Source organism: Cannabis sativa, chromosome 2, assembly GCF_029168945.1.
Source record: "Cannabis sativa cultivar Pink pepper isolate KNU-18-1 chromosome 2, ASM2916894v1, whole genome shotgun sequence".
Taxonomy (NCBI): Eukaryota; Viridiplantae; Streptophyta; class Magnoliopsida; order Rosales; family Cannabaceae; genus Cannabis; species Cannabis sativa.
In genome coordinates this window covers 32,278,238-32,342,683 of record NC_083602.1, presented here as the reverse complement: position 1 = coordinate 32,342,683, position 64,446 = coordinate 32,278,238, and the positions used below count along the sequence as shown (strand labels likewise).

At 32.1% G+C, this 64,446-nt stretch overlaps 2 protein-coding genes and 5 non-coding genes across 16 annotated transcripts; 2 read left to right on the top strand and 5 right to left on the bottom strand.

The window, feature by feature from the left end:
* Positions 1–36,529: 36,529 nt before the first annotated feature.
* On the top strand, positions 36,530–40,952 carry LOC115719033 (cysteine synthase). 5 transcript variants are annotated; one of them, XM_030647911.2, is made up of 11 exons: positions 36,530–36,735; positions 37,300–37,354; positions 37,479–37,588; positions 37,896–37,953; positions 38,030–38,293; positions 38,372–38,509; positions 38,623–38,674; positions 39,177–39,256; positions 40,086–40,145; positions 40,237–40,317; positions 40,601–40,952. In XM_030647911.2, the coding sequence occupies exons 2-11, from the start codon at positions 37,313–37,315 to the stop codon at positions 40,691–40,693; spliced, it is 978 nt and encodes a 325-aa protein (XP_030503771.1). In that variant the 5' UTR covers positions 36,530–36,735; positions 37,300–37,312; the 3' UTR covers positions 40,694–40,952. The 5 variants fall into 5 exon arrangements, with proteins under 5 accessions (XP_030503771.1, XP_060966453.1, XP_030503774.1 ...); XM_061110470.1 differs by having other exon boundaries at positions 36,547–36,648; positions 37,299–37,354; XM_030647914.2 differs by having other exon boundaries at positions 36,684–36,881.
* An 806-nt stretch (positions 40,953–41,758) lies between these two features.
* On the bottom strand, positions 41,759–41,919 carry LOC133035326 (U1 spliceosomal RNA). The gene has a single exon (XR_009686596.1). It is a non-coding gene; the product is annotated as a U1 spliceosomal RNA (small nuclear RNA).
* A 10,064-nt stretch (positions 41,920–51,983) lies between these two features.
* Positions 51,984–60,272, top strand: LOC115719688 (cysteine synthase). Of its 6 annotated transcripts, none has more exons than XM_030648833.2 (11): positions 51,984–52,155; positions 53,971–54,042; positions 54,145–54,254; positions 54,386–54,443; positions 54,649–54,912; positions 55,003–55,140; positions 55,235–55,286; positions 55,372–55,451; positions 55,688–55,747; positions 55,861–55,941; positions 56,056–56,256. In XM_030648833.2, the coding sequence occupies exons 2-11, from the start codon at positions 54,004–54,006 to the stop codon at positions 56,143–56,145; spliced, it is 972 nt and encodes a 323-aa protein (XP_030504693.2). In that variant the 5' UTR covers positions 51,984–52,155; positions 53,971–54,003; the 3' UTR covers positions 56,146–56,256. The 6 variants fall into 6 exon arrangements, with proteins under 6 accessions (XP_030504693.2, XP_030504692.2, XP_060966452.1 ...); XM_030648832.2 differs by lacking the exon at positions 51,984–52,155 and adding an exon at positions 52,340–52,659; XM_030648830.2 differs by lacking the exon at positions 51,984–52,155 and adding an exon at positions 52,685–53,660.
* LOC133035263 (U1 spliceosomal RNA) lies at positions 52,005–52,163 on the bottom strand. Its single transcript, XR_009686540.1, has one exon. It is a non-coding gene; the product is annotated as a U1 spliceosomal RNA (small nuclear RNA).
* LOC115721495 (U1 spliceosomal RNA) lies at positions 52,507–52,667 on the bottom strand. The gene has a single exon (XR_004012514.2). It is a non-coding gene; the product is annotated as a U1 spliceosomal RNA (small nuclear RNA).
* On the bottom strand, positions 56,364–56,524 carry LOC133035216 (U1 spliceosomal RNA). The gene has a single exon (XR_009686496.1). It is a non-coding gene; the product is annotated as a U1 spliceosomal RNA (small nuclear RNA).
* Positions 60,273–60,335: 63 nt separating the features above from the next.
* LOC133035252 (U1 spliceosomal RNA) lies at positions 60,336–60,495 on the bottom strand. Its single transcript, XR_009686529.1, has one exon. It is a non-coding gene; the product is annotated as a U1 spliceosomal RNA (small nuclear RNA).
* Positions 60,496–64,446: the final 3,951 nt, after the last annotated feature.

The window sequence follows — 64,446 nt, the reverse complement described above, 5'->3', positions numbered from 1 at the left end:
AAAAATTAAATGTTATTTTAAAAATAAAAATTAAATAAAAATTAGAAAAGATAAATAAAATATCTTTTCAGATTTTTAAATTTAATTTAAATAAATAAAATAACAAAATTTAAAAGTTAGCAAAATATCTTATATCTATTTAAAATTACATGATTATAAATATCTTATTTTAAATTTAAATAAGGTCAAAATATCTAAAAAGATTTAAAAAATCTTAATAGATAAGATATTTTTAAAATATCTTAAAAGATAGGATATTTTTAAATATCTTAAAAGATATTATAAATATCTTTAAAAGATATTATAAATATCAAAAAAATATACGACGCTTAAATTTAAAAAATATAATCAAATTTAAAAATAAGATAGATTTTTAAGCAAAAAGATAAATACTAGTTCTATTCAAATTCAAATTACACTAATATCTTGAATTAAATTAAAAAAAAAAATTAAATTAATTCAAAATGATAATTAGAATTGAATTAGGAATAGTAATAGTATATATATAAAACCATACAAAAAATTGGAAGTTAATTCCATGAAAAGGTATGAAAAATTGAAGAAAATTGAAAAAATTCGAAACTGTACGGACAGCTCTACGATCGCAGAAACTATCAAAGATGTAGATTTTGTCAAATCTTCCAAAAATCATAACTAATTCAAATAAAATCCAAATTGAGTTCTGTAAAAGGCTAACTTGCTTAATTTTTTCCATACTATCCAATAAAAATAATTCCAGAACCGAAATAACAATTATTTTTCACGAAAATTTCATAATCATCAATCAATCATCAAATAACACTCAATACAACATAATACCATCCAAAGAACATACAAACAATCGTTTTAAAGTCCAAATTACATGCAAGTAAATCAATTACCATGGCTCTGAGGCCAGTTGTTGGGAATTATTTTACCAGGATCTTAGATCTACTCACAAGTATGTTTATTAACATCCTAAATATGAACTTTCTAAAACGATAAAATAAACACATATAAAGTTAAGAAAACCTTACATTGATGCAGCGGAATAAATGTCTCCTTCCACTCAGATCTCTAACCCTTGATTCCTTTCTGTAGCAGAGTATAATCAAGATCTGAGCCCGAATCTCCTTCTTCTTCAAGCTTTGATCCTTCACAGTCTTCCAATCTATGATTGAGTTATCGCCCTTGTGTGTGGGCACTTACTCTTTCACTAGGGTCACGAAAAAGATGAAGGAAAAGAGGGAGAGAGGTTTCGGCCAAGGTAGAGAGTGAGGGAAGGCTCAGTTTTTCTGAAGAGAGAAATTTCTGTCAGAAAGGCTTATGAAAACTTGTTTTGTGAATGAGCCATCACTTTCTATTTATAGGCAACTTACTAGGTTTAGGTTAGGATTTATTTGGCATTAAAATAATGAAAATATTAATTTGAAAAATCATATTAAGTGGCCGGCCATAGGTGTTGTAATGGGCCCCACTTAATTTTGCAATTTTATCAAATTTTATCTCTATTTTCTCAAAAATGCCAATTTTCCAATTCTAACCTTTTAAATGCCAAAACTAATTATTTAATAATTAAAATACATTATTAAATAATATTGTCATTTAATTTAATTATTAATTAGACATATAAAGTCCATTAATAAATAAATAAACCTTAAAAACTCTTTTCCTTACAATTTCACCCCCGAATAGTGAAAATTCATAAAATCGACATAGTCTAACTTTAGAATTATAATTGATCAATCACGAATCAATTAATGAGTCTTATAAGCGAGAATGTTCTCAACTAGAATGGGGACCATGGATCTATATCTTGAGCTTCCAATAAGTGAACCAAATTTACCAAGTAAATTCCTACTTATTAATTCTTCGTTGAATCCACTCTTAGAACTTAGAATTGCACTCTCGTACTTATATAGAGCATATTGTATGTTTCACGATACCAATATACTATCTCATTTAACCATTGTTATAATCTTATTGTGATTTAAAGATCCTCTATATAGATGATTTACATCGAGATGGGATTTCTTTACCGTTCTCACCCCTCAATGTATTTTGCCCCTTAAAACACTTAGCTACCTGTAAATGGTGTTTAATGATCTAATAATTAGTCAGTTAAACAAGAGCTCATCCATTTACTTCTATTTGCTAAGCTCGAAGGGAATCATCACTTAACTTCTATACACCAGTAGAAGCTATAGATTCCATATTTATGTTCAGCACTCCCACTCAATCATACTATCATGTTCCCAAAATATACGTATCACCCTGACCCAAAAGTAGGCTTAACTAATAAATCAAAGAACATGAATAGCACTCCTGAGTTGAGCCCAAGCATATCAGGATTTAGATTCTTTTCAATCTTAAGATCAACTACTGATATTGACTTGGAAAGATATGTATAACGGTAAGTTTGTAATATCTTAACTTAGTTGCAATATCGGTCCAGTCCAATGTATACTCCATACATTCGAAACTAGTATACTTTGCTAATGTCCTGGAAAGAACATAACACTTACTCCAAGTGTAAGTACACATCATCGCTGATTATCACATTAGTGTAAATCCAATAACACTGATGAAACAGGGACCAAAACTTTTGATTCATATGATCACAATCACATTCCACTGTGTTGACGATACTGTAGTTGTGAATAAACATATGATCTGGATTTAACTGATTTTGTGTGTATGAATGTAATAAACATATTAAACATATTAAACCATTAGCATGTAAAATTCATGCAAACATCAATCACTTCAAATTTCTTATATTGATAACTAATCAGATTGTAAAGAGTTTTATTTAGGGCATAAAACCTAACATTACAATAGTTAAATTTTTTCAATATAACCTCGAGACGCTAGACTTCGTCCCCCTATGGATGGTTATTCGTTGAACACTTTTAGCACCGTAAGATTTCAGTTGATAAGTGTTTTGTAAGTTTTCGTCTCTATTTAGACTCTCCCCTACGGTGACTACTTAGAGATAAACTCATAAAACATGAAACAATGGTGGAAGCTCATAAAAAGAGAATAACCTTGACTCTCGCCTACCGAACAACGTTGGATTCTCATTTTGATCGAATAAAAGGTTGCTAAAATGTTTAATTTTAGATGAGCTGACAACTCTATTCAACTAATCTTATCTTTGACTCTCGCCTACCGGGACACTGTATTTCATTATGTTGGAAACCTTGGAAAATAAACTATGTTAGATTTAGTATTTCTATAACATATGTCATTACTTGTTATTTTCTGAACTTGTGTATGAATTTTGAACCAAAACCTTACTTCTGTTTTATTGATGTGTTGTAGTGTCTATAATCCTCTTCCCATTCCACTCCTAGTTAATATCTTAGCAATTGAATTTGAAGTTATAAACTCCTTGTCAGAGTAATACTTCACATATGCTCATGATGGACTTTAAATTCCAGAAAGCAGGTAAGCTGGGAATTGTTCACTCTGAAGAGCAAATAGTTCATAACTCCATAAATCCTACTACTTCAAGCTTAGATGAGAAGATAAGAGAAAGTGATTCCACTTCCTCAAGTTATACTTCACAACAAAATGAACTAGCAAGAACAACAATTAACAAACGAATAAGCAGTAATGCTTTAGTCTTCGAATCATGTGTGTTAGAGAATGATAAATCCATTTGGATTCTTAATTCTGGGTCTACAAACCATGTAAGTTGCTCATTGCAATTGCTTGAGAATTGGAATTATTTGAAATCCGGAGAGTTGAAACTTAAAGTTGGTAATGGCGAAATGGTTTCGGTTAGAGCTAGAGGAAAAGCCAAACTCAAGTTTTAAAAATAGAATTTTGGAATTAGACAATGTCTTATACATTCCAAATTTCAGTAGAAACTTGGTTTCTGTTTCATGCTTACAATTGCAACAATACAAATTAGATTTCTCGAATTCTGGTTCTACCATTTCTAGAAATGACATTCAGATTTGTGTTGCATCCATGGAACAAGGGCTTTATGTTCTTAGACCAGAAACACCATTTGCCCTACATAACAAACTTTTTAAAGTAGCTAAACCTAGAAACCACAAAAAGCAAAAGATCGTTGATGATAATGAAACATATCTATGGCATTTACGTTTGGGTCACATTGGCTATGACAGACTAAACAGGCTAACCAAAGACGGTCCATTGAAAAATGTCGTCTTAGGTGAATTACCTGTTTGCGAATCTTGCCTAGAAGGAAAGATGACCAAACGTTCTTTCTCTGCAAAGGGGGAGCGTGCCAAACAACCCCTAGGGTTAGTGCATTCCGATGTTTGCGGACCTTAGAATATCAAAGCCCGAGGTGGTTATGAGTACTTTGTCACTTTCATTGACGATTACTCTAGATATGGACATATTTACCTTATGCATAAGAAATCTGAAAATTTTCAAAGTTTCAAGAATTTCATGGTTTGGCCCAAAACCAATTAGGTAAATCATTAAAGATCTTGCGAACTGATAGGGGTGGAGAATATATGGATATGTAGTTCAAAGATCATTTAATTGAACTTGGAATTGAATCCCAATTAACCGCCCCTAGCACTCCACAGCAAAATGGAGTTACAGAAAGACAGAATCGCACGCTTTTGGAAATGGTTAGGTCTATGCTTAGTTTTTCAACTCTACCTACGTCCTTCTGGGGATATGCAATTCAGATGGCAACCGACATTTTAAATGTTGTTCCATCTAAATCAATCCCTAAGACACCTTTAGAACTTTGGAATGGTCGTACACCTAGTTTACGCCATTACAGAATCTGGGGGTGCCCTGCTCATGTCTTAAGAAAGAAAGACGGCAAACTTGAGTCACGAACTGAAGTTTGCATGTTTGTCGGTAATTCTAAAGAGACTAGGGATGGACGATTTTATAGTCGCAATGATGATAAAGTGTTTGTTTCTACAAACACAACTTTCCTTGAAGATGACTATATTAAGAATTTCAAATCACAAAGTAAAGTAGTGTTGGAGGAAATGCTTTGAGATATAAGTCCTTCCAATGTTCCGTTCTCTTCCACAAGTAAAGAGGACAATCCCACTCCCTCAGTTGAACAAACTGAGAAATCTACTACTAAAGTTTCTGTTCAGAAGATCACCGCACCTCGTCGTAGTGGGAGGGTTTCAACAAAACCTGCTCGTTATGGCTTGGATGGTGAAATCAATATGGTTGTAGGTGACGGTATTGATGACGATCCATTAACCTATAAACAGGCAATGGCTAGTCCGCAACAAAAACGATGGTCGGCCGGCATGGATTCAGAAATGGATTCCATGAAAAAGAACAAAGTCTGGGAATATGTAGACGCACCTGACGACTATCATCCGATAGGATGCAAGTGGGTTTACAAGAAGAAAAGAGGAGCTGGAGGCGAAGTCGAAACTTTTAAAGCTAGACTTGTAGCCAAGGGTTATACCCAAAGAGAAGGCGTGGACTATGAGGAAACTTTTAGTCCTGTTGCCATGCTCAAATCCATCCGAATTCTTCTCTCCATAGCTGATGCTTTCGATTATGAAATCTGGAACATGGATGTCAAGACTGCCTTCCTTAATGGGGTACTTGAAGAAACCATCTATATGGAGCAACCAGAAGGTTATGTTCTTCCTGGGCAGGAAAAGAAAGTTTGCAAATTAAATAGGTCTACCTATGGACTTAAGCAAGCTTCTCGCTCATGGAACAAAAGGTTTGATGAAATCATCAAGACCTACGGTTTTCTTTAGAATGAAGATGAACCTTGTGTTTACCAACTCAAGGAAGACCAAATAGTAGTATTCCTGGTCCTTTATGTTGATGACATTTTGATTATTGGAAAAAATGTCAAGAAAATGACTCACATCAAGGAATGGCTCAACACTCAATTCGATATGAAAGATTTGGGTGAAGCAACCTATGTTCTTGGTATTCAGATTATCAAAAACCGGAAGAACAGATCTCTTGCTCTCTCTCAAACAACCTACATAGACAAAGTCTTAGAGAGATTCTCCATGAACAACACTAATAGGGCAAACCTGCCTTCTAGATATGGTATTCGTCTATCTAAGGGACAGTCTCCGACTGATCCTCAAGAGATAGAGGACATGGCGAAAATTCCCTATGCCTCTACAGTTGGAAGTCTAATGTATGCAATGTTATGCACTAGACCTGACATCTGTTATGCAGTTGGAATCGTGAGCAGGTATCAGTCTAATCAAGGACATGAACATTGGAATGCAGTTAAGTATATTCTGAAATACTTGAAGAGTACAAGGAATCTTGTGTTAGTCTACAAGGGTGGTGCTTTAAATCCCATAGGCTACACTGATTCAGATTTCCAGGCAAGTCTTGAAGACAAGAAATCTACATCTGGGATGGTGTTTACTCTTGGGGGTGGAGCAGTAGTTTGGAGAAGTGCTAAACAAACTGCGATATCGGACTCAACTATGGAAGCTGAATACATAGCAGCAGCCGAAGCTGCTAAAGAACTTGTCTGGCTAAGAAAGTTCTTCACCAATATAGGTGTTGTTCCTAGAATGGAAAACCTCTGGTCCTACTTTGTGATAACAATGGAGCAATAGCAAACAGTAAAGAACCTCGAAGCCACAAGAGAAGCAAACACATTGAAAGGAAGTATCACATTATTAGAGAATACGTGGCAAGAGGGGATGTACTAGTTGAGAAAGTTGACACAGAGGATAACCTAGCTGATCCATTTACCAAAGTCTTGGCCGTGACAGCCTTTGAAAAGCACCGTCAGAATTTAGGATTAATTGATATGTACTGATTAGTTTTATATTAGTGCAAGTGGGAGTTTGTTGGGTTTTATGCCCTAAATAAAACTCCATTTCAATGTAATCTATTTTATTCAACATCAATAAAGAAACAGAAGTATTTTTCATTCAGTTGTGTATGTTTTGGTTCACTTTATCAATTGCTTGTCTATTTGATTTATAAATTCATCTTGAACCCTTTTCACATACTTGCTCCCGTTTATTGTGTTGTCATCACATTGGAAAGTAAACATGACTATGTGAATAAAGTTTCCTAGATTTATCAGACACAAGATTTTACTGATATGATAATCTACAACAAGAGTTTACTTGTATTTGGAGAAATGCTATGTTCTTTCCAGAACATTGGTTAAAGTAAAGCTCAGGTTGGATGCATGGAGTATGCATCGGAAGGGACCGATATTGAACTTTGACTTAGATTAATAAAACTTACCGTAAAATCTATTCAAGTCAATATCGCCTAGTTGATCCTAGATCAAATGTTCTTAATCCTGTTATGATTAGGCTCAATCTTGAAAGGCTATTCGTGTTCTTTGATTTGTTAGTTAAGCCTACTTTTAGGTCAGGGTGATACGTACATTTTGGGAAGACGGTAGTGAAATTGAGTGGGAGCGCTAGCATAAACATGGAATCTATAGCTTCTATCTGGCGAATAGTAAGCAAAGGATGATCTCCTTCGAGCTTGACCAAACGAACATAAATGGTGGAGTAATCATTTCAAATAAGCTGAAATATCATTTATACGGGGTCAAGTGTTTTAAGGATAAAATACATAGTAGGGTGTTACGGTAATCTAATCCCTTTACAGTGTAGATCATTCATATAGAGGATCATTGATCACATTAGGATTATAACAATGGATAACTAATGATGCGTCTATATGGTGGAACATATAGAGCATTCTATACACTGAGAGTGCAATTCTAAGTTCTATGCGTGGATTCAACGAAGAATTAATAAGTTAGTGAATTTTAGTGTTAAATTCTTGATCTACTTATTGGAAGCTCAGTTATACAGACCCATGGTCCCCGCACTAGTTGAGATAATATTTTTTGTAAGACTCATGTAATTGGTTTTGATTAATCAATTATAATTCTCAAATTAGACTATGTCTATTTGTGAAATTTTCACTAAGTAAGGGCGAAATTGTAAAGAAAGAGTTATTAGGGGCATATTTGTTAATTATGATACTGTTAGGTTTTATGCCCTAAATAAAACTCCATTTCAATGTAATCTATTTTATTCAACATCAATAAAGAAACAGAAGTATTTTTCATTCATTTGTGTATGTTTTGGTTCACTTTATCAATTGCTTGTCTAATTGATTTATAAATTCATCTTAAACCCTGTTCACATACTTGATCATGTTTATTGTGCTGTCATCACATTGGAAAGTAAACATGACTATGTGAATAAAGTTTCCTAGATTTATCAGACACATGGTTTTACTGATATGATAATCTACAACAAGAGTTTACTTGTATTTGGAGAAATACTATGTTCTTTCCATAACATTGGTTAAAGTAAAGCTCAGGTTGGATGCATGGAGTATGCATCGAAAGGGACCGATATTGAACTTTGACATAGATTTAATTAAACTTACCGTAAAATCTATTCAAGTCAATATCGCAAAGTTGATCCTAGATCAAATGATCTTAATCCTGTTATGATTAGGCTCAATCTTGAAAGGCTATTCGTGTTCCTTTGAATTGTTAGTTAAGCCTACTTTTAGGTCAGGGTGATACATACTTTTTGGGAACACGGTAGTGCAATTGAGTGGGAGCGCTAGCATAAACATGGAATCTATAGCTTCTACCTGGCGAATAGTAAGCAAAGGATGATTTCCTTCGAGCTTGACCAAACGAAAATAAATGGTGGAGATCTCATTTCACACAAGCTGAAATATCATTTATACGGGGTCAAGTGTTTTAAGGATAAAATACATAGTAGGGTGTTACGGTAATTTAATCCCTTTACTGTGTAGATCATTCATATAGAGGATCATTGATCACATTAGGATTATAACAATGGATAACTAATGATGTGTCTATATGGTGGAACATATAGAGCATTCTATATACTGAGAGTGCAATTCTAAGTTCTATGCGTGGATTCAACGAAGAATTAATAAGTTAGTGAATTTTAGTACTAAATTCTTGATCTACTTATTGTAAGCTCGGTTATATAGACCCATGGTCCCCCCACTAGTTGAGATAATATTGTTTGTAAGACTCATGTAATTGGTTTTGATTAATCAATTATAATTCACGAATTAGACTATGTCTATTTGTGAAATTTTCACTAAGTAAGGGCGAAATTGTAAGGAAAGAGTTAATAGGGGCATATTTGTTAATTATGATACTTTGTATGGTTCAATTAATAAATATGATAAATGACAATATTATTTAATAATTATTTATAGTTATTAAATAGTTAGAATTGGCATTTAAATGATTGAATTAGGAAATTGGCATTTTTGAGAAAATTAGATACAAAAGGTGTTAAAATTGCAAAATTGCAAAAATCAAGGCCCAGTCCACCTAAGCCATGGCCGACCACCTTTATAGGTATTTTAAGTTGATTTTTTTCATTATTTTAATGCCATATAATTCAAATCTAACCCTAGTGGAATGCTATAAATAGATAGTGAAGGCTTTAGGAAAATTACACTTTCTGAATCAAAAAAACCTGAGCCTCCACTCTCTCTTCTCTAGCCGCCACTCTCTCTCTTCCTTCTTCCTTTGAATTTCGAAATTACTTTAGTGATTAGAGTAGTTCCCACACACATCAAGCAATACCTCAATCATAGTGAGGAAGATCGTGAAGAAAGATCATCAGCAAAGGAGATTCAGCATCAAGGATTCAGAGAAAGAGATCCAGGTTCAGATCTTGATAATACTCTGCTACAGAAAGGAATCAAGGGTTAGAGATCTGAACGGAAGGAGTCATTTAATTCCGCTGCACCCAATGTAAGGTTTCTTGAACTTTATATGTGTTTAATTTATCGTTTTAGAAAGTTCTTATTTAGGATGTTAATAAACATACTTGTGAGTAAATCTAAGATCCTGGTAAAATAATTTCCAACAACTGGCCTCAGAGCCATGGTAATTGATTTACTTGCAAGAAATTTGGACTTTAAAACGATTGTTTGTATGTTCTTTGGATGGTATCATGTTGTATTGAGTGTTATTTGATGATTGATTGATGTTTGTGAAATTTTCGTGAAAAATAATTGTGATTTTATCTCTGGAATTATTTTTATTGGATAGTATGGAAAAAATTAAGCAAGTTAGCCTTTTACAGAACTTAATTTGGATTTTATTTGAATTAGTTATGATTTTTTGAAGATTTGAAAAAATCTACTACTGATATTTTCCTGCGATCGCAAATCTGTCCGTACAGTTTCGAATTTTTTTGTTTTTCTTCAATTTTTCATGCTTTTTCATGGAATTAACTTCCAATTTTTTGTATAGTTTTGTATTTATACTAATACTATTCCTAATTCAATTCTAATTATCATTTTGAATTAATTTAATATTTTTTAAATTTAATTCAAGATATTAGTGTAATTTGAATTTGAATAGAATTTTTTTTTTTTTTTTTTGATTAGAATTTGAATAGAATTAGTATCTATCTTCTTGCTTAAAAATCTATCTTATTTTTAAATTTGATTATATCTTTTTTTTAAATTTAAGGTCAGATTTTATAAGATATTTATAAAATCTTTTAAGGTATTTTTAAGATATCTTATCTTTTAAGATATTTTTAATTATATCTTATCTTTTAAGATTTTTTTTTTAAATTAAATCTTTTTAGATATTTTGACCTTATTTAAATTTAAAATAAGATATTTACAATCATGTAATTTTAAATAGATGTAAGATATTTTGCTAACTTTTAAATTTTGTTATTTTATTTATTTAAATTAAATTTAAAATCTGAAAAGATATTTTATTTATCTTTTCTAATTTTTATTTAATTTTTATTTTTAAAATAACATCTAATTTTTAAAAGTAGTTAGCAAATTTTGAAATGATATTTAGGTTGGTTAAAACCTAATTTTTCAAAAAGTAGGTTTAATTTTAAATATTTTTTTTAAATTTCGAAATTTAAATTTTATTTCCGAAATTAATTTTTTTTTTATTTTTTCGAATATTAAAATATTTTTTAATTATTTATTTTTTCGAAATTATTTATTTAAAATTAAATAAATCCTACTTCCAACTATCCAGCTAACCTTGTTGCAGGAGTATGTGGTTTTAGCTTGTATGTAAGTTTTTAAAAACCTATTATTACTTGATTGCAAATAGCCATGGTTACCTTTTGCCAGATCTAATGATCTGATGGCTCCCTTGGTCAAGATAATAATTTGTAACAGGTATATTTACAATCTTCTTTCATCTGTGTATGACCTAGCAACATGATAGGACCCATCCAAAGTGTGACTGTGTGAGCCTATGTGTTTAATTTTATTATAGATGCATATAGGTTAATGTTGCTAAAATAAATTATCATAGTTCTTGATAGAATTTATTTAGGCCCATTTAGTTTTTGGGCCTATTCAATTAATAACAGTTGTTCTTATTAAGGTTAAATTCCTCTCTTTTGGGCCTTGTGTGAGAGTTGGGAGCCATAGAAGTGGGTACGACATACTGAACCCAGCACCCCCTCACTCAAACCACCCCAATTGTGAAGGCCCATTTGCCTGATTTGAATGACTGTACTAGGTTAATTACACTAATTTAACCTAATTAAATTGAATTAGCAACATAATTAATTTCATTTATTTTGAAATTAATTTAGAAAATCATAGTTTAAAGAATTTTATATTCTAAGCTAAACTATATGTATTTTCTTGTATTGAATTAAATATAGAATTATAACCATCTAGATTCTTTCTGGAACTTAATTTAAATTTTTCATTAAATATTCCTATTTAAGTTGATATTTAGTTATCTACAACTAACCAACTTAAATCTGAATATCTTTTTGAATTCAAAATTTTAAAAATTAAGTTGAGGAATTTTAGGTATTGGTTATTAAGATTCTTTAGATATTTTTTAAGTTAATATCTTTTCGAATATTAACTTAAAATGGAATATTTTAGATATTTTTTTAGGTTAATATCTTTTCGAATATTAACTTAAAATAGAATATCTTCAAATTAAGTGGTTACAACTTAATTTTATATTTAATTAAATCTGATTTGAAAGATATTTAAGTTGATTTTTTTTTAGATTCTTCTAAAACAACTTAAGTGAGATATTTTCAAATTTGTTCCATTTAAATATTCGAATTTATTTTTCGAATTTAATTAATAATTGAAAATTAATTAAAGTTGATTTTTTATTTAAACCAACTTTGATTTGTAATTTTTCATTATTATATTATGGAACTTGTTCGATATTTATTTGAATTTATTTCAAATTAAATAATAATTGAAAATTAATTAAAGTTGATTTTTTAATTAAACCAACTTTAATTTGTAATTTTTCATTATTATAATATCGAATATTATGATTATACAAAATACATATATATATATTTTTTAAATAATGAGCTTTTAATCAAAAGATATTCGATCTCCATTGTTGGTCTTACAATAGTTAAACTTATTCAATATAACCTCGAGACGCTAGACTTCGTCCCCCTACGGATGGTTATTCGTTGAACACTTTTAACACCGTAAGATTTCATTTGATAAGTGTTTTGTGAGTTTTCGTCTCTATTTAGACTCTCCCCTACGGTGACTACTTAGAGATAAACTCATAGAACATGAAACAATGGTGGAAGCTCATAAAATGAGAATAACCTTGACTCTCGCCTACCGGGACAACGTTGGATTCTCATTTTGATCGAATAAAAGGTTGCTAAAATGTTTAATTTTAGATGAGCTGACAACTCTATTCAACTAATGTTATCTTTGACTCTCGCCTACCGGGACACTATATTTCATTATGTTGGAAACCTTAAAAAATAAACTATGTTAGATTTAGTATTTCTATAACATATGTCATTACTTGTTATTTTCTGAACTTGTGTATGAATTTTGAACCAAAACCTTACTTCTGTTTTATTGATGTGTTGTAGTGTCTATAATCCCCTTCGCATTCCACTCCTAGTTAATATCTTAGCAATTGAACTTGAAGTTATAAACTCCTTGTCAGAGTAATACTTCACATATGCTCATGATGGACTTTAAATTCCAGAAAGCAGGTAAGCTGGGAATTGTTCACTCTGAAGAGCAAATAGTTCATAACTCCATAAATCCTACTACTTCAAGCTTAGTTGAGAAGATAAGAGAAAGTGATTCCACTTCCTCAAGTTATACTTCACAACAAAATGAACTAGCAAGAACAACAATTAACAAACGAATAAGCAGTAATGCTTTAGTCTTCGAATCATGTGTGTTAGAGAATGATAAATCCATCTGGATTCTTGATTCTGGGTCTACAAACCATGTAAGTTGTTCATTGCAATTGCTTGAGAATTGGAATTATTTGAAATCCGGAGAGTTGAAACTTAAAGTTGGTAATGGCGAAATGGTTTCGGTTAGAGCTAGAGGAAAAGCCAAACTCAAGTTTCAAAACAGAATTTTGGAATTAGACAATGTCTTATACATTCCAAATTTCAGTAAAAACTTAGTTTCTGTTTCATGCTTACAATTGCAACAATACAAATTAGATTTTTCGGATTCTGGTTCTACCATTTCTCGAAATGACATTCAGATTTGTGATGCATCCATGGAGCAGGGGCTTTATGTTCTTAGACCAGAAACACCATTTGCCCTACATAACGAACTTTTTAAAGTAGCTAAACCTAGAAACCACAAAAAGCAAAAGATCGTTGATGATAATGAAACATATTTATGGCATTTACGTTTAGGTCATATAGGCTTTGATAGGCTCAATAAGCTAACCAAAGACGGTCCATAGAAAAATGTCGTCTTAGGTGAATTGCCAGTATGCGAGTCCTGCCTGGAAGGAAAAATGACTAAATGTTCTTTCTCTGCAAAGGGAGAGCGTGCCAAAATCCCTCTAGGGTTAGTGCATTCCGATGTCTGCGGACCTTTGAATGTCAAAGCCCGAGGTGGTTATGAGTACTTTGTCACTTTCATTGACGATCACTCTAGATATGGACATATTTACCTTATGCATAAGAAATCTGAAATATTTGCAAAGTTTCAAGAATTTCATGCTTTGGCCCAAAACCAATTAGGTAAATCATTAAAGATCTTGCGAACTGATAGGGGTGGAGAATATATGGATATGCAGTTCAAAGATCATTGAATTGAACTTGGAATTGAATCCCAATTAACCGCCCCTAGCACTCCACAGCAAAATGGAGTTGCCGAAAGACGGAATCGCACGCTTTTGGAAATGGTTAGGTCTATGCTTAGTTTTTCAACTCTACCTACGTCCTTCTGGGGATATGCAATTCAGATGGCAACCGATATTTTAAATGTTGTTCCATCTAAATCAATCCCTAAGACACCTGTAGAACTTTGGAATGGTCGTACACCTAGTTTACGCCATTACAGAATCTGGGGGTGCCCTGCTCATGTCTTAAGAAAGAAAGACGACAAACTTGAGTCACGTACTGAAGTTTGCATGTTTGTCGGTAATTCTAAAGAGACTAGGGGTGGACTATTTTAGTCGCAAGGATGATAAAGTGTTTGTTTCTACAAATGCCAATTTCCTTGAAGATGACTATATTAAGAATTTCAAATCACAAAGTAAAGTAGTGTTGGAGGAAATGCTTTCAGATATAAGTCCTTCCAATGTTCCGTTCCCTTCCACACGTGAAGAGGACAATCCCACTCCCTCAGTTGAACAAACTGAGAAATCTACTACTAAAGTTTCTGTTCAGAAGACAACCGTACCTCGTCGTAGTGGGAGGGTTTCAACAAAACCTGCTCGTTATGGCTTGGATGGTGAAATCAATATGGTCGTAGGTGACGGTATTGATGACGATCCATTAACCTATAAACAGGCAATGGCTAGTCCGCAACGGAAACGATGGTCAGCCGGAATGGATTCAGAAATAAATTCCATGAAAAAGAACAAAGTCTGGGTATATGTAGACGCACTTGACGACTATCATCCGATAGGATGCAAGTGGGTTTACAAGAAGAAAAGAGGAGCTGGAGGCGAAGTCGAAACTTTTAAAGCTAGACTTGTAGCCAAGGGTTATACCCAAAGAGAAGGCGTGGACTATGAGGAAACTTTTAGTCCTGTTGCCATGCTCAAATCCATCCGAATTCTTCTCTCCATAGCTGCTGCTTTCGATTATGAAATCTGGCAAATGGATGTCAAGACTGCCTTCCTTAATGGGGTACTTGAAGAAACCATCTATATGGAGCAACCAGAAGGTTATGTTCTTCCTGGGCAAGAAAAGAAAGTTTGCAAGTTAAACAGGTCTATCTATGGACTTAAGCAAGCTTCTCGCTCATGGAACAAAAGGTTTGATGAAATCATCAAGACCTACGGCTTTCTTCAGAATGAAGATGAACCTTGTGTTTACCAACTCAAGGAAGACCAAATAGTAGTATTCCTGGTCCTTTATGTTGATGACATTTTGATCATTGGAAACAATATCAAGAAAATGACTCACATTAAGGAATGGCTCAACACTCAATTCGAAATGAAAGATTTGGGTGAAGCAGCCTATGTTCTTGGTATTCAGATTATCAGAAACCGGAAGAACAGATCTCTTGCTCTCTCTCAAACAGCCTACATAGACAAAGTCTTAGAGAGATTCTTCATGAACAATGCCAATGTGGCAAACATGCCCTCTAGATTTGGTATTCGTCTATCTAAGGAACAGTCACCGACTGATCCTCAAGAGATAGAGGACATGGCAAATATTCCCTATGCCTCTGCAGTTGGAAGTCTAATGTATGCAATGTTGTGCACTAGACCTGACATCTGTTATGTTGTTGGCATCGTGAGCAGGTATTAGTCTAATCCAGGACAAGAACATTGGAATGCAGTTAAGTATATTCTGAAATACTTAAAGAGTACAAGAAATCTTGTGTTAGTCTACAAGGGTGGTGCTTTAAATCCCATAGGCTACACTGATTCAGATTTCCAGGCAAGTCTTGAAGACAGGAAATCTACATCTGGGATGGTGTTTACTCTTGGGGGTGGAGCAGTGGTTTGGAGAAGTGCTAAACAAACCTCGATATCGGACTCAACTATGGAAGCTGAATACATAGCAGCAGCCGAAGCTGCTAAAGAACTTGTCTGGCTAAGAAAGTTCTTCACCAGCATAGGAGTTGTTCCTGGAATGGAAAAGCCTCTGGTACTACTCTGTGATAACAATGGAGCAATAGCAAACAGTAAAGAACCTCGAAGCCACAAGAGAAGCAAACACATTGAAAGGAAGTATCACATTATCAGAGAATACGTGGCAAGAGGGGATGTACTAGTTGAGAAAGTTGACACTGAGGACAACCTGGCTGATCCATTTACCAAAGTCTTGGCCGTGACAGCCTTTGAAAAGCACCGTCAGAATTTAGGATTAATTGATATGTACTAATTAGTTTTATATTAGTGCAAGCGGGAGTTTGTTAGGTTTTATGCCCTAAATAAAACTCCATTTCAATGTAATCTATTTTATTCAACATCAATAAAGAAACAGAAGTATTTTTCATTCATTTGTGTATGTTTTGGTTCACTTTATCAATTGCTTGTCTTATTGATTTATAAATTCATCTTAAACCATTTTCACATACTTGATCATGTTTATTGTGTTGTCATCACATTAGAAAGTAAACATGACTATGTGAATAAAGTTTCCTAGATTTATCAGACACAGGGTTTTACTGATATGATAATCTACAACAAGAGTTTACTTGTATTTGGAGAAATACTATGTTCTTTCCAGAACATTGGTTAAAGGAAAGCTCAGGTTGGATGCATGGAGTATGCATCGGAAGGGACCGATATTGAACTTTGACTTAGATTTAATTAAACTTACCGTAAAATCTATTCAAGTCAATATCGCCAAGTTGATCCTAGATCAAATGATCTTAATCCTGTTATGATTAGGCTCAATCTTGAAAGGCTATTCGTGTTCCTTTGAATTGTTAGTTAAGCCTACTTTTAGGTCAGGGTGATACATACTTTTTGGGAACACGGTAGTGCAATTGAGTGGGAGCGCTAGCATAAACATGGAATCTATAGCTTCTACCTGGCGAATAGTAAGCAAAGGATGATTTCCTTCGAGCTTGACCAAACGAAAATAAATGGCTGAGATCTCATTTCACAGAAGCTGAAATATCATTTATACGGGGTCAAGTGTTTTAAGGATAAAATACATAGTAGGGTGTTACGGTAATTTAATCCCTTTACTGTGTAGATCATTCATATAGAGGATCATTGATCACATTAGGATTATAACAATGGATAACTAATGATGTGTCTATATGGTGGAACATATAGAGCATTCTATATACTGAGAGAGCAATTCTAAGTTCTATGCGTGGATTCAACGAAGAATTAATAAGTTAGTGAATTTTAGTACTAAATTCTTGATCTACTTATTGGAAGCTCGGTTATATAGACCCATGGTCCCCCCACTAGTTGAGATAATATTGTTTGTAAGACTCATGTAATTGGTTTTGATTAATCAATTATAATTCAAGAATTAGACTATGTCTATTTGTGAAATTTTCACTAAGTAAGGGCGAAATTGTAAGGAAAGAGTTAATAGGGGCATATTTGTTAATTATGATACTTTGTATGGTTCAATTAATAAATATGATAAATGACAATATTATTTAATAATTATTTTTAGTTATTAAATAGTTAGAATTGGCATTTAAATGATTGAATTAGGAAATTGGCATTTTTGAGAAAATCAGATACAAAAGGTGTTAAAATTGCAAAATTGCGAAAATCAAGGCCCAGTCCACCTAAGCCATGGCCGACCACCTTTATAGGTATTTTAAGTTGATTTTTTTCATTATTTTAATGCCATATAATTCAAATCTAACCCTAGTGGAATGCTATAAATAGATAGTGAAGGCTTCAGGAAAATTACACTTTCTGAAACAGAAAAACCTGAGCCTCCACTCTCTCTTCTCTAGCCGCCACTCTCTCTCTTCCTTCTTCCTTTGAATTTCGAAATTACTTTAGTGATTAGAGTAGTGCCCACACACATCAAGCAATACCTCAATCATAGTGAGGAAGATCGTGAAGAAAGATCATCAGCAAAGGAGATTCGGCATCAAGGATTCAGAGAAAGAGATCCAGGTTCAGATCTTGATAATACTCTGCTACAGAAAGGAATCAAGGGTTAGAGATCTGAACGGAAGGAGTCATTTAATTCCGCTGCACCCAATGTAAGGTTTCTTGAACTTTATATGTGTTTAATTTATCGTTTTAGAAAGTTCTTATTTAGGATGTTAATAAACATACTTGTGAGTAGATCTAAGATCCTGGTAAAATAATTTCCAACAGATACTTTGTATGCTTCAATTAATAAATATGATAAATGACAATATTATTTAATAATTATTTATAGTTATTAAATAGTTAGAATTGACATTTAAATGATTGAATTAGAAAATTGGCATTTTTGAGAAAATCAGATACAAAAGTGTTAAAATTGCAAAATTGCAAAAAGCAAGGCCTAAACCCAATAAGCCATGGCCGGCCACTTTTGTAGGCAATTTAAACTGATATTTTCATTATTTTAATGCCAAATAATTCAAACCTAACCCTAGTGGAATGCTATAAATAGGTAGTGAAGGCTTCAGGAAAATAACACTTCTGAATCAGAAAACCTGAGCCTTTCTCTCTCTACCTTGGCCGCCACCCTCTCTCTCTCTCTCTCTCTTCTTCCTTGATAATTTAGAAACCCCTTAGTGATTAGAGTAGTGCCCACACACAGCAAACAATACCTTAATTATAGGGAGGAAGATCGTGAAGAAAGATCATCAGTAAAGGAGTTTTAGTATCAAAGATTCAGAGAAAGAGATCCAGGTTCAGATCTTTGATAATACTCTGCTACAGAAAGGATACAAGGGTTAGAGATCTGAACGGAAGGAGTCATTTAATTCCGCTACACCCAATGTAAGGTTTCTTAAACTTTATATGTGTTTATTTCATCGTTTTAGAAAGTTCATATTTAGGGTGTTAATAAACATACTTGTGAGTAGATCTAAGATCCTGGTAAAATACTTCCAACAACAAGGTACCGTGAATTATGTCTAAAAAAACTAAATGGTATTGACATCTTCGGTTGTGTTAAGACAACACAGGCAGTGGGATCATCTTGTAAAGAATAAGATGATAGAACACTTTTGGAATCAAGAAAAATATTATCTCCTTTATTTGCTACTTTATTTTCAGACTTAGTCATTTTCTTAGAAAAGTAGTATTTGTTTAAACAAACACTTTCTTATCTAATGACTATGGGATGGTCCACCCCTAATCACTTAGAATAGCTAACAAACATGCAAACCAGGGTTAGCAGTTCTAGCTTTTCTTAAGATTTCGATTAGGTCATCCATGAATCTAGTAATGATTTACATTAAGTATACAACCATTGCATCATTCTGAAATTATATTACCATAGAAGGATTTAGGCAACGACTAGTAACTAATCATCAATATGCAACTCGAATTTCTGGGGAGGTAAGTTTGGATATAATTCAAAATCAAATTAATGATCTTTGAACTGCATATCTACTAACTTTTTCTCCACCCCTATCAGTTCGCAAGATCTTTAACCACTTACCATTGCTAGAAATTCATGAAATTTTTCAAACATTTCAAATTTCTTTTGCATAAGGTAAAATCTAGAGTGATCATTTTAAGAATACAACGAAGACTCATATCCACCCCTGAATGTACATCCATCTACGAATGAGATGATTATACTTTCAGTGGATATAGGCATATTAACTCTTTGCAGAGAATGATCTTGTCAAAACCACTATGAACAAGATACAAATGCCATAGATTTATAAAATGTGGTTGTATCTTTCAGTGCAAGTGGATTTTGGTCACAGAATACTAAACTCATACAGTTTAAATCCATTGAAAGAAAATGGTTATGAAACACTTGTGAAAGTGTAACTGTACAATTAGTAATTCTTTCTTGGACCACCACTACTAATCTAACTCTAAGATTTGCCTATACAAGTAGGAGATTTCTAAGATTGAGGATTTATATCATTTTGGGATAGAATTTCGGGAATATAATCATATTCGTCATTTAATTTCTTAAGAGAAAATATACAATGATTTTATATGATTTATAGACCATTCATCCAATGATATGTCATTGAGCTAATTCGAAATGAATAAGCTAAGAGGAATTAGGATAATTTCGTTTTAAATAAGAATCCAACGATGCTCCGATTAGCGAGAGTCAAAGTAATCTTATTTATACAATCTTCTTGTTTCATATTGTAAAATACTAGTTTAAGGTGTCATCAATTGATGAACAGCTAGATGTTGCATATACAATATTTATCTTTCGAGATCTAACACTATTATGTTAGTCTAATGGTGAAAATCCATTAGGGATTTATCTCATTAGAAAAACAAACGAAGTTAGACCAACAATGAAGATTCGAAATTAAACTACAATTTAATAACAGAAAATAACATGGTTCAATATAAATTCATACACAATTCAGAAATTATGAAGCATATAGCAAGTAGGAATGACAAGTGAAAATACTAAAACATACAATCCTAAATAATCTCCAAGGTTTTCAACAAACTGATATCAGTGTCCCGTTTAGGCGAGAGTCAAAGCTACCATTCATTGAATAGAGTTGTCAGCTCATCTAAAATGATCAACATTCTAGCAACCTTTTATTCGATCAAGATGTGAATCCGCGTTGTCCCGTTTAGGCGAGAGTCAAGGCTATTCTATCTTATGAGCTTCCACCATTGTTTCATATTCTTGCAAGTCTTATACAGTCGCCACCATTAGTGTGATCAAAACTATATAAAAAACTTACAAGATTACTTATCTTTCGAGATTAAACGGTGCTAACTTGCTAATGAACGTTCCTCCATTAGGGAGTATTACTCACTAAAACAATAGCTATGTAAAACCAACAATGGAGATTGAATATCCTTATAATAATAAAGCTCATTATTTAATGAAGGTTGTATTTTCTTCTGAAATTTATTTTAATCAATTTATTTTAAATATATATTTATTTAATTAAAATTTCCAATTTAGAATAAAAAATTCTAAATATAAATTTTAATGTAATATTTATAAATTATACTTAGATGGATATGAAAATAACGTGAATTATTTCTATCTTAGCAATAATTTCCATAAATATTTAGAAAATTATTCAATTTAAGTTGTTTCAAAATTAATTTAAATTAATTTACAACTTCAAATTTAATTTTCTATAAATATATATTGCATTTCGAAAAATGAACTGTATAAGTATACTACTTTCGAAAGTGCTTTAAAATAAAATAAAATAAATCCTGGAAAATTACTCTAATTTTATGTTGGCCCAAAATTAATAAAAATTAATTTTCAACAAAAAATATAATTTTCCTATTTAATTAAATATCTAAGAAAAATTTCAAATATTTAAGTATCATGATTAAAAAATCGACTTAAATATTATTTTTCTATTTAATTAAATATCACTACAAAAATACTTCAAGCAAAACAGATAATAACTATCTAAACTTTCATTAACTAATTAATTCAATTTCTAATTATAATATATTTTAGTTCATTTATTTTAATTAATCATTAAATGAAAAAATATGATTTAAGTTGGTCCAAAATTAAAATAAATAATTTTCAACTTTAATCTATTTTTCAAATAAAATTCGAAATTTCTGCATTAAAGAAATGCAATTTCGAAATTTTGGGTAAAAGATTAATAAAATAAACTAAAATATATTTTGAAAATTATTCAAACTTAAGTTATTCTGAATTAAGATTCCAAACTTAAGATAATTTTCAACTTTAATTAAATAACATGAAAATAACAATACTTAAGTATCATGATGAGAATCAACTTAGATATTAAATTTTCAATTTAATTAGATGTATTAAATTCAAGAAATAAATAATTAAGTATAGAGGAAACTTAATTATTAATTCTAATTTAATACTAGGAAAATATACTAAACTTAGATTGTACCAAAATTAATTAATAAACAATTAATTTCACAATCAATGATATTTTCCTATTTTAATATTAGAAATAATAACTAGTATAGAAATAATTATCTAGAATATATATCATTGACTAAGTGTTTTTTTAAAATTAACTTTAAAATATTAAATGAAAAATAAATTTCATATATTTTAAAAGTTAATTATGTTGCTAATTCAATTTTAATTAGGTTAGACTAATATAATTAACCTAATACAATTATTTAAATAAGGCAAATGAGCCTTCACAATTGGGGTAGTTCATGTGAGGGGGAACTGGGTTCAGTATGTCGTACCCACTTCTATTGGCCCCCAACTCTCACACAAGGCCCAAAAGAGAAGAATTTAACCTTTAAATAAATAATTGTTATTCATTGAATAAGCCCAAATCTAATTGGGCCTAAATAAATTTACTTATGTCAAAATTTATTTTAGCAACCTAGTCCATTTACTTAGTAAAAACTTAAAAGGGCTTCCTATATGCATCTAAGCCCAATAGCAAACATATAGGCTCACACAGGTCAAATGATTTGGATAGGCCCTATCATGTTACTAGGTTTTACACAGATGAAAGAAGTACAAAATTTACCTGTTACAAATTATTCATAAGATGTATTGACAATTGGACTATGATTAAAATCAGATCATTGGATCTGTCAACAAGTTAATCATAGCAATTTAGATCAGATAAATAATAGGTTTGTTAAAAGAAAGTTTTGAATAAACAATATAAAATAAACAAACATTGTCCATGTAACAGATGTGAAAATAAGATATTAATATAATTAAATTATTATTCTTAAACTAACCAAATAAAGGAAACTAGTTTTAAAATATCTAGGTTTATTTGAATCAAATTAAATTAAATATCTAATAAGATCAATGATTTGAAAGGAAAGAATCTTCAATTCACTTTCAGATCTTATAATTTAATAAAATAAACCAATTTTAAAATAGATTTGGTTATATAATTATTATTTTAGGAATAAAATAATAAATGAATAATAATTATCATAATTATACGTCAAAATATCTCAAATTAAGCAACATTCAAATCTCTACAAAATATCTATGTTATTTAAATATTTAAGATATGATTTATAAATTTCTAATAAGGAAAAAAAATGATATATATATATAGAAAAAATATCATTTTTATACTTATAATTTATAAATAATTAAATATTTAACAAAATAACAAATTTTGAATTTGAAAATATTGTGGTAAGTATATCTATAAAAATATCTATGTTAATTTTAAATTTATTAATTATTTAATTCATATAAGATAATTTTAATATAATATTTTAAATAAAAAGACAAAGTTATCTTTAAATTTAAAATATGTTAAATATCAAAATATCTAATCTTATAATTAAATAATAAATAAATATTAAAGAAGTTAACAAAATTTTAAATCTAACCACAATAGGAAATATTTAAAATTAGAAATATTCCAAAAAAAGAAATATTTAAAATTGGAAAAATTCCAAATTGAAAATATTTAAAATTGGAAATATTTCAATTTAGAAATATTTCAATTTATAAATATTTAAAAAATGAAAAAAATGAATTTTGGGAAACAATCCCATGAAAAAATTAGATTTTTGGGAAAAAAAAAACCAAAAATCGCAATTTCGGGGAACACCATTGAACCCTGATTTTCCAAAAATCGAGTTCCGTAAAAACGAAAATTGCTCAATTTTTCACAAGGAATCCAAATAAAATATTTTCAAAAATAGAAAAAATACTTTTCATGGAAAAATTCGTACAATACATACATTCATCACATAAACACATAAACCAACATGAAACCATCCAAATCAACACAAAAAACTATAAAACATCGTTTTAATTCATATTACATGAAAGTAAATCATTACCATGGCTCTGGTGCCAGTTGTTGAAAATTATTTTACCAGGATCTAGATTTACTAACAAGTATGTTTGATTAACACCCTAATCTGAATTCTAAAACAATGAAAATAAACACATATAAAGTTTAGAAAACCTTACAGTGGGTGCAGCGGAATATTATGACTCCTTCCGTTCAGATCTCTAGCCCTTGATTCCTTTCTATAGCACAGCATCACCAAGATCTTAACCTAGATCTTCTTTTCTCCTTCTTTGATGCAGATTTTCCATAGTCTTACATACTATGATTGAGGTACCACTTGATGTGTGTGCGCACTACTCATCACTCAAAGGAATTTCGAAATTTCTCTCTATTTTTATCTCTTGATTTCGTGTGTTCTATCATGCAAGAGAAGAGAGCAAGGGCTGCTATATATAGGGAAAAGGGAGAGCTCAACTTTTCAAATAAGCAGTTTCCTCTTTTACTGTATAATTGATTAACTGCCTTATTTAGTGTGATCCACCACTTTCCTATTATTGCTAGGCTTTGATTAGCAATTACATGGCAATTAAAATTGAAAATAATAATTGAGAAACAAGCAAAGAGGTGGTCGGCCATGGTGTGTTATGGGCCTCACTTGGATTTGCAGTTTCCTCAATTTTATTTCTATTTCTCCAAAAATGCCATTTTTCCAATTCTAACCATTTAAATGCCAAAACTAATTATTTAATAACTAAAATAGATTATTAAATAATATTGTCATTTAAAATAATTATTAATTAGACATACAAAGTCTCTTAATTAATAATTAAACCTAAAAACTCTTTTATTTACAATTTCATCCTTACTTAGTGAGAATTCATAAAGTAGACATAGTCTAACTTTTAGAATTATAATTGATTAATTAAAATCAATTAACTGAGTCTTACAAGCAGTATGGTCTCAACTAGTATGGGGACCATGGGTCTATATAACCGAGCTTCCAATAAGTGAACCGAATTTACCAAGTAAATTCCCTAACTTATTAATTTCTCATTGAATCCACACTTAGAACTTGGAATTGCACCCTCAGTCATATAGAACGCTCTATATGTTCCACGATATAGACACGTCATTAGTTATCCATTGTTATAACCCTAATGTGATCAATGATCCTCTATATAGATGATTTACACTGAAAAGGCACTACTGTTACCGCTACACCTTCAATGTATTTTATCCTTAAAACACTTAACCCTGTATAAATGATATTTCAGCTAAGTAATATGAGATCTCCACCATTTATCTTCGTTTGGTTAAGCTCGAAGGAAATCATCCTTTACTTTCTATTTGCCAAATAGAAGCTATAGATTCTATATTTATGTTAGCGCTCCCACTTAATTGCATTACCGTGTTCCCAAAATGTACGTATCACCCTGACCCAAAAGTAGGCTTAACTAACAAATCAAAGAACACGAGTAACACTCTTGAGATTGAACCTAACCATATCAGGATTAAGATCATTTGATCTAGGATCAACAGGTGATATTGAATTGAATAGATATTACGGTAAATTTTAATAAATCTAATCAAAGTTCAATATCGGTCCCTTCTGATGTATACTCCATACATCCGATACTGGTAAACTTTGCCAATGTCCTGGAAAGGACATAACACTTTTCCAATGTGTAAGAATACCTATCGCTGATTATACCATGTCAGTCTAAATCCAGTGTTCTGACAAATCAGTGAATAAACTTTTGAACATATAATTAAGATTATATTCCACTATGCTGACAACACTATAATCTTAACAAATTCATATGTTCTGGACTTGAAAAGAATTCATACATTATATACATATAATCATGAAATAAATCATGTGAACCATGCAACATAAAATGTTATTTCTGATCTTTATTAATAAGTAAATCTGATTATATGAAATGAGTTTTATTTAGGGCATAAAACCCAATAGGACCATGCGACCTATCTCGCCAGTAGGCCACGAGTCTTGTTGGTCCACACTTGCTAGAACCTTATCTTTTGAAAATGATGTTGGGATAAAGTTGTCTCTCTTCTAAGGTTCATCTGCGAATGCTCCATCCTCATATTCAAATATATGGTTGTTGTTTGAGAGATCGCTCATCTAAAAGATAGAAGATCTTTTCAGTGTTTTGTGAGTGCAATTTAAGGAGGAGTGTCCTCAAATGTATACAATTGATCGTATACATTGTTCTCTCTCAAATTCTCCGTCCTTTTTTCTGTGGGATCCGTCCCTATTTATAGGAATATAGGTTGGCAGTTGTTTACATTTAATTCAAAATATGTAACTGTTGATAAAACGTGATCAATTTCCCATGAAAGAGAAGAACTGTGTAGGACGAAGTAAGTTCTAGCTCGGGACGTTCAAGATCTCGAGATCACAGTCGATCTACGTGAGGAGGGGATAGACCTCGGCATAGTGATGATCGAGAAAGTATTAGTAATACGAGGAGTCGTCAATCTGAGAGTTACTCAGATACAAGATCCATGAGCAACTATGAATGAAGACATCTAGATCTTTGTGAACGTTGAGCGCTTAAATCAGAATGCACCTGATTTATGCCAAAAACTCAATGCCAACTGAAAGCAAGAAGATCCAATCCAATTGCGAATCAGTGAGTTGGAAAATAAATTCAAGAGATACCAAGATGAGGAATATGGGAAACTGCGTTAACAGAGTATAAGTAGACTATTTCTAGAGGAGTAGGACACTCCCATCCTAAAATATGGTATAGAACCTTCAAACTTGCCAGGATTCTATGCGAAACAGGATTCAGTTTGAAGGGAGCGACTCCGAGGTAATTGCAAAAATCTTTAAAATAATCCCTCAAGGAAAGAACAGCACCAACCTTAATGTGATCAAGGCTCCAAGTGCCTATTCCCGACGTTTCACTATTTTTGGCCCCACTAAACTCCTCACGAAGTACTCTCTTAGGGGGAAATAGTTGAATTCCCCATGAGCCATTGACCTAATGCGACATTGCGTGCCTTTGTTCGATGCCGCAGGATTTTAAAATACCTCCAACAAATGCTCCAATAGATTTGACCTTGGATTCAATGAGTTCAGCCTCGAAAGTGACATTGGGATCCTGTGGGGTCTTTGACTTCGAGGCTTAGTAGACATAATATCAAACTCAAGGTCACCTGGTGAAAAAGTAACAGTGACTTCAGGTAAAAACATTGGTCTCGCGAGTGGAATAAAAGATAATAATGGAGGTTCAGGCCAGGCTGCGCCTCACAAAAAACAGTGTTTACCCTCAGAAATCTCTTGCAGAATTCACCTATGGCGACTAGAAACTTCGTCTTGGTTGGTTTTTATTAAATGGTCCCTAATCTTTGGATCATTTACTTCAAGTAAGGATTGAGCTTTTTGGGTTTTAGGTTTCAATGGAAGGGCAAATTTCTTGGGACACTCTGTTTCTAAGAATTCTGGAGAATAAATTTCAAAACCAGATTGGGAAATTTCTATAAAAAGAGCAATCCCAATTCCTGGAAGAAATTTATTAAAACCAGAAACTTATAAATATGGTAAACCCAAAAAGACAAAAAAAATTTTTTTTACCAAAACCCAGCAAAGAAGAACGGTGATGCAATTAGTTATGACTAAAAAAATATACCAAGAAGAAAGAGAATGAACACATACTGGTTAAAGAGATACGTCTGCGCGGGGGAGAATCCCGTGTTTGGGTTTGAGACGAACGATTGAACGAGCCCTGAGGACGTCTGAGATTGAAGACTAAATCTGAGGAATCAGGAAATATGTCAACGACAATAAGGGCATGCAAGGTTTTGAGAAAATGGGAATGGATTTTTCACAGAAAAGCTTGAAGTTTTTGTTTTGAAACGACAAAAATGCTGGAAAAATGGTTCTTTTTCTGTTTTATACTTCAAACTTAATTACTGTAGGATTAAAGGACAGAGATCCAACGGACAAGAATAAGGGAGAAGTGGAAAAGATGGCTCATTAATGCTAAGATGTGCTTCGAAAACATAAACCGCCAAATTCAAAAGTATGCATTTTTCAAAATGGATCATGACGAATATACCCTCGGTAATCATTTAAAAATTACTTTTTATTGAAAATGACTTTTTAAGGGGCAATTGTTATACCCAAAATTCGGCTGTACTTCAGAAAGTGACACATGTCAATCTCGTGGAATATGAACCAACAAATATAATGACAATTATGTCATTAAATGCAAAATAGAATAACTCATCAAATATAGAATTTAATAGAGTATATTCGTAACTCGCTGACTGTATAATATTAAGTGAGACAGGAATATACAAACTATCAATTCATGTATTGACGAGAAACCATCTTGTCTCGGAAGGCATAATCCCGAGGGAACTACGGACAATGCATAGCGAGACATCTATCTCGCTACACATAAGAAAGTATCGACGAGGCAAATTGGTTGTTGGAACACTTAGCGCATAACCCACGTTATAATAACTAAGTGAAATAGCATGAGATCATGGAGGACATGATTGTCCATTCTGCAAGGCCTTATGGTCGAATAGCAGTTCTAAAGTTTGCTCAGTACACTGGTGCTCATGCCATTGATGGAATACGAATTCATCTTTGTACAAAGCGAAATGCCTCTAGCGAGATGTGTTTATCCCACGTTCGTATCCACTACTTTGAAGATAATAGTGATAAACGGTTATTCAAATCTTTAGCAATACATGTGTTAAAATGGGACGTGGTCAAAGCCCACATTTCGTGGAAACAGTTATGTATTTCAAATTCAAATGTAAATAACTGCCAACATATATTCCTATAAATAGGGGCAGATTATACAAAAAAGGGGACACAAAATCTTTGAGAAAAAAAAAATCATTGATTATAAAACCTTAATTCTGTATCTAGAAATATCCTAATAAGATATACTCGTGGACTATGCAGAATTAACTGGACAACTACGTAAAAAACCTAGTGTCATTATTGCTTTTATTATTCTTCCCAAATTTCTTATAGTTTCTGTGTTAAATTTATTACGATAAAGGCTTATTAATTAGTTAACGAAAATTTGAGTTAACAATCATAAAATCCAATTCAAAGTAAAGTTACCTTGAGAAGCGACCATTATCATTTATCATATGCCTTATCATATACTCATTATTACAATCTCATTTACGCTTTAAATAATACATTATCTCAAAGAATACTATAGTATATCAATAATCAGCTAATGAGGAACAAAAACACACTTATGGCACGTTTACTATGCAATATTCAGAATCGGAATAAATTAATGAAGAAATGTAATAGAATAAATGGAATACAATCGGAATCAATATTTGTAATATGTTGTTTACTAAATTTTATGGAAATAGAATAGTTGTGATTTATCTTGTTTACTTTATTATGAAACGTAATCGGAATGCTTAGATTGACTAAATTGCTCTTTTGACTTAAACTATATTATATGGTAGTTATTTTGTAAGATATAGTTTAAAGGACAAAATTGTCATTATAGATTTAATATTAAAAAATAAAATAAAAATAATTAAAATCCATTACCCTTAATGACATTCTTTACAAAATTGGTGGGGGAAGTTCTCCCTTTCTTTTCTTTTTTATTTAATCAAGTTCTCCCTTTCCTAATTTTAATAATGTAAGTAAACAAATGTAAGGGAATGATTACCTTACCCTTGATTCCCATTACTTATTAGTAAACATGGCATTATGGCTCGTTTGGTACGTCGTATAAGAGTCGTATTATATTAAATAATAAAGAACACTATATTTAGATAAAGCGATGTATTGTATTAATTTTTACGACCAAAATTTTTAATACAGTGTATGTTGTATTATTTAATACATAACAAATTGTCCGTATTAGCTTGTATTATAATATTTACAAAGGATTCGGGGTCAACACTAATCTCCGACCCGAACCCGAACCCGAATCCAAACTCGAGACCCGGATTCATGACCCAAGACCCGAGACCCAAACCTAAACCCGGACCCATGACCTACGACCCGGGACCCGGACCCGGACACGGACCTAGGACCCGGACTGGGACTGGGACCCGACCCGAACTTGGACCCGGACCTATAGTTGGTGTTAGGGTCGAGTGTATTGAAAATATATTATAACTTTACACAATCTATTAATACAAGTCAATACTAAACATAGTATTGCATTAAATAATATTAATACAATACAACACAATCCAACATAATATAATACAATACAATACGACGTACCAAACGAGCCCCTAGTGTCTAAAATAACTTGGGTGTTTAATGAAATAGATTAGTATGCATTCTAAAATGAAATAGATTATTGAAAGGAAAAATAAGCGTGCTTAAAGCTTAAATTAATAATTTTACAATCAATTATATATTTTTATTAGTTAATGGGTCTTTATAAAATTGAAACTTATACATGGTGGAGTGCGAGCGAGTATAAAATATAAAAACTCCATACATAATAATCAAGTTTCACATGGTTCCATACTTCACTTACAAATTTTCAAGACATATGATATAATAATTAAAATCGATGTCATGGAAAGAACGTGGTTACTTTATTTTCAATTTTCAAATTGATTAATTATTATTTTTGAATAAACAATAAGCAATAGTATCCATAACCACAATCTCCTCTCCATGTGTAATCGCCACATGATCCTATATGATATCATCTACAGCTCCATATATTGTGGTCAACAATTCTCCTCACTATCTCAGCACCAACTAATTACTTATATAATTAAGAAATATTATATGAATTTAAAATATTTTTTATAAATAAATTATAAATTATTTAATTTAGCAAAATAGCTTCTCCTTCCCAGAAAAGTTATAAAACCCCACCTTCTTTTAAAACGACTTTATAAATAAATAAAAATACTTTTTTTTTTACCCAAATGCTTTCAAAAAAAAAAATTAATTGTACAAGTTAAAAAAGAACTTCAAAAAGCTTACTCTAATGCACGAAGGGCACGACATTAGCAAGTTCTCATTCCTGTTAAAGATTTTAATCTCCATCCCTATTCAATCTTTATATCTTCTCATCGAAATCGACATAAAATCCCCTAACGAGACAGGGATAGAGTAAAAAATACCTTAATATAAAAATAAATTTTATATTAAAAATTTAATTGTATAAAAATTAAAATATTACATATTATTCATTATGCAAACATAAATTATAAATTATTAAATATTATTTTAAAAAAATAACTATAATATTAAACAGGTTATCATTCTCACCTCGTTTATCATTTGAGGACAAAAAACAATCATCGTTTCCGCTCTGCTTCCCATTTAGATGGGAAATTCTCACTCCATTAGAAGCCGGGAACCGCGAAGCCCATCCCAATGAGCAAGGCATTACACAAACTCCCTATATTAAAAGACTCATTTTTTATCATCTATTTTTGTATATAATATAATAAATATTTTAATAGTATACATAATTAATATTCATAAGAACAAATATGTATTTACAAAAAATAAATAAATATAAAATAATAAAAACTGATAAAATTTTGTAGTCTTAATACATTTTATTTTTAAACTCCTACATATTTTAGAATTTATGAAATATTATTTTATTATTATCATTACTAAATTTATAAAGTATTAATTGATAATTTTTTTATTCTAATAAAAGGCTTAATTTTAATTTTTTGCCCAAAACTTCCAAGCCGCTTGGACCAACCCTGCCAATAAAGAAAATGTGCATTCCTAACAAAGTCTTTATATATATATATTAGGGAAAGGTGATTCGAAATTGGGACTTTCTCTTTGTGAGAAGAGGTGTGAAACCACTAAATTATGTCTATGACCATAATTGTCTAATAAAATTTTAATAGGATAATAAATAACAAAATTTGAGTTCAAGTAATTTTTTTAGTATTTTTTTTTATGAATATTATTAGCTAGTTTATTATATTTAGTCATTTTATTATTTTTTTTTAAATAAAAAACATTTACTTACTTAACTTATAATTTTAGGTCAATTTAATTGTGAAGACATTTGTAGAGCCCGTGAGTGCTCTTGGTGCTCTTGGTGTGGGCCCTAATAATAATATTTTAATTGATGGTGAGCTCGTGAGTGCTCTTGGTGTGAGCCCGTGTGATGCATATAGTGAAAGTGGACCTTGTGATGTTAATGGACAGACCTCTATAGTGAAAGTGGGTTATAAGACCTCCGCAATTGTATATCTGCAAGTTGACAAGCCAGTTTCCCTTAGACAGTCCTCTAGACTGACGGCTTGGAAGGCCAAGGCCCGTATGGCGGATCTCTTAATTCCGCCATCGAATATGTTTCAAATTGATGATGTGGGATCGGCGGTCGGTGCTAATGAGGTGATTTTGACCCCTGTGAAGGTGTGGCTTGGAACTGTAGAGGGTTAGGGCAGACCTCTACAGTTCTGGAATTAAAAGCCCTGATTCGGTCGTGCGATCCTGATTTCATCTTCATTACCGAACTAAAAGTGGAAGCTACAAGTTTGGTACGTACTCTTAAATATCTCCATTTTTATCATAATATTGTTTTCCCGACCGAGGGGCTTGCAGGGGGTATTATTTTGGCTGGGAAAGAGGGGTTTATGTTTGAATCTATTATGATCTCAAAAAATCAGATCTCCGGTCTTGTTTATTCGGACCCTCCTAGGAATCCTTGGTTACTTTCTTGTGTGTACGGGCCCCCCTATTACCATGAAAAGAGGCTCTTTTGGTCTAACTTGATGGAGCTTGGTCGTAAGTTCGGGGGTCCTTGGCTGATCCTTGGGGATGTGAATTTTGTGCTGAGTGACTCGGAGAGAGTAGGATCCCGGGGGAAGGACCAGTTTATCCCCTTTATCTCAAACCTCATCAATGATCACGCTCTGGTTGATTTACCAATTAAAGGGGATTGCATGACCTGGGACAACCATAGAGATGGCAACAGGCACATCAAGTCAGCCTTGGATAAAGCGCTTGGCAATGATGATTGGCTAAGACTCTTTCCTAGGGTGGTAGTTCAATCTCTTGCCACCTGCAATTATGATCATAGGCCTCTCTTTATTCAGTCTGCTTTCCAGGAATCCAGGAGCAGACGTCCTTTTCATTTCGAGGCCTGGTGGACCAGGGACCCTCGTAGCTCCTTAATTGTGGAACATGCGTGGGGATCTGTTTCGCATGATTGGGCCCCGGCCAGAGTTTATAAGAGAATGGGTGCATCGCGCCTTGCTCTGCTCAATTGGAACCGGGAGCAATACGGCAAGTTGGATACATGCATTTCCAAGCTACAAGAACAATTACAAGTTATCCAATGTATGTCTGCGGGTTCTAGATCTTGGGCTCAGGAGGTGGAGATAAGGAATAATCTTAATGAGGCCCTAAGACGGAAGTCAATTTACTGGCAGCAAAGATCCCGTGTTTCGTGGATCAAGGATGGTGATAAATGTTCCAAGTTCTTTTTCCTCTCGGCTACAATTCGGAATAGAAGGAACCAGTGGAGAGCATCCTGAGTACGGATGGGGTTTGGTTAACTGATCGAGATGCAATTGGAAAAGAATTCACTGATTTTTTGGGGAATATTTTTAAAAACCCGCCCCAGGGGCCTTTGGAAAGCTTAGACCACCTGATTTCGGACCACCTCTCCCCCTCGGAACAAGCAGGGCTAGAGGTTATCCCTTGTCAAGAAGAAATAAGACAAACTCTGTTCTCGATGGGTAGTTTGAAGGCTCCAGGGCCAGATGGGATGTCTGTTCTCTTCTTCAAACATTATTGGAACTCGGTAGGGAAGGATTTCTGTGATGCTGTGACAGACTTCTTCCTCACTGGAAATTTACATAAGGGCTTCAACACTACTAATGTGACACTCATTCCTAAAGTCCCTCACCCAAAGAAAGTGTCTCAGTTTAGACCGATTGCCCTGTGCAATGTCATCTATAAGGTGATCTCCAAAGTTATTGCTAACAGAGTTAGAGCAATCCTCCCGAGACTGATTTGTCCTACCCAAGCTGCTTTTGTCCCGGGCAGGAGCATTCAGGATAATAATGTCTTAATCCAAGAGATTATCCATTCGTTCAAGAAAAAGAAAGGGAAGGAGGGTTTTTTTGCTATCAAAATTGACTTAGTTAAAGCGTATGATAAGTTAAGCTGGTCTTTTATTGATCATGTCTTGTGCAGCTTCAGGGCTCCTGAGAAGTTTCGCCATTGGATCTGTCAATGCCTCACAAACGACATCTTTCAACCTCCTGGTCAATGGTAGGAAGATTAGTGGGTTTAGCCCAGAATGTGGCATTCGGCAAGGGGATCCCCTCTCCCCTTACATTTTTATCTGGGCAGCGGAAATTCTTTCACGTATCCTTGAGAATGCCCTAAACTGTGGATCTATAAAAGGTATCAAGTTGAGCAGAGATGGCCCATCTTTGTCCCACCTTTTCTTTGCCGATGATCTAATTCTGGTGGGCAGGGCAAATTTGATTGAAGCCAAGGGAATGTGGCAGTGCTTAGAGAAATTCTGTGATTGGTGGGGCCAAAGCATTAACAAGCTCAAAACATCCATTTTCTTCTCTGGTAATACAAGTATCAGGATGAAGAGGAGTATTAAACAGGCTTTGGGGCTCAATTGTGGGATGGGAAACATAAATTATCTGGGACTCCCCTTGTTTAGATCCCGTCAGAAGGATGCCGATTTCAACTTCATCCTGGATAATTTGGTTAAAAAGTTGCATGGGTGGAAATTAAAATCACTTTCTAAAGTAGGTCGTGCCACGTTGATCAAATCTGTTGGCCTTGCTTTGCCTGTTTATACCATGCAGACGATGAAACTCTCAAAAAAACTGGCTTCAAGGATTGACGGGATGGTAAAAGACTTTTGGTGGGGTTGTGAACAAGGTAACAGAGGGATCTGTCTTAGGGCTTGGGGACCACCTGTGTCTACCCAAGTCTCAGGGCGGTCTTGGATTTCGAAAATCTTTGGAAATGAACCAAGCCCTTTTAGCTAAGTGGGGTTGGGATCTTCTCAATGAGAACCAGTCTTTATGCTGTAAGGTGCTTAGAGCGAAATACCTGCGAGGTAGACAATTCTTTGATTGTGATGTTAAGAGTTCTAACTCCTGGTTCTGGAGGAATGTGGTGCGTACAAAAGAGATTCTAAAGGAAGGGGCTTGCAAACTGATAGCAAATGGGAACGATACAAGCATTTGGAATGACCCATGGGTTATACATGGCAGAGATTTTTACCCTAAGCCCAAGCACAACTACCAGGGAACACCTGAATTTGTGTCGGATCTGCTTTTACTTGACCGGAATTGGGACATCCGGAAGCTCAATGAGCTCTTTCACAGGGAAACAGTTAATAGTATCTTGAGGGGCGGTAAACCGAGTGGTCAGGGTAGGGATAGATGGATCTGGACTAAGAACTCAAATGGTCGATTCTCTACCAAATTGGCCTATCTTATCCAAGCTATGAAACGGGCTCCGTTGTGTAATGTAGCTCCGAACCTGTGGAACAAGCTGTGGAGTTCAAAAGTTCTGGAGCGTCACAAAGTCCTTTGGTGGAGTATCCTCTCGAATGCGCTACCTGTTAGGGCTATCCTTTCTAAGAGAATGGCTATTAATGAAACCACCTGCCCCTTTTGTGGTAATGGTGATGAAACTATGGAGCATTTATTTCCCTATTGCGATCTGGCGTCTCACCTTTGGAGATCTTCCCCTTGGGGAGTTATGCCTGTTGTGGAATCTGGGGCCCGTATGTGGGACTGGGTTAGTTTTCTTTGGAATCTTAGGACCAGAGGAGTGGATACAGATGGTTTATTCCTTTATGCTTCTATCGTGGTTGACACGATTTGGAGGGCTTGAAACGACAAGGTTCATAATAACAATATGGGCAGCTTAAAACATTATATTGACTCTATAAATTATTGTTACGCTGATTATGGATCAAGTTTGCTCAAGTCTCGACAGGTTGCTAATACTCTGGGTTGGTCCCCCCCGCCTGAGGATTGGGTCAAGATCAACTGCGATGTCAGAGTCGGGGTGGAATCCATGTGTGTGGTGGCAATTGCCAGAGATCATTCGGAATCGATTTTGTGGGTGGCGACTAACAAGCTTCACTTCACTGACTCTCTTATCGGGGAAGCGGCGGCTTGTATGTTAGCTTTGGAGACGGCGGCCAAAATGCATCACCCTTTTGTTATGGTGGAGAGTGATTCTAAGATGGTGATCAAGAACCTAAAGGGTGTCGAATCCTTTTGGCAGCTTGAGAACTACACAAGACAATGCAAACATCTCTCTACTTTTTTCACTTGTTGTAATTTTTCTTATATTTCTACAAACTATAATTTTGCAGCCCATAATGTGGCCAAGTGGGCGGTTGCCAACAATGTTTCTGGTATGGTAGAAGTCTCTACTATTCCGAGTAATATTTTCTATAATGACCATGAGGTCTGACTATTTATTTCCTTCTAATATATATAAGGTTTATTTTCAAAAAAAAAAAAAACCTATTAAAAAAGTTGCATTAATGCAATGCAAATAAATCCCAAAATGAGGAAAACGTTACTATTAAATGTAAAATCCCAATCTAAAAAAATTATAGTCTAATTAATGATAATTCAAAGTATGATACACATTACACATTAAAAAAAAAACATTATGATTATAATTTTTATTTTCCTAAACTAGCCGAATATCGTATTTGGCCCACAAAGATAGTAAAGTACATTAGAAATATATCTATTTATTTATAGAAAAAAAAAAATAAAGCATTAAAAAAAAGGGCGGAGAAAGTGAAATATGGAAAATTATATAAAAAGACAAACGGAAAAGTCATAGGATCAGACGCAACTCTAGCTCTGAAATTTGTCTAAATCTGGGTTTGTGAGCTAAGATAAGTATTGCTTGGTTGAAGTTCGATTATCACTCGCTATAATCTTAATTTCTTGCTAAGTTTCTGCATTTTCGGATTATCTGATAAGGTTTCTGATTCTGACGTTTATTTATTTACTTTATTTAATTATGAGTTTTTAAGATTTAATTTGCTCGGAGAGTATGTGACATGTATTCCCATTGAAAATTTGAAACTCTTTCATTTTTTTTTTCATTTGAACCAATACTAAATCAGGTATATTTCGGTTTCTGATCAGGTATTTAAGTGTAATTGGAAGATCCGTTTACGAATTCTTTACTTTCAGCTGGTGATAATATTGTGTAGTTGGTTTTTATTTTGAAGTTCTCTCACTCGATTTGTAGCTGAGATTATATAGGAAAGTGATTTAGTGATACAGAGAATATGGTTGTAATCGGTTTATTTGTTGTTAAAGATGAGAGAAGAGACCCATCACTCGATTATCTATGTTATTTAGTAATTAAAACTTGGGGGAGTTTGAAAATATGATCATTTTTTGTTTCCTCTTTCGAGGTTTGAGTAGCAATGAACAAACATTTGTTCTTTTGTTTTTCTTCCCGTTGACATTTTTATTATGGAATTTTAAGTATGTTTTTCTATGCTGATTCTCTGGGATTATTGGTTGGTTTCACAGTGATCAGATAAAAATGGTGGAGGAGAAGTCTAATATTGCAAAAGATGTCACTGAAGTAAGACGCTACCGAAATTTCATTACTAACTCTGCTCCATGTTGATGCTTAAATACAATAATAAGTTGATAATTGTCTAGCTCACAATGGAAAATATTTGTTTTTCTTTTTTTGAATTTTTTAGTTGATCGGTAATACACCATTGGTTTACCTCAACCATGTTACTGCTGGTTGTGTTGGTCGAGTTGCTGCGAAGTTGGAGATGATGGAGCCTTGTTCTAGTGTCAAGGACAGGTACTGTATCGAGTTTTATTTGGTCTTCCTAGATTTTTGTAGCGTGCTTTATGATCCTTCCAGCGTAATCTTGTTTGGGATGATTTGATTTACTGAGCAAGTTGGATTTTGATTTGAAGATACGAAATGATGAAATTCCTATTTAGTACTATTGTTTCACTCACTAATGTTTTCAGAAGTTAAAAGGTTACTAAAAATCAAAGGGACAACCAGGCCACAGATTGAACTAACAATGGAATTGAATATAACCTTAGAATTATGCACGGATTAAGTTAATTAAATTATTACTATTCTATCTCCATTGCAGGATAGGGTATAGTATGATTAAAGATGCAGAGGAGAAAGGTCTCATTACGCCCGGTGTGGTAAGTATCTACTTTGTCATTATAATTGTGCTCTATAAATTTTGACATGACAAGAGATTCCATTTATATGCTGCAGAGTGTTCTTGTTGAGCCAACAAGTGGCAATACTGGTATTGGATTGGCATTTATGGCTGCTGCGAAGGGCTATAAATTAATAATTACAATGCCTGCTTCCATGAGTCTTGAAAGAAGAACTATTCTCCGTGCTTTTGGAGCTGAGCTAGTTCTCACAGATCCAGCCAGGGGTATGAAAGGAGCTCTTTCAAAGGCAGAAGAGATAGTAAACAAGACACCAAATGCATACATGCTTCAGCAATTTGAGAACCCTGCCAACCCTAAGGTTTACTTATTGTTAATGTTCATTCATATATGACAAGCTGACTGCATAGCTTTTCTCACTGATTTTTTCTCTGTTTAGATTCACTACGAGACTACTGGACCAGAGATTTGGAAAGCCTCGGGTGGGAAAGTTGATGCTTTTGTTTCAGGGATTGGGACTGGAGGTACAATATCAGGGGCTGGAAAGTATCTCAAAGAGCAAAACCCTGATGTTAAGGTTGGTTTGTTTGCATTTAGAAAATACCAGTTATTCAAATTTAAGCTTTTTCTTGCTTTTCTGGTATTCTTTCATATCATGTCACTGATAAGCTTCTTGCTCCTTATGTTTAGCTAATTGGTGTAGAGCCTGTTGAAAGTGCTATTTTGTCCGGAGGAAAACCTGGTGAGCCATGATTCCAGTTAATTTATTCTACAAAACTCTTCTTTGTTTGTCATAGCTCTAGCAGATCGGGAATCAAATGTATTCAATATTTTGTTCTTTTATTGTGAATACATGGTGATCCCAAGTCTCTCTAGGGGAAGTAAAAAATACATCTATTATCCTGAAGGCAAAAGCAAATAGCAGGAAAAAATGGGATGTGTTATCTAAAATAACTTGTATTATTTCTTCTTTCAAAAAATCTGCTGTTAGGATCCCACATTGACTAAGTATGGGATTGGTTGGTGGTAATAACTACTTGGGCACTCTTCTCTCCTAGCGTAGCTTTTTGGAGTGTGTTCTACCCAAGTGGTTGTGTCATTCCCCTTCCGATTGTGGCAGACAACTTCATAATCCTTGCTGAATTCATTCGATTTCCAGCCCTGATTTTTTCATAATAGCTATAACTATACTCTTATATTCGCTTTTGCCTAAATTATGAAATGAATATATGTGTATGTCAAAGGTCCGCATAAGATCCAAGGAATTGGAGCTGGATTCATCCCTGGAGTTCTGGAGGTCAATCTAATTGATGAAGTTGTTCAAGTATGTCTCAGTGCTTCTATTTGAATAAATTTATTTTGAAGTCATGGAATGCTATATTTTGTTAAGTTTGATTTTGGTACATAACGCCTTGGCAAAAATGTTACAAAATTAGTATTTGATTGTAAACCAGGCATCCAGTACACAGTTGAACAAAGATATGCATTTTCTCAAAATTTCATATGTTACTGCATTCTATTTTGACCTGGCCCCTTTCAAGATAGATAGATGTAGTTTTCAAATTAAAGTGATTACTTCTGTTTGGAGTAAATTACATTGAAATCATGCTTTATCACATTTAAATAGGTTGAATTATACATTATGCAAAAAATGTGAAAAAGTAGTAGTTGATGATAAACCATCAAATTTACTATTGATCAATAGAAGAATATTCATTTTCTGTTACAAATTTTATCTGTCATAGTTTGGTTTTTCTACTTGGATCCCTTTCAAGTTGATATAATGTACTTTTTATAAGGAAGCAAGCAATTACTTGAACAAGTGCATGTGTTAAATACTGTAACGGGTTATGATATGAGTATCTTTAGTGTCCTCGTTGTCATTTTGTGCTGAACATGGCATTGCCACGTTGAATTTGATTTTGGTAGAGTTTGCGTGCTGACCTTTAAAGTTCCCCAGTGAACATCAAGTTTGACTAGTTTTTTTTCCCCCTAGATTTTAGGTCATTTCTTAAGCCTTTGTTATTCCTTTCATGTATCATTTTGACTATACTTTTGATGGATTTTTCGGCTCTTCTATGCATCTCTTTCAACTGCAAGCTAGTTTGTTATTTTGTAGATGAGACTGATTCTTCAATTTCTTTATACTGCAGGTATCAAGTGATGAAGCTATAGAAACTGCTAAGCTTCTTGCATTGAAAGAAGGCTTGTTGGTAAGTTTAGTGATCGGTTGGAGGAAATAACTATATATCTGTATATATAAAATGTAGTTTAATTTAGCTCTTTATTCTACTTGTACTGCAGGTAGGGATATCATCTGGTGCTGCTGCTGCTGCTGCCGTTAAGATAGCACAGAGGCCAGAAAATGCTGGAAAGCTCATTGTTGTAAGTTAATGTTGCCTTATATTTCCTATATATTCAGAGACAATTCATCTTAAAAACTTGGAATTTCATGTGATATCAGCCAAGCAAGCCCAACTAGTTTTTTCTTTTTCTTTGAGTAACTAAGAAAATAAAAAGAATGTTTGTTTTTGTATTACGTCTCATGTGGTGTGCAGTGTATACATTCATGCATTTTTATTATGACCTTGGACTCCTGGTTTTTCTTCTGTTTCATATTTAATCACTTGTTATAAGCTCTTAACATTTCATTCTAACACATGAACAGGCTGTCTTTCCCAGCTTTGGGGAGCGTTATCTCTCCACTGTGCTGTTTGACGATGTTAAGAGGGAAGCCGAGAGTATGGTTTTCGAGCCCTGAGGAAGTGTTCTCTATATTCAATAGAAATCATGAATGTTCGTGCGCATGAGGCAAATAAGGGTTGCGAAATTGCGTTGGGGATTTGAGTTTGGGTGTTTTTACTTCTAGATAGTTCTTAATAAACACGCAATAAACAATCGGATGAGTTCTTTGATGTTGTAAAGCTTGGTATCAGCTGTTAGAGATGACAGCTGTGTACATGTGAACAGTCTTAATCGTTGCTATGAATATTAAAGAATGGTTGTTTCTCCTTGAAAAATAGTTTAAATGGTTTATTGGAAGACTAGTTAACTGGCTAATAATATTGAGCCAAACATTGCCAAACTAAATATTGGAAGACTTACATAAAAAAAAAATGAAAAATATTGGAAGACTAGTAATAACTGGCTAATGATATGACCCAAACATTGCATAACTGTCATGTGTGATGTTTGGGTGTATAAATATCATTGCTCTAGTTAATAATTCAGTACTAATTGACTAGACACACCGCTCTTCTGTTATTTATTTCAACTAAATAAAGATGTGGCAAACGAGAAAAAGCTGAAGACGGCAGCTAGTTTCTTTTTTTTCCAAGAGGGATGACTTAAAACGTCTAATTTCAATAGTTATTTCGACAGAACATTTTCACAGATATATTGATTAAACAAACCATTTTCACAAAAAGTAGTATGTTTAAAACGATATTAGTTTTCCTTACAAAAACAGTTTAATAAAATTAATTATTTAATCTACATTTTCCCTTTTTACTCCCATCCCATACATGTTTTCATCAACTTTATGGATGAGTACAAACGGCCAGGTTAAATTTACTTAGGAGCCCAAACTATGTGATTGAATAAATAAATTCTCCTCTATCTTTTGGTATATGGGATTTTTTTTACTTGCATAAAGTTATAAAACAACGCCTCAGCAGGAGTTGAAAACAGCTCTTCTATCAATTTCCTAAACTTTTTTAGATCAACTTAAGCTGTACACAAGAATAAAATAACTTGCAATCAGCTACAATTTACATCCAAGTACAACATAATTAGAGACGTGCAATAAAATTTGAAACTACATTAGAGAGGGGCCGCGCGAACGCAGGCCCCCACTACCACAAATTATGACGTTGGCTCTCCTACTTGAGGAGACCATAAGCTGGCACCCCTCCTAAGTGCAATGGAGGTCACCAACCTAGGCCATGAGCCTTCTTGATCGCTCATTGACCCCGTCCAGGTAAGTAAGTATCTCTTTGTTCTTTCCTTTACTTATACTATCAACAGCTATTTTATGTTTTATTCGTATTCAATGTGGGACTTAAGGAAATAGCTTTGGTGTCAACTGCTAGGTGCCGTGAGTGAGATCCAACTCCACATGTACTCTACATTTGGTAATAACCCCAAAAAGAAAAAGGATAGGAAAAATCAAATTACTACTCCAACAGTATTTTGAAAAGGAAAAATCACTAGCATTTGGATGAGATCATCTCCTAATTGAGTGTTAAAAAAGTGGTGTATTGTTATATTTTACCACACTTAAAAAAATACTACTACAACAATATTTTAAAAAGTATGTCAAATTTGGCACATGTTGAAAATTGTGATAAATTTGACACAAGATATAACATTGTGTCAAATTCTACCTTTTTTATTTAATATAGTGCCACTAATTATTATGATTTATTGACTTTTACATAACTTTATCTTTTTTATTTTCAATATTACCATTATTTAAGCAATAAAAAAATAAAAAATAATAATATTTGTATATTTTTAATACAATATTAATGATGATCAATATACTTATATTTTTTTTATATCTTTACATTGGAGCACAATTATAAATTTATAAATAGTGGGCTAATTATAACACAAACTTAATTTTTGTGTCAAATTTAGCACAAATTTTACATTTTACATTGGAGATAATATGAGGTGCTATATAGGTGGTGTATTTTTATTTTATTTTTAGCATTTTTTAAGAAAAGATTTCTCCAATAGTGTGCTATAAGTTGTGACAAATTTGACACACTAAAAATTAGGTCAAATTTAGCATAAGATATAACATTGTATCAAATTTAACACACATAAATATTACTTTTTTAATTATGCTTTTGCTACTAATCATTTATAACATGCTTTAATACATATATTTTAATTACAATATTATCATTAATTTTTAAAATATATAGTTTATTGTAATCATTAATGATATTTTACTTTTTAGACTAATATATGTTATGTTATTATGTATTGGAGCACAATTGTAAAGGTTGTGTCAAATATAACATTTTTTTTTTTTTTTTGCTAAATTTAACACAAAATTTGTACTTGCATTGGAGATGATATAACTACCTAACATGACATCTACAAGGGAATTTAAATGAAACAAAAACCAATAATTATAATTTGAAACAATGTGAATAACCTTTGATATGTTTGAAAAATATATATATATATCTTTATATATTAAAAGTGTCTATCTAACGGCAATTCTTGGTTTAACAGAATATACTTAAAAATAAAAGAATATTCTGTTAAATTTAACGATTAGGTTTGATCTCCCGTTAACAAATAAACCCAATAATTAAACCCAAAAAATTAAACAATCTTTTAAATATTAATAATCTCTTTTTAAATTAAAAAAAAAAATCATCTTAGCCACATATCTCTCTAACAAACCTATCTTGGGAGAATATTAATAATTTTTTTATTTATTTTTTTTTAAAAAAATCTTTATATATTAAAGTTAACCTCAGGTTATCTAATGTTTTCTCTGGATAAGCATAGGAAGCAGAAATACCACTTCTATCTTTGTGTGATTGCAGATATACCACTTCTGTCATTGACCCACTTTTTAGCTTTATAAATGGAGATGTTTATATAATATTAACACTTTACAGAATATTTTTAGATATAAACTTACATTACAATGCTATCTTAAAAAAGAACTAAATAGAATAATCTACTACTCCAATAATAAATTTATTTACAATTTTATAATTACACTAATATTATTTTTAATACATTATTAAATAATATTTCAAATATAAATATTTAATTTTTTCAAACAAAAAATTTGTAATCTTTAAAAATAAAATACATTCAAAATCTTAAAAAGACCAAAATCTTAAATAAAACTAGCAATACGTGGCTCGGCACGTACATTCACCTAGTATATATATATATATACTAGGTGGTAGAAAACGTGCTAAAGAACTTCCGTTAAAATGAATGGATTAATCATATTTCTTATTTTTATCAATTATATTTAAATAAAAATAGATAAAATATTTAATTAAATTAGCAGATTAGATGTAAAAAAAATTAAAATTCTAATCAAAATCACTAAAGATATGTACATATTTATAGCAAAAATATTAAGATAGCATATCATTATTGGTGTATTTTAATATCAGCTTCAAAAAAATTTAATTTAATAAATGATTTAAAAGAATACCAATTAATATTAGGTACCAAATCACTATAGTATTGAGCACTTAAGGTGTCACATAGCAATAATAATACAAAAAGTTATTTACTAAAAAAATAGTACAAAGATCATTCAAAAAAAAAAGTAAAATTAAAAAAAAGATAAAAAATCTACAAACCAATTATTGAGTACCAAACCGATATATCATTAAGTACATCATTGTAAAAAAATAAAATTAAAAAAAAACATAAAAACATAAAAGATAAAAAAAAAAAATAGTAAATAGTACAAAGATTATTAAAAAAAATACTAACTAATTAGTAATTATTTACAAAAAATAATAGTGAATAATACAAAAATTATCCATAAAAAAGAAAAAAATACAAAAGACAAAAAAAAAATACAAACCAATTATTGAGTACCATACTGATATGACAATAAGTACATTAAGGGCCCGTTTGGTACGTAGGACTGGATTGGATTAGACAGGTTAATTTGTCCAATCCAGTATTTGGACATGTTAGAAGTCTGGATAACTAATCCAGCTAATCTCATCTATCTCAGATTATTTATCCCATCCAGCAGGGTGGGATAAATAATCCCATGCATGTAAGATTTTTTTTTATCGTTTTTTTAATTTTAATTTTATTAATATATTTTAAATTTAATAAGAATTTAAATGAAAAAATTATCACACATTTATTTATACATTTTTTTTTATCAAAAACTTATTTATTAAAATTAGTGAAATGTATAATTTTAAATTATTATACATAAATTTTCTAAATTTTAAATATTATTAATTAAACAATAGTTACTTAAATTAATTCTAAGAAAAATAATATGACAATAAAATTATACATTATTTTTAATTACTAGAAAATTTATATAAATATTTTAAAAAATTAATATTTATATTAAATTAGTGTTTAAGATAAACACTTTTATATTATTCAAGTATTTTTATTTTATTATTTTAATTATTTATTAAATAAAAAATATGATAAAATATTTTCTTATATATTTATGATTTATACTTGATATATTATTTTATTTTATAATTTAATTATTTAATTATTTTTAATTTTTGCTGTGAATTATTCATTTTTTATTTATTATTATATATTTTAATTTAATTTATTATTATTTATTTTTATTTTAATTTAAGTTTTTCTTTTTCTAAAAGGAAATAAATAAAATAGTCCAGTTTATTCTTGAACCAAACACAGGATTACTTTCAGCATAATCCAATCTTGTCTAGTCCAGTCCAATCCTACATACCAAACGGGCTCTAAGAGTACTAATAGCAAGTACAAAAAACTATTTACCAAAAAAAATATAATTAAAACAAATTTAAAAATGTACGAAAAAATTGTATCACACTGATATAGTATTAAGTACATTATCGATATGGCATTAAGCTCATTAAAAGTACTAATAACAAGTACAAAAAATTATTTACCAAAAAAATAGAATTGAAAAATAAAATTTAAAAAAAATAGAATTAAAAAATAAAATTAAAGAAAAATAGAATTAACAAAAAAAAGTAAAAAAAAAAAAAAAAAAAAAAAACACTCGCAAAAGACAAGAACAACTTGTCAAATATCCACCTTTCTATGGATGTTATAGATATTACATGTATAAATTTTTCATTTGTTTTATTTATATTAGTGGTGTTCAAAAAATTTTACAATCATCCAACATAGTCGGTCCTAGGTATAAGCGGGTTAGACTTGTGCTTAGGACTCACACTTTTTAAGACCTAAAAAATCAAAAGTCTTATTATGTTTTTATTTAAGTAAAATTAAGTATATTGTAAACAACAAATTTTACAGTTTAGTTGATTGGAATATATGGCACATTACGCAATGTTGTTGGTTCGAGTCTCATGATAATTTTTTTTCAATATTTTCTTTATATATTTTTGAAAGTGAGGATTCTAAAATTTAAATGGTCTTAAGTCTATATATTCTCAGGATCGGCTTTGTCTGCCCCAGCCAAATCGAATAAACCAACGAAAAATTTAGCCCGAATAACTTAATGAAAATTCAAACCGCCAATGAATATGTTGGATGGGTTAAAGATTATTCTAAATCTCCTAATATAATCCAAATAAACCGATTTATGTATTTTTTTAAAAATATTTATATATATATATAAAATATTACATAAAATATGTTTATTGGTTAAAAGTTTAGACTTTATGGTATTTAACTTGAAATTTAGACTTTATAATTAATAATTTTGATTGCATTTGAATATTAAAACTGAAATATAGAATTTACATTATATTAATTTTTTTAAGGAATGTTTGATTAATACTTTAATATTTATTAAATTAACTAGATAGATGTTACGTGCCAAGTCACGTATGTTAATTTTATTTTAGTTTTTAGTTTTTTTTAATATCATAATTTTAAAATTAATAATATTCAATGTAGTGATAATCATTGAAATTTGAAAGTATAATAGTGATTTAAATAAAAATAAAAATTACTATTATACTTTGTAATAGTAATTAAAAAAAATTATTATTCGTCCTAAAATTATCTTCGGAATTAATGAAAATACCCATCTGGTTAAACTATCAAAACATTCAAATTTAATTTAAAATAATATTTAAAATTTAACTAATTCTAAATGTAGGATGCTGACCCTTACGTGACAACATCTAATAATTTGTTATTTTTTTTATTTAAAAAAAAGTCACCCAATAATTTCTCATAAACAAAGAATTTTGTTATATAGCCACATTTTATATAGAATAAATGTGGAGCCAAACAATTATAACATGATCGAGCCAAAAAAATTAATAGAAAAATTCTTTAGCAATATATATATATATAATATATAAATAGTAGTAAATTCTTATTTAGAATAATTTCCAACTAAATAACATAAGTATATTTAGAAACCTAATCATAGATGTACAACAGCAAAAACCCAATCGTATTTTTTTTTTTTGGATTTAATGAGATTTATTTTATTTATTTTATTATATATAAATAAAAAGTGACTCATAAATTTCTCATAAATCATTTTATTTTTAATAATAAACTATTTTACTTTTAATAAAAAGTCACCCATTAATTTCTCATAAACTAAGAATTCTGTTATATAGGCACACTTTATATATAATAGATATTTTTCTTATATTAAAGTTCTTAAAATTAATTTAGATTATAATATTTTTAAACATGAAATTAAATACTATATTTTTGTTTTTTTAAAAAAAAATCTCATTATTTAAATATTAAAAAACTAACAATAATAATTATAAAAAAAAAAAAAGTGTATAACTCTCATTCTCTAAAAAAAAGTGTATAACCCGACCAAACATAGTAGTCTTTACTTCTGCAATGAGAATAAGAAAATACTATGTTTCATGACTTGCATATAAGAAAATAAATTTAAAATAAACTAAAAAAACTATAAGGCTCATCATGCGAACGTAAGCCCTTTCTGTAATAAATTATAACATAGCCTTTCTTATGGAGACCTTAGGTCACTCGCTTCTAAAGTGCAATGGAAGTCAACTACCTAGGTCATTAGCAGTGTTGGTCCTAAGCTCAAATTTGGGGGTTTTATATTTATACAAATATTTATCTAATCAATTAATATTAAATATAGTGGGTTGATGATGTATTTTAAAATATTAGGTGAGGTTAGCACGTGCATCATTCCATTTTAATTTTGTCTGCTAAAATATTATTTTATAAATAATTGTAACAAAAAATATAAAATCTAATTTTGACATCTAAATTGTTGTACAAATTATAAATTAAAATACATATGTTAATATTATACAAGAGTAAGAACAAATTTTTAAATTGAGTATTTTAGTTAGATACAAGTATAATCATATATAAGATAATCATTATTTTGATATATTTTAAACATTATTTATATAATTTGTACATAATTTTTATATTGGCTTATAAAAAAAATCAAAAAAATCATAAAATTATTATAAAAGTATTAGATTTATTGATTTTATATAGTAAGCATTCTTATTAGAGAAAATAAAAAAGTTAAATTAATATAATTTTCAATTAATAGGGATTTAATTAAATTTATTAAGATGAGTAGTAAAAATAAGAAAGTTATTTTTCTATTATAATTAAGTACTCTACAAGGTAAATAAGATATAGTAAAAGATAAAATATTAAATTTTGATTCTCTATTATCATATTCATATTACCAATATGAATTATATATAATGTGAGGGTATATTATATGAGATTTGATTATATATCACATTATTTTATACTTTACACTTTATTAATATTAATATAATTATATATTTTTGTGAAGGGGGAAAGTGGTATGGTAATATCACACCATTACCACACTATGTAGCACATTAATTGAAGTAAAGGTGTAGGATGTCACTACACAAAAAATTATTTTAATATAATTATGTATTAATTTTTTAATTATGTTTAAGTCTATAGTTATTTCAATAATCGCGTATTTACACATAGAAATTAGCAGTTTATTATTATTTTTTTATATGTGCATGAGTAGAAATTAAGCTTTATTGCTAGAAATAGGTATTAGAGATGTAATTTCTCAATTACGGAAATTTTATTGAATTTTATGTGCGTCATACATGTTAATTATGAGATTTAACTTTTTCATGTTTTATGTCCGGTAATAGTGTAATTCGACAGTTTGACCATTAGTGTCACTTTGATATGGTTGAGTATCTTAGATTTAACGAGACAAGATTTATGGACAGTTAGAATATTGTAGTTATACAGGGTAATTAGTTATGATAATTTTACCCCTACTTGTGAAGGTTACTTAGTAGACAAGTAAGGGAAATTTTTGTCTTTTTTTTTCAGCTAAGCTTATTCTAGAATTAATATTTAGTGGATTTTGATGAAAAGTAAACTGTTATATGCTGAAGTTACTAAATTATTCAAGAAGGAATTAGATAACTCCACCAAGAAAATCAAGTTACACTCTCTCTCTCTTCAAACCATCTTTCTCTCACCCCTAACCTAAACTCAGAGAAAAACCAAGAACAATTCATCCATTTAGCAAGGTTTTTCGGCTTTAATTTTAAGAGGAATTGTAAAAATAGATCAAGGTAAATTTTAAGTTTATTTTTTTTCCTTTGAATTTTCAAGTTAAAGTTTGGTTTTATGCATGATTTTGTGAAAGTGGTTCTGTATGAGTTTGGGGAGGTTAGAAATTGTTTTAGGGATTGATTATGATTGTTTGTGGTTGTTTCAAGGGCTCGTAGCAACTGTGGTTTGAGTTGAGTGGGCTTGAGTTTTAGAACTCAAAGCTTGCTCAATAATGGTGGTTTTATTTCAGAGATTTGTTGGTGCCTTTATTTGCTGAATTGTGTTTAGAGCATGTTTTTAAGGTGTTTTGGAAAGTTTGAGCAAGTTTGGGTTAGAATTGAGGAAGAAATGTTCTAGTTTTATAACTCTGCTCAGAAATAGTTCATGGTTTCTCTAGGCAGGTAAATGGTTACCCATTTGGGGATTCGATTACCCGTTTGGAATGATTTTTGGGTACCTCAATTTTCATATTTTCTCGATATTTAGAGCATTGCACGCTATTTATTGATAGAGAAACTTCAAATTATGAGTTTAAGTCTCCAAAAGTATTTTAGCTAAACACTTACAAGTATTACATTAATGTGACTTAGGGCTTCCGATCATCGAGCAGTTTTTCCACTCAGGTTAACCGACACACCTGCTTACAGAATTGAGGTAAGATTAGTATAACATATGCATGGGCATCCGATCCAATCCAACATTTTTTTCCTCATCAAATCCAATCCAATTAGTAATTGGATTTCAAAAATTATCATCTGATCCAATCTAATTAGATCTTAAAATCCAATCCAATTACTTATTAGATTGGATCGATTTATTAATTGGATATCAAATTACACACCTAAATTTTAATATTAACTTAAAAATATGAAGAAAAATTAATACGTAAAAACTAAGTATCACCCTTTATTTAAGTTTAATACTCCATAAACATACCATCGTTACAAGTGTAATGTAACTAAAAGTTTCAAATAATTAAAACAACAATATTGCTAAGTAATAAAATAAAACAAAATATCATGAAAATAAATACACAAAACAACCAAATATTACAAATTCAACACAAAAAAATATAATAAAAAGATAATTAATATATATATTTTTCAATATTTTTTATTATATAATAATTTTTTAACATATACAAATGTAATTGGATTGAATCGGTTTTTAATTAGATTTTGAGATTGACATCCAATAACCGATCAAATCCAATCAGAATTCAACTTTTAGGATCCAATTGGGTTGGATTGGATTGGATTGGATCAGTTCAGTTCAATTGGATTGAATTGGATGTTGCCCACCCCTAGATGCACATATGCACATGTTTAGTATGCATGTTTCAGTTGCCATCAGATTAACATATCGGGGTATTAGTATGGTGTACACAGAGTTGCACCGTGATACCAACAAATATATATTAGGAAAAACAGAAAGCCATCATATTAACATATCAAGGTATCAGTATGGTGTACACGAAGTTGTACCGAAATACCAACAAATATATGTTAGGCTTTACAGAAAGTATGGACTAATTCTACCAATACTAGTACGCCTAGAGTATTGAGTGCATGTGGTATTATGGTTAGTTGTACTTATAGTATGGATTGATATTACCAACACTAGTACGCCTAGAATACTGAGTGCATATGGTATTATGGTCAATCGTACTGTAGTCAAGAACGTTCGAGACTCAGTCATACGCGTTGCACGCAGGTTTTAGACTGCATGGTAATTAAGTGTATGGACGCTAATTACAAGTCAAATAAATATTTATATTTTATATTTTTCTTATTGAGTCTATAAACTCACAATTGTGTTTTCATGTGTGGTAAAGGCAAGGCCAAGGTTGAACAGTAGTGAGTTTGGAGCTAAGTGAAGATTGTACATATCTAGATGGTTAGACTTGGATTTTCCAAATCTTTGGTGTAACGTCCCCGCTTCAAGCCTCCATTGGGTCTTTACACCCACGGAATGATGGCTCTTATACACGAGTACGCCACTCTAGCTGCTTCATGGACTGATGACTGGCCCTACAGACCAACATGAACGTTTCCAGCATGCTTTGTCCTCACTCGCATGCTTCTTGGGAAAACTTCCTAAGAGGTCACCCATCCTAAAATTGCTCTAGGACAAGCACGCTTAATTGTAGAGTTCTTTCATATGAGCTACCGAAAAACAAGATGCACCTTGTTGATATAGGTAGTACCAATCAATCCATTTAAGCCCTCTTCAATTATGTAGTCACATACCTACACAGTCTCAGAATCATCCCGCTTGACCTTCCCCAGGCGATGTGGGATTGCACAGCTTAAATACCGAGTAAGTTGTGCAATCCTGGCAATTTCTCTTATGAATTAAGATAATTTGTTAAACATTGATGTGACATAATATTAAATCAATCTAAGTGTGTCAACTCAACTAACTATTTTTGTAGATTACATTAATTATGTAGATAATTTTTTCTTTTCTTAAAATACTTAAATTAATTGATGTGTCACAATTAGATTAGTTTATTGCATTATGAGGCACCATAGATCTTAGTTCTTCTCTTATCTACATTGATTATATTAATATAATATATATGATAACTTAAATTTTAGTGTTTTTTTTCGGAGGGCTTAATTTTAGTGTTGAATTATACATTTTCACTTTTGTGCAAACATGTACTTTCTTTCAATATACATAATCTAATTACCACAATTGAAAAAATATATATAAAATATAATAAACAGTAGAAAAATGGGGTACTTTCAATATACATAATAAGCAAATTGCCACAATAAAAAACACATAAATGTAGAAAAATTGGAAATTAATTTAGAGAGGGGCCGCGCGTACACAGCCCCCACTACCACAAATTACGACGTACAATCTCCTCGAATGGGAGATGTTAGGCAAGTGCACCTCCAAAGTGCAATGGAAGCCACCTACCTAGGCCATGGGCCTTCTTGATCACCCATAGACCCCGTCCAGGTATGTAAGTTTTTTTATTTCTACTTATTCTTGTTTTATTAGTCACTCCTGACCCCTTCTTTTATTCTTTCCTGATGTGGGACTATATAGTACATGTTATCCAAATTGTTCAAATTACTATATATATATAAATATATTTTGGAATTTGGGTGTTAATAAAGATTTCATGAATGAGATAAAATGGGTAGCAATAGAAAACAAACTTAACATACGTTTATTATACAGATAGGAATAAGCTTTAAAAATTCATCAATATCTTAACAAAAAAATCATAAATAGCTCCCAAAAATATAACATTAAGAACTTAGAAACATTGAAAAAAGTAGAAGAGAAAAATTGAGATAGATTTAGAGAGGGGCCGCGCGAACGCAGGCCCCCGCTGCCACAAATTATGACGTTAGTTCTCCTACTTGAGGAGACCATGGACAAGCACCCTTCCTAAGTGCAATGGAAGACACAAGCCCAGGCCATGGTCCTTCTTGATCGACCATTGACCCCGTCCAGGTAAGTAATTAATCCAGAGCTACTTATGTTTAATTTATACATCTACTAACCTCCACCTTCACTTATGCGTGTTCCATGTGGGACTCTTCCATTTAATGATACAAATATAATCGATAGGGATTTAGAGATTACAGACTTTCCTTTTCATAGAAATGTGAAATTAACTTTTCTTTATATAAGGGGTTCATGAAACTTATTCTTTGTCATCTCCATGTGAAAAAGAAAACTGCTAAGATTTCCTTCTTAAAATAATTTCAGTAGCAAAGTGAAAAATGGTCTTTGAGGAGTAAAATTTAAGCATATGATACCTCAAATTTACAACCGGCTGCTGCAATTAGAGAAAGGTTTCAATTCATTAAATTAAAAGAGACCATAATAACGTTATATGGAGAAGACGAAAAGCAAAAGACCATTTAGCAACGAAATTTTATTTTATGCAGCAAATAATAGTTGTTGTACTGCTAGCAAGGTAACCCAACTATAATTTGTTTTTGGAAACACTTTTGCAAAACAAAGTGTTTTACATCTGGGGATGGATGAGCCGTAACAAGTAATTAAGGACAAGCAAATATCTTCAAGATTTATAATTGAAAAAGAGCATTATTTAAATCAAGGACTAGAGTTATCCATGGAGTTGTAGATAATTTAAATTAATTGGTTAGTTTTTTACTTGATTATGTTGATCGGATTAAGAAAAGAATTGTCCCAATGCTACAACAACGCATAGATTCCTGTATACTGTAGAACAAGACAAACACATAAAACACGACCATCGATTGTGATAAAAAAATAGACCCAAATATATGTGGGACCAAGCATAGATAAAAAAAAAACAAAACAAAAAAACTTCCAATCAAAGTGAAAAAAGTATCATTTATCACAAAACACTAAAAAGGAATTACTACAAGAACATAGACTTGGGACTGTGAGCGAAATAATGAGTATCACACAACACAACAATACCCGCAGACTGCAGTGACCGGTGTTCAGCCTTAAAACAGGTTAAAGGAAGATGTAGTACTTAGATTGCTTGTGCCTTGTTGGTTTGAGGCACTCTGCAAACACTAATGTTTGAGTTAGTTGGTTTTGACCAAATTGTTATTTCAGTTTCTGGTACTGATTATTGAATATATTTCATGGTCTGTTTCACATATTGGGTGATTTTGTCATTCTACCTTATACAGAATATGTGGTTTTTGTTTTTTCCTGTAATTTTACAGGTATTGAGCCTTTGAATTTTTTCTATTCGTCCCTTTTAACTAATTATACCTTTGTTTTCAAAATGGTCCTCGGCAACTTTGGCCTTTGAAGAAAACAATTTGTGGTTGTTTGAAATAAAATAACATGGAGGGCAAGTTCAGAATCAAAAAAGATGTTACTGAAGTAATTTTTCTTTACCAGAAATTAATTTTATGAATTTATTTATTTTTTGTTGCTTTTATGCGGTTTTACTAATGGTCTTCTCTTTTATTTTGGTTCGTGTAGTTGATTGGTAATACGCCAATGGTTTATCTCAACAATGTTGTGGATGGCTGTGTAGCCAGAATTGCTGCCAAGCTAGAAATGATGGAGCCTTGCTCTAGTATTAAAGACAGGCACATACATATATAAATCCTCTTCTATTTCTTTGAAACTAATATCATATTTCTAGGCAATTGGTCAATTTTAGAGTTTTCTATAGATTGATTAACAATGCATTTGACCTTATTGTTCTTCTGGTATTCAGAATTGCCCACAGCATGATTCAAGATGCAGAGGAGAAAGGTCTAATCACACCAGGAAAGGTTAGTCGTGATAGTTTTCAATGTCTAGAGTTATAGTTATATTTTTGACCATACATATTTCATAGCATGGTATTACTGTCCAGCCCATTTGAAAGCTTTTCTAGTTCAGCAATTATGTTTCTGTAACATGATTTCTTTCTGAATTTAAACAAATTATCTTTGTTCTGATTTTGCTTAATTTATTGGGATTGGGGTTTGATTGAAGACTGTCCTCATTGAGCCTACAAGTGGCAATACTGGTATTGGATTAGCATTCATAGCAGCACTTAAGGGTTACAAGCTTAAACTTACCATGCCAGCTTCAATGAGTCTTGAAAGAAAAATTATACTTCGAGCTTTTGGAGCTGAGGTGTATCTTACAGATCCTGCAAAGGCCTTTAAAGGGGGTCTAGATAAGGCTTTGGAGTTGCTAAAGAACACACCAAACGGTTATATGCTTCAGCAATTTGAAAATCCTGCTAATCCTAAGGTACCATAATGTAATTCTTAGTCTTATGAGTTTACCATATTTGGTCAGATTTTGAGTTGGGTTCTTATGTTTTTTCTTTCTTTCTTCCAGATTCATTATGAAACAACTGGCCCAGAAATATGGAGGGACTCGGGAGGAAAAGTTGATGCATTGGTTTCAGGGATAGGGACTGGAGGTACAGTAACTGGAGCAGGGAAGTTCCTTAAGGAGCAAAACTCAGAGATCAAGGTTGAATTTTAATTTAGTTGTGAATGAGAAAAATGGTGTTCAAAGAGAGAGAGAAGTTAATGTACTAATGGTATATTTTCTTGTTTGTATGTAGATTTATGGGGTAGAGCCTGTAGAAAGTGCAGTCTTGTCTGGTGGATTGCCTGGTAAGTTATCAGTTTAAATTTATGTGGCTTAAATTTATTGTTTTAGTTTGTCCTAATATAGATATATCTGTTGTTTTCTTATAAGGAAAACATCTGATCCAAGGACTGGGTGCTGGTATAATTCCAGATATTCTAGATGTTAGCCTGCTACATGAAATTTTCCAAGTAAGTTTTGGAGCTACTTATACTGGTTTTGAATTTGACATATAATTTGTATCTGCCTCATGAGTCATTGTTCCAATTTCCTAATGAAAACATCACCACTATGAGTGAAGTGTTGCAACCTAAGCTAAATATGTCATTTGGTCATGAAGTTCAAATGGGAATATCTTTAACTTGATTGTTAGAAACCTAATAATGAAGTCATTTCATATTCTTTTCGATGCTGTCAATGTTTTCAGATATCCAGCGAGGAAGCGATTGAGATGGCCAAGCTGCTTGCCTTGAAAGAAGGCTTACTGGTGTGTCATTCAATTTCCTAATGATATTAAATAAAGAATAAAAAGCTCTAGATTTCTTTTGCTTTTAATATATCCAATTATGATGCTCATTTAGGAAGATGTATGTTTTACAGGTAGGAATTTCATCTGGTGCTGCAGCTGCTGCTGCCATTAAGCTTGCGAAAAGGCCAGAAAATGCTGGAAAGCTCATTGTGGTAAGTCATATTCTTCTCTTAAATTTACTTCTACATTGAAAGATTATTGTGTGCGTAATCCGATTATATTTTCATGGATTAATAATAATATCATTTAATTTTGTCAATGTTCAGGTTGTCTTCCCTAGTTTTGGAGAACGTTACCTTTCTACTGCCCTATTTGACTCCATTAGGCATGAGGCAGAAAACATGACTTTTGATTGAAGTTTATTTTTTTTTTTTCGTTAGGACCTTTTACTGAAGATTTTAAATTCAGTTGTTTTGGCAATCGCATCAAATTGACTATTTTTGTAGTATTTTACTTTGAGAAATAAATCCTGTACGAAAGAAACAGCCCGCACAATTAAACAATTTTGATTTCACCGTTAAAATTCATTAACTAAGACTACAAATTAAACACAAGAATATTGAAACTGAATTGGAGAGGGGCCGCGCGAACGCAGGCCCCCGCTGACACAAATTATGACGTTGGCTCTCCCACTTGGGGAGACCATAAGCAGGCACCCCTCCTAAGTGCAATGGAGGTCACCAGCTCAGGCTATGGGCCTTCTTGATCACCCATTAACCCCGTCCAGGTAAGTATGTTATTCAGTTTCCCATCTTTCCTATCTATACATCCAATTCTTCAACCAATTTCTATACTTTTCCAATGTGGGACTCTTATATTGCATCCTACACAACACGTGAAAACAAAGGCTCTTGAGAAGCGTTATTCTGATTTGGAGGATTAAGGACATGAAAATACTAATGAGTAACCAGTTTTAAAGATTTTTATCTCACTAAATGTATGAATGCAAGTACAGAATAACACTTTCAAAATCCATTGCATAAAACCATAAAACAGCTTGAAAATTTGGCTGAGATCAAAGCAAACTTTAAAACAAAGAAATCAATAAGCATTACATAAGAAGGAAAGAAATTGCATTTAAGTTGAGGTCTACTTCATATAAATATATATATATATATATATATTACTGTTGTAATGTATTGAATTGGTCTCTGCTCTTTTTGTTTTGTACTTGTTTATTATGTTGATTGGATTAAAAAAGATTATCCCAAAGATTTGATTATCTATAGATTCATGTACCAAATACCAACCACAATGCAGAAGATGACCATAAGATTTAACAAAGAAAATATTGGATCCAAATGTGGTCCCCAAGCATGGAGAAAAGTACAATCTTGCTTTCCATGTAATGCCACTTACCTAAAATCATTAAGATAAAGAACTACCGTTAAAACTTAATGTATAGACTCACTCAACTCTGAGTATATCAAAGGAGCCTGAGTCAACACTCAAACATAAAGTACAATTAAGCTGCAACTTTAGTCACAAACAAAATAAAATATGTATATAGTAGAGAAAAACTATGAAACCAACAATTAGGTGTTATTTATATCATGATGAACTTTGCATATAAAGAGATATTCATGATGAACTTAGTCTCATAATCTCTTTTCTTTGTTGTTGGTTCTGAGTTACTTTACTTCAGATCAGATTTGCAAGGATTTGGAAGTTCCACAACTGAGTATGACTTTTTATTGTTTCCATAAATTGATTGTTCATCTACTTTTAAGTTGAAGCATGTTCGATCTAAATCATTAGATTGTCTCTTATGTTTTAGTTTTCAAATCCTCCTAAATTTCTTTTTGAGCTTTATTGATTTTGACAAGTTTATTATATCAAGTAGTTCCTTTTATCAGATACTGGATACTGAGCCTTTGACTTTGACTTTTATACCATACCTCCCACTATTTGTGCTTTTCTTCGTTCTTTTTTAACAAAATGGTATGCTGCAGTTTTAGCCTTTGGAGCTTAGAGAAGGAGAAAACAGCTCTGTAGTTCTTTGAAATAGAATAAGATGGAGGGCAAGTTCGCAATCAAGAAAGACGCTACTGAAGTAATTTATCTTTGTCATAACTTAATCTTATGATTCTTCTTTTGCTTGCTATATATAGTTATATACCACTTTACTAATGGCTTTCTTTTTTTAATTTTGGTTCATGTAGTTGATTGGCAATACGCCAATGGTTTATCTCAACAACGTTGTTGATGGCTGTGTAGCCCGCATTGCTGCCAAGCTAGAAATGATGGAACCTTGCTCTAGTGTCAAAGACAGGCAGGCACAAATATATAAATTTTATTTCAATAGTTCTTTGGAATCTACATTAATTTTAATCGATGTTATGAGAATTCTAACCTTTTGTGTTTGTGTTAGAACTTTTGATTGATAAAAAAACTATGCAATTGGTCTCACTGTTCTGGTATGCAGGATCGCATACAGTATGATTCAAGATGCAGAGGAAAAGGGCCTAATTACACCAGGAAAGGTTAGTCATGAAGATTTTCTATATTTAATATATGGTTATATAATTGGCCTACATATATTCTATAGCATGGTATTACTATATATCAAGCCATTTCCAAGTACATATACAGTTTTATACATATATGCTAATAATTTTCCCACTACAAGTTCAAACTAAGTTCAGTTCTTTTCTTCTCTTTATTTCAAATTTTGTTAAGCCTCAAAAGCAAGTATGTTCAATCAGTCATACAAGGGAGGCTACCACATATGTAATTGATTTGTTGAATTTCTGAACTCTAAACTAACATCTTTTTCTGACCGGCTATGCTTGAATAATGTGCGTGTGGTGGGATGAAAGACTGTCTTAGTGGAGCCTACTAGTGGCAACACCGGCATTGGATTGGCATTTGTTGCAGCAGTCAAAGGTTACAAGGTTAAATTAGTTATGCCAATTATAAGCAGTCTCGAAAGAAGAATGGTGAACCGAGCTTTTGGAGCTGAGGTGTACATCGGAAACCCTGAAAAAGGGATTCAAGGGGTTTTTGATAAGGCCTTTGAGCTAGTAAATGAGACCCCTAACAGCTACATGCTTAATCAATTTGAAAATCCAGCCAATCCAAAGGTATTATGCAGAAACAATGGGGCATGTGATGTTGCCATCATGATCCGATTATTTAATTAAGTTGTCTTTGTTCTTGCAGATACATTATGAGACCACTGGCCCTGAAATATGGAGAGATTCTGAAGGGAAAATTGATGTCTTGGTTGCAGGGATAGGGACTGGGGGTACAGTAGCAGGTGCAGGGCAGTTTCTGAAGGAACAGAACCCAAATATCAAGGTTCATACTTAATGCATACAACATGTGTCTAGTTTCGATCATTTTTTGTTGTTTGGGAAGGGAGATGGAAACTATTTTTAATTATGTTAATTGGGCTTCTCTTTAATTATGTATAGGTTTATGGGGTAGAACCAGCAGAAAGTGCAATCTTTAATGGTGGAGCACCAGGTGAGCAATTATTCTAAAATCACTTGGTATCCATATTCATCCTTGTGCTTTGCTCTCTCTTATATTTTTGGATATTTAGTTCTTGTAAAAAATAAAATCTTCAGCTTGTCATTTTTGTTGCATTTATGATTAAATTATTGAATTTTCTAACTAGACACGCATGGTTTGGACATGTCTTAGGGAAACATGCTATCCAAGGACTTGGAGTTGGTTTTGTCCCAGAAGTTCTTGATGTAAAGCTACTTGATGAAGTTATTCCAGTAAGTTTAAAACCATTCTGCATATTTCTCAATTCTCAATAGTAGATGTTAAATGTTAGACCAAATAAATTCTCCTGGTCAACAAGTTCAATGGAAACTGCCATAATTTAATTATACAAAGCTGCTAATGAAGTCATGCCATATTCCTTTCAATAACCAGGTATCAGGCCAGGAAGCCATTGATATGGCCAAACTTCTAGCCTTGAAAGAAGGTTTGCTGGTATGTCATCTAATTTACTTTTTTTTATCATTTGACTTAATTGAGTTAATGACTTGCATTCAAGTACCTTTACTCATTTTAAGAACATATACTTTGCAGGTAGGAATTTCATCTGGTGCTGCAGCTGTTGCGGCCATTAAGATTGCAAAGAGGCCTGAAAATGCTGGAAAACTTATTGCTGTAAGTCTTGATGTGTTCTTTTAAAGATTATTATCTTTTAATGGACTAATATATTTACTTGATTCTGCTTAAAAAAATTCAGGTTATATTCCCCAGCTTCGGAGAACGTTACCTTTCTACTGAACTATTTGACTCCATCAGGCAAGAGGCAGAGAACATGACTTTTCACTAAACATTCAGAGTTTGCTTCATCGTAATTGTTATGTATTGGATTTAGTCATCCAAATATCAGATCTTTCTTGTCACTTACTCAGCAACCAGATTTTTACAAAATAAATTTCTCATCTTTACTTGTGTTCTAATGTATTGAATTCAGCCATAATTTAATCAGATCTTGATAGCTGTTTAGTTAGTTTCAACTGCATAGAGAAGAATATGAGTATGATGAGACTAGAGCAATATTGAAAGACTAAATAGACAGGGGCCGCGCGAACGCAGGCCCCCACTGGCACAAATTATGACGTTGGTTCTCCCAGTTGGGGAGACCATGGGATAGCACCCCTCAGAAGTGCAATGAAGGTCACTAACCCAGGCCATAGACCTTCTTGATCACCTATTGACCCCGTCCAGGTAAGTGCCTTTAACCGTGGGCTACTGTTGTTATCTATAGATCTCTTTTCCCAACCTAATCGTATTCTCCTTCGATGTGGGACTACGCTATTCATGCTATTCTTCCTAATTTTGAACACTAGAATAGTGCTGACAACAATGGAATGAAAATAAAATGAAAGGGCAAGAGTTTTTTTTTTTTCAAACCAATAGCCTATGATGCATGCAGCAAATATTTTGTAAGCAGATAATCTCTAATATAATTATTTTTCTTTTTAAAGAATAGTCTATTAATTGGAAAATTAGACCAAATGGTCATTACAAAGCAAGTCATTCGAGAGATAAAAAACAAGAAAACACCCATACCGGTGGTGGGCGAAGGTCCACCGAGTCATATTATAGGCGGCAAAATTACATGATCCACGAATACAGGAAAACATACAACCGATAAAACTATTAGAGAGCTCATAACAAAAATTAAAATAATTCTCAATCTGCCAACACGACGATACACGATTGATAGAGTTGATGACGACCCTGAGTTGAGGCGATGGCTTGTTGCACATTTAATAGTTCATTTGACTAAATTAAATGAACATTTATTAATAATTTCTACATTGTTCATTTACGCTTCAGGCGTTTTCAACTCATTCTAACTTAACTTTGAATAATATTGATTTACAGTTGGTATATATCATTTTGAACTATATCGTTTTTATATACTTTGTGCAAGAATCATTTTTCAAAAATTATCATCGATCCCAATTACTTTTCTCCCCCTGATCTAGAAAATTTTTAAAATTTGTGATATCTAAATACACCTGTAGGGATTTCAATATATCACAATAAATCAATATTTGTTTTAACTCATATATACTATATGACATTGAACTTCAAGTTCAATAAACTTTAGGTTCAAGTTCAATACTTATGAACTTAATTCATTTCTAAGAATGAGTCATAAATGCATAATTAGAAATACATAAATTTATAAATTTTACAAATGCATGATCATATAATCGTATCACATCAATAAGAAACTCTGCAATAAAAATCTAACAATGGCTCGAGATTATTAAAGAAATATAATTTAAATATTTTCTATGTGCAAATATATACACATTCTTCTTTTGAGCCTTATAAATTAACAATGAGAATAATCTTCTGGTTCTTCAACAAAATTTAATCAAATCCTTTACAATTTTTTGCATATGATTGATCATGTCAAAATAACTCAATTCATGAACTTCAGGTTCACTATAATTTGTATTTCAATGAAACTTTCATAAGGTAATGTAAAATCACTTCAACATAATCATTACAAGTTTCATTTTTATATACACGAATAATATAATTATATTATTCTTCAAAACATATGCACTCTTTAGGAGTCACTATTATGTTTATCAAATTTTATATTTCTTCAGGAATCACTATCATCAATTCAATGATGTGTATAATTTACATGACAACTTCATCATGTTATTGTAATGGTCAAATAGATATAACCATAATATATTATTCGTTTTTCCTTGTATCTTTCTAACAAGTCGTCTAATTTATTAATAAACTATTCATCAAACTAATTATCATGACTTGATATATTATATTAAATGTACAATTAGTACATATAATAAGTTATTTCTTATCACTTTCACAGCTAGATAAAAGTTATACATCTAGGTACATACAAAGATATTTTACTACTCCAAGTAGCAATTGTATGTAAGACTTTTTCATGAAGCTTTTCAAATAATCATTTTATGATTCTTTATCACATTGATTATATTGGTGTTCGGTTTTGTGCCCTAAATAAAACCAATTTCAATATAATCAGATTTACTAATTAATAAAGATCAGAAATCACATTTTATGTTGCATGGTTCTCATGATTTATTTCATGATTATAAATTCTATTAGGTCCAGAACATATGTATTTGTTCATGATTATAGTGTTGTCAGCACAGTGGAATATGATCATAATTATACGTTCAAAAGTTTAATTCCCTGATTTGTCAGTTCACTAGATTTAGACTGGCATGATAATCAGCGATAGGTATACTTACACCTTGGATAAGTGTTATGTCCTTTCTAGGGCATTGACAAAGTTTACCACTATCGGATGTATGGAGTATACATTGGAAGTGACCGATATTGAACTTGGATTAGATATGATAAATTTACCGTAATATCTATTCAATTCAATATCACCTAGTTGATCCTAGATCAAATGATCTTAATGTTGGAAATTATTTTACCAGGATCTTAGATCTACTCACAAGTATGTTGATTAACACCCTAAATATGACGATGAAATAAACACATATAAAGTTTAGTAAACCTTACATTGGGTGCAGCGGAATATAATGACTCCTTCCGTTCAGATATCTAGCCCTTGATTCCTTTCTATAGCAGAGCATTATCAATATCTGAACCTGGATCTCTTTCTCTGATTCTTTAGTGCTGAAACTCCTTCTTGCTGAAAGTTTTTCTTCACTATCTTCCTCACTATGATTGAGGTATCACTTGTTGTGTGTGGGCACTACTCTAACACTAAGAATTTCGAAATTCAAGGAAGAAGAGAGAGAGGGAGTGGTCGGCCAAAGATAGGGAGAGAGAGAGGCTCAGTTTTTTTTGAATGAAAAGTCAGAAGAAAAGTGTAGAAATTTTTGTGTAAATTTCCTAAAGCCTTCACTATCTATTTATAGTATTCCACTAGGGTTAGGTTTGAATTATTTGGCATTTAAAATAATGAAAATATTAGTTTAAATTCCATACAAAAGTGGTCGGCCCTATACATGTGGATTTGGGCCTCACTTTTTACAATTTTGCAGTTTTATCTTTTCTGCATCTGATTTTCTCAAAAACGCCATTTTTCAAATTCAACCATTTAAATACCAATTCTAACTATTTAATAACTATAAATAATTATTAAATAATATTGTCATTTATCATATTTATTAATTGAACCATACAAAGTATCATAATTAACAAATATGCCCCTAAAACTCTTTCTTTACAATTTCGCCCTTACTTAGTGAAAAATTCACAAATAGACATAGTCTAAATTGAGAATTATAATTGATTAATCAAAACCAATTATATTTTCTTTCTCATATTTTCTTTGCCGATGATCTCATTCTTGTCGGGAAAGCTAATACGGAGGAGGCCAAGGGTTACTGGGATTGTCTGGAGAAATTCTGTTCTTGGTCGGGACAAAAAGTGAATAAAATGAAGACCTCAATTTTCTTTAGTAAGAATACTCCCAATAATATGAAGCAGAGGATAAGGGAGATGTTGGGTTTAGGATCGCCAGAAGGTAATGTTAATTATTTGGGGCTTCCTCTATTCAGATCAAAACAAAAGGATGCAGATTTTAACTTTATTCTGGATAACCTGACGACTAAATTGCACGGTTGGAAAGCAAAAACTCTATCTAAAGCGGGGCGTGCAACTCTTATCAAGTCTGTGGGTTTAGCTCTTCCTCTGTATGCTATGCAAACTACCAAACTTTCTAATAGACTTGCCAGGAAGATTGATGGATTGGTGCGCGATTTCTGGTGGGGTTCTGAGAAGGGTAACAAAGGAATTCACCTAAAAGCCTGGGACAAACTCTGCCTCCCCAAATCCCTAGGGGGTTTGGGCTTCCGAAAATCCAAAGAAATGAACCAAGCTTTCCTCGCTAAGTGGGGGTGGAATCTTCTGACAGGGAACCAGTCTTTATGCTGCCGTATCCTTGAGGCCAAATACCTTAAAGGAAAGTCCTTTCTAGATTGTGTTCCGAAAGCCTCGGACTCGTGGTTTTGGAAGAATGTAACTAAATCAAGAGACGTCATCCGTAAAGGGGCTTGTAAGCGAGTGGCCGATGGCCAGGATACCAACATTTGGTTGGACCCTTGGATTGCGCATCTAAAGGGCTTCACTCCCCATTCTAGTGGGCGGGTAGTGAGTAGGGAGACCAAGGTAGCCGAGCTCCTGTT

Excerpts from the sequence above, each read along its gene's own strand:
- LOC115719033 (XM_030647911.2), top strand. The coding sequence starts at position 37,313 with ATGGTGGAGGAGAAGTCTAATATTGCAAAAGATGTCACTGAA. Across the intron at positions 37,954-38,029 it reads GTCTCATTACGCCCGGTGTG|AGTGTTCTTGTTGAGCCAAC; the intron begins GTAAGTATCTAC and ends TATATGCTGCAG. Across the intron at positions 38,675-39,176 it reads TTTGTCCGGAGGAAAACCTG|GTCCGCATAAGATCCAAGGA; the intron begins GTGAGCCATGAT and ends TGTATGTCAAAG.
- LOC115719688 (XM_061110469.1), top strand. The coding sequence starts at position 54,004 with ATGGAGGGCAAGTTCAGAATCAAAAAAGATGTTACTGAA. Across the intron at positions 54,913-55,002 it reads AAAATCCTGCTAATCCTAAG|ATTCATTATGAAACAACTGG; the intron begins GTACCATAATGT and ends TCTTTCTTCCAG. Across the intron at positions 55,942-59,999 it reads ATGCTGGAAAGCTCATTGTG|GTTATATTCCCCAGCTTCGG; the intron begins GTAAGTCATATT and ends AAAAAAATTCAG.